This window comes from Oncorhynchus mykiss, chromosome 23 (assembly GCF_057628025.1).
Source record: "Oncorhynchus mykiss isolate SJ-2025 chromosome 23, ASM5762802v1, whole genome shotgun sequence".
Lineage (NCBI taxonomy): Eukaryota > Metazoa > Chordata > Actinopteri > Salmoniformes > Salmonidae > Oncorhynchus > Oncorhynchus mykiss.
Genome location: NC_143044.1, coordinates 45058658 through 45130746, shown reverse-complemented (window position 1 = coordinate 45130746; position 72089 = coordinate 45058658). Strand labels below are relative to the sequence as shown.

Genomic DNA, 72089 nt, shown 5'->3' with positions numbered 1-72089 from the left:
GGTTTACTACCCTCCAGGGATGTTGTGTTATATATGGGGGTTTACTACCCTCCAGGGATGTTGTGTTATATATGGGGTTTTATTACCCTCCAGGGATGTTGTGTTATATATGGGGTTTTATTACCCTCCAGGGATGTTGTGTTATATATGGGGTTTTATTACCCTCCAGGGATGTTGTGTTATATATGGGGTTTTATTACCCTCCATGGATGTTGTGTTATATATGGGGGTTTACTACCCTCCAGGGATGTTGTGTTATACATGGGGGTTTATTACCCTCCAGGAATGTTGTGTTATATATGGGTTTTTATTACCCTCCAGGGATGTTGTGTTATATATGGGTTTTTATTACCCTCCAGGGATGTTGTGTTATATATGGGTTTTTATTACCCTCCAGGGATGTTGTGTTATATATGGGTTTTTATTACCCTCCAGGGATGTTGTGTTATATATGGGTTTTTACTACCCTCCAGGGATGTTGTGTTGTGTTATATATGGGGTTTTATTACCCTCCAGGAATGTTGTGTTATATATGGGTTTTTATTACCCTCCAGGGATGTTGTGTTATATATGGGGGTTTACTACCCTCCAGGGATGTTGTGTTGTGTTATATATGGAGTTTTACTACCCTCCAAGGATGTTATGTTCTATATGGGTTTTTACTACCCTCCAGGGATGTTGTGTTGTGTTATATATGGGGTTTTATTACCCTCCATGGATGTTTTGTTATATATGGGGGTTTACTACCCTCCAGGGATGTTGTGTTATATATGGGGGTTTACTACCCTCCAGGGATGTTGTGTTGTGTTATATATGGGGTTTTATTACCCTCCAGGAATGTTGTGTTATATATGGGGGTTTAATACCCTCCAGGGATGTTGTGTTGTGTTATATATGGGGTTTTGTTACCCTCCAGGGATGTTGTGTTATATATGGGGTTTTATTACCCTCCAGGGATGTTGTGTTATATATGGGGTTTTATTACCCTCCAGGGATGTTGTGTTATATATGGGGTTTTATTACCCTCCAGGGATGTTGTGTTATATATGGGGGTTTACTACCCTCCAGGGATGTTGTGTTGTGTTATATATGGGGTTTTATTACCCTCCAGACATGTTGTATTGTGTTATATATGGGGTTTTGTTACCCTCCAGGGATGCTGTGTTATATATGGGGTTTTGTTACCCTCCAGGGATGTTGTGTTATATATGGGGTTTTATTACCCTCCAGACATGTTGTGTTATATATGTGGTATTATATATGGGGTTTTATTACCCTCCAGGGATGTTGTGTTATATATGGAGTTTTATTACCCTCCAGGGATGTTGTGTTATATATGGGGTTTTATTACCCTCCAGGGATGTTGTGTTATATATGGGGTTTTATTACCCTCCAGGGATGTTGTGTTATATATGGGGTTTTATTACCCTCCAGGGATGTTGTGTTATATATGGGGTTTTATTACCCTCCAGGGATGTTGTGTTATATATAGTGGGTTTTATTACCCTCCAGACATGTTGTGTTCAAATCAAATCAAATTTTATTTGTCACATACACATGGTTAGCAGATGTTAATGCGAGTGTAGCGAAATGCTTGTGCTTCTTGTTCCGACAATGCAGTAATAACCAACAAGTAATCTAACTAACAATTCCAAAACTACTGTCTTGTACACAGTGTAAGGGGATAAAGAATATGTACATAAGGATATATGAATGACTGATGGTACAGAGCAGCATAGGCAGGATACAGTAGATGGTATCGAGTACAGTATATACATGAGGTGAACAAAGTGAGGTACATGAGGTAAACAAAGTGGCATAGTTAAAGTGGCTAGTGATACATGTATTACATAAGGATGCAGTCGATGATATAGAGTACAGTATATACGTATGCATATGAGATGAATAATGTAGGGTAAGTAACATTATATAAGGTGGCATTGTTTAAGTGGCTAGTGATATATTTACATCATTTCCCATCAATTCCCATTATTAAAGTGGCTGGAGTTGAGTCAGTGTCAGTGTGTTGGCAGCAGCCACTCAATGTTAGGGGTGGCTGTTTAACAGTCTGATGGCCTTGAGATAGAAGCTGTTTTTCAGTCTCTCGGTCCCAGCTTTGATGCACCTGTACTGACCTCGCCTTCTGGATGATAGCGGGGTGAACAGGCAGTGGCTCGGGTGGTTGATGTCCTTGATGATCTTTATGGCCTTCCTGTAACATCGGGTGGTGTAGGTGTCCTGGAGGGCAGGTAGTTTGCCCCCGGTAATGCGTTGTGCAGACCTCACTACCCTCTGGAGAGCCTTACGGTTGTGGGCGGAGCAGTTGCCGTACCAGGCGGTGATACAGCCCGCCAGGATGCTCTCGATTGTGCATCTGTAGAAGTTTGAGTGCTTTTGGTGACAAACCGAATTTCTTCAGCCTCCTGAGGTTGAAGAGGCGCTGCTGCGCCTTCTTCACGATGCTGTCTGTGTGAGTGGACCAATTCAGTTTGTCTGTGATGTGTATGCCGAGGAACTTAAAACTTGCTACCCTCTCCACTACTGTTCCATCGATGTGGATAGGGGGGTGTTCCCTCTGCTGTTTCCTGAAGTCCACAATCATCTCCTTAGTTTTGTTGACGTTGAGTGTGAGGTTATTTTCCTGACACCACACTCCGAGGGCCCTCACCTCCTCCCTGTAGGCCGTCTCGTCGTTGTTGGTAATCAAGCCTACCACTGTTGTGTCGTCCGCAAACTTGATGATTGAGTTGGAGGCGTGCGTGGCCACACAGTCGTGGGTGAACAGGGAGTACAGGAGAGGGCTCAGAACGCACCCTTGTGGGGCCCCAGTGTTGAGGATCAGCGGGGTGGAGATGTTGTTGCCTACCCTCACCACCTGGGGGCTGCTCGTCAGGAAGTCCAGTACCCAGTTGCACAGGGCGGGGTCGAGACCCAGGGTCTCGAGCTTGATGACGAGCTTGGAGGGTACTATGGTGTTGAATGCTGAGCTGTAGTCGATGAACAGCATTCTCACATAGGTATTCCTCTTGTCCAGATGGGTTAGGGCAGTGTGCAGTGTGGTTGAGATTGCATCGGCTGTGGACCTATTTGGGTGGTAAGCAAATTGGAGTGGGTCTAGGGTGTCGGGTAGGGTGGAGGTGATATGGTCCTTGACTAGTCTCTCAAAGCACTTCATGATGACGGAAGTGAGTGCTGTGTTGTGTTATATATGGGGTTTTATTACCCTCCATGGATGTTGTGTTGTGTTATATATGGGGGTTTACTACCCTCCAGGGATGTTGTGTTATATATGGGGTTTTATTACCCTCCAGGGATGTTGTTATATATGTGGTTTTATTACCCTCCAGACAGGTTGTGTTGTGTTATATATGGGGTTTTATTACCCTCCAGGGATGTTGTGTTGTGTTATATATGGGGTTTTATTACCCTCCATGGATGTTGTGTTGTGTTATATATGTGGTTTTATTACCCTCCATGGATGTTGTGTTGTGTTATATATGTGGTTTTATTACCCTCCAGACAGGTTGTGTTGTGTTATATATGGGGTTTTATTACCCTCCAGGGATGTTGTGTTGTGTTATATATGGGGTTTTATTACCCTCCATGGATGTTGTGTTGTGTTATATATGTGGTTTTATTACCCTCCATGGATGTTGTGTTGTGTTATATATGTGGTTTTATTACCCTCCAGGGATGTTGTGTTATATATGGGGTTTTATTGCCCTCCAGGGATGTTGTGTTGTGTTATATATGGGGTTTTATTACCCTCCATGGATGTTGTGTTGTGTTATATATGGGGTTTTATTACCCTCCAGGGATGTTGTGTTGTGTTATATGTGGGGTTGTATTACCCTCCAGGGATGCTGTGTTATATATGGGGTTTTATTACCCTCCAGGGATGCTGTGTTATATATGGGGTTTTATTACCCTCCAGGGATGTTGTGTTGTGTTATATATGGGGTTTTATTACCCTCCAGGGATGTTGTGTTATATATGGGGTTTTATTACCCTCCAGGGATGTTGTGTTATATATGGGGTTTTATTACCCTCCAGGGATGTTGTGTTATGTTATATATGGGGTTTTATTACCCTCCAGGGATGTTGTGTTATGTTATATATGGGGTTTTATTACCCTCCAGGGATGTTGTGTTATGTTATATATGGGGTTTTATTGCCCTCCAGGGATGTTGTGTTGTGTTATATATGGGGTTTTATTACCCTCCAGGGATGTTGTGTTATGTTATATATGGGGTTTTATTGCCCTCCAGGGATGTTGTGTTGTGTTATATATGGGGTTTTATTACCCTCCAGGGATGTTGTGTTATGTTATATATGGGGTTTTATTACCCTCCAGGGATGTTGTGTTATGTTATATATGGGGTTTTATTGCCCTCCAGGGATGTTGTGTTGTGTTATATATGGGGTTTTATTACCCTCCAGGGATGTTGTGTTATGTTATATATGGGGTTTTATTACCCTCCAGGGATGTTGTGTTGTGTTATATATGGGGTTTTATTGCCCTCCAGGGATGTTGTGTTATGTTATATATGGGGTTTTATTACCCTCCATGGATGTTGTGTTGTGTTATATATGTGGTTTTATTACCCTCCATGGATGTTGTGTTGTGTTATATATGTGGTTTTATTACCCTCCAGACAGGTTGTGTTGTGTTATATATGGGGTTTTATTACCCTCCAGGGATGTTGTGTTGTGTTATATATGGGGTTTTATTACCCTCCATGGATGTTGTGTTGTGTTATATATGTGGTTTTATTACCCTCCATGGATGTTGTGTTGTGTTATATATGTGGTTTTATTACCCTCCAGGGATGTTGTGTTATATATGGGGTTTTATTGCCCTCCAGGGATGTTGTGTTGTGTTATATATGGGGTTTTATTACCCTCCATGGATGTTGTGTTGTGTTATATATGGGGTTTTATTACCCTCCAGGGATGTTGTGTTGTGTTATATGTGGGGTTGTATTACCCTCCAGGGATGCTGTGTTATATATGGGGTTTTATTACCCTCCAGGGATGCTGTGTTATATATGGGGTTTTATTACCCTCCAGGGATGTTGTGTTGTGTTATATATGGGGTTTTATTACCCTCCAGGGATGTTGTGTTATATATGGGGTTTTATTACCCTCCAGGGATGTTGTGTTATATATGGGGTTTTATTACCCTCCAGGGATGTTGTGTTATGTTATATATGGGGTTTTATTACCCTCCAGGGATGTTGTGTTATGTTATATATGGGGTTTTATTACCCTCCAGGGATGTTGTGTTATGTTATATATGGGGTTTTATTGCCCTCCAGGGATGTTGTGTTGTGTTATATATGGGGTTTTATTACCCTCCAGGGATGTTGTGTTATGTTATATATGGGGTTTTATTGCCCTCCAGGGATGTTGTGTTGTGTTATATATGGGGTTTTATTACCCTCCAGGGATGTTGTGTTATGTTATATATGGGGTTTTATTACCCTCCAGGGATGTTGTGTTATGTTATATATGGGGTTTTATTGCCCTCCAGGGATGTTGTGTTGTGTTATATATGGGGTTTTATTACCCTCCAGGGATGTTGTGTTATGTTATATATGGGGTTTTATTACCCTCCAGGGATGTTGTGTTGTGTTATATATGGGGTTTTATTGCCCTCCAGGGATGTTGTGTTATGTTATATATGGGGTTTTATTGCCCTCCAGGGATGTTGTGTTATATATGGGGTTTTATTACCCTCCAGGGATGTTGTGTTATATATGGGGTTTTATTACCCTCCAGACAGGTTGTGTTGTGTTATATATGGGGTTTTATTACCCTCCAGGGATGTTGTGTTATGTATGGGGGTTTACTACCCTCCAGGGATGTTGTGTTGTGTTATATATGGGGTTTTATTACCCTCCAGGAATGTTGTGTTATATATGGGGGTTTAATACCCTCCAGGGATGTTGTGTTGTGTTATATATGGGGTTTTGTTACCCTCCAGGGATGTTGTGTTATATATGGGGTTTTATTACCCTCCAGGGATGTTGTGTTATATATGGGGTTTTATTACCCTCCAGGGATGTTGTGTTATATATGGGGTTTTATTACCCTCCAGGAATGTTGTGTTATATATGGGTTTTTATTACCCTCCAGGGATGTTGTGTTATATATGGGGGTTTACTACCCTCCAGGGATGTTGTGTTGTGTTATATATGGGGTTTTATTACCCTCCAGACATGTTGTATTGTGTTATATATGGGGTTTTGTTACCCTCCAGGGATGCTGTGTTATATATGGGGTTTTGTTACCCTCCAGGGATGTTGTGTTATATATGGGGTTTTATTACCCTCCAGACATGTTGTGTTATATATGTGGTATTATATATGGGGTTTTATTACCCTCCAGACATGTTGTATTGTGTTATATATGGGGTTTTGTTACCCTCCAGGGATGCTGTGTTATATATGGGGTTTTGTTACCCTCCAGGGATGTTGTGTTATATATGGGGTTTTGTTACCCTCCAGGGATGTTGTGTTATATATGGGGTTTTATTACCCTCCAGACATGTTGTATTGTGTTATATATGGGGTTTTGTTACCCTCCATGGATGCTGTGTTATATATGGGGTTTTGTTACCCTCCAGGGATGTTGTGTTATATATGGGGTTTTATTACTCTCCAGGGATGTTGTGTTATATATGGGGTTTTATTACCCTCCAGACATGTTGTGTTGTGTTATATATGGGGTTTTATTACCCTCCAGGGATGTTGTGTTATATATGGGGTTTTATTGCCCTCCAGGGATGTTGTGTTATATATGTGGGTTTACTACCCTCCAGGGATGTTGTGTTATATATGGGGGTTTACTACCCTCCAGGGATGTTGTGTTGTGTTATATATGGGGTTTTATTACCCTCCAGGGATGTTGTGTTGTGTTATATATGGGGTTTTATTACCCTCCAGGAATGTTGTGTTGTGTTATATATGGGGTTTTATTACCCTCCAGGGATGTTGTGTTATATATGGGGTTTTATTACCCTCCAGGGATGTTGTGTTATATATGGAGTTTTATTACCCTCCAGGGATGTTGTGTTATATATGGGTTTTTATTACCCTCCAGGGATGTTGTGTTATATATGGGGGTTTACTACCCTCCAGGGATGTTGTGTTGTGTTATATATGGGGTTTTATTACCCTCCAGACATGTTGTATTGTGTTATATATGGGGTTTTGTTACCCTCCAGGGATGCTGTGTTATATATGGGGTTTTGTTACCCTCCAGGGATGTTGTGTTATATATGGGGTTTTATTACCCTCCAGACATGTTGTGTTATATATGTGGTATTATATATGGGGTTTTATTACCCTCCAGACATGTTGTATTGTGTTATATATGGGGTTTTGTTACCCTCCAGGGATGCTGTGTTATATATGGGGTTTTGTTACCCTCCAGGGATGTTGTGTTATATATGGGGTTTTGTTACCCTCCAGGGATGTTGTGTTATATATGGGGTTTTATTACCCTCCAGACATGTTGTATTGTGTTATATATGGGGTTTTGTTACCCTCCATGGATGCTGTGTTATATATGGGGTTTTGTTACCCTCCAGGGATGTTGTGTTATATATGGGGTTTTATTACTCTCCAGGGATGTTGTGTTATATATGGGGTTTTATTACCCTCCAGACATGTTGTGTTGTGTTATATATGGGGTTTTATTACCCTCCAGGGATGTTGTGTTATATATGGGGTTTTATTGCCCTCCAGGGATGTTGTGTTATATATGTGGGTTTACTACCCTCCAGGGATGTTGTGTTATATATGGGGGTTTACTACCCTCCAGGGATGTTGTGTTGTGTTATATATGGGGTTTTATTACCCTCCAGGGATGTTGTGTTGTGTTATATATGGGGTTTTATTACCCTCCAGGAATGTTGTGTTGTGTTATATATGGGGTTTTATTACCCTCCAGGGATGTTGTGTTATATATGGGGTTTTATTACCCTCCAGGGATGTTGTGTTATATATGGAGTTTTATTACCCTCCAGGGATGTTGTGTTATATATGGTGTTTTATTACCCTCCAGGGATGTTGTGTTATATATGGGGTTTTATTACCCTCCAGGGATGTTGTGTTATATATGGGGGTTTACTACCCTCCAGGGATGTTGTGTTATATATGGGGTTTTATTACCCTCCAGGAATGTTGTGTTGTGTTATATATGGGGTTTTATTACCCTCCAGGGATGTTGTGTTATATATGGGGTTTTATTACCCTCCAGGGATGTTGTGTTATATATGGGGTTTTATTACCCTCCAGGGATGTTGTGTTATATATGGAGTTTTATTACCCTCCAGGGATGTTGTGTTATATATGGGGTTTTATTACCCTCCAGGGATGTTGTGTTATATATGGGGTTTTATTACCCTCCAGGGATGTTGTGTTATATATGGGGTTTTATTACCCTCCAGGGATGTTGTGTTATATATGGGGTTTTATTACCCTCCAGGGATGTTGTGTTATATATCGGGTTTTATTACCCTCCAGGGATGTTGTGTTATATATGGGGTTTTATTACCCTCCAGGGATGTTGTGTTATATATAGTGGGTTTTATTACCCTCCAGACATGTTGTGTTCAAATCAAATCAAATTTTATTTGTCACATACACATGGTTAGCAGATGTTAATGCGAGTGTAGCGAAATGCTTGTGCTTCTTGTTCCGACAATGCAGTAATAACCAACAAGTAATCTAACTAACAATTCCAAAACTACTGTCTTGTACACAGTGTAAGGGGATAAAGAATATGTACATAAGGATATATGAATGACTGATGGTACAGAGCAGCATAGGCAGGATACAGTAGATGGTATCGAGTACAGTATATACATGAGGTGAACAAAGTGAGGTACATGAGGTAAACAAAGTGGCATAGTTAAAGTGGCTAGTGATACATGTATTACATAAGGATGCAGTCGATGATATAGAGTACAGTATATACGTATGCATATGAGATGAATAATGTAGGGTAAGTAACATTAAATAAGGTGGCATTGTTTAAGTGGCTAGTGATATATTTACATCATTTCCCATCAATTCCCATTATTAAAGTGGCTGGAGTTGAGTCAGTGTCAGTGTGTTGGCAGCAGCCACTCAATGTTAGGGGTGGCTGTTTAACAGTCTGATGGCCTTGAGATAGAAGCTGTTTTTCAGTCTCTCGGTCCCAGCTTTGATGCACCTGTACTGACCTCGCCTTCTGGATGATAGCGGGGTGAACAGGCAGTGGCTCGGGTGGTTGATGTCCTTGATGATCTTTATGGCCTTCCTGTAACATCGGGTGGTGTAGGTGTCCTGGAGGGCAGGTAGTTTGCCCCCGGTAATGCGTTGTGCAGACCTCACTACCCTCTGGAGAGCCTTACGGTTGTGGGCGGAGCAGTTGCCGTACCAGGCGGTGATACAGCCCGCCAGGATGCTCTCGATTGTGCATCTGTAGAAGTTTGAGTGCTTTTGGTGACAAACCGAATTTCTTCAGCCTCCTGAGGTTGAAGAGGCGCTTCTGCGCCTTCTTCACGATGCTGTCTGTGTGAGTGGACCAATTGAGTTTGTCTGTGATGTGTATGCCGAGGAACTTAAAACTTGCTACCCTCTCCACTACTGTTCCATCGATGTGGATAGGGGGGTGTTCCCTCTGCTGTTTCCTGAAGTCCACAATCATCTCCTTAGTTTTGTTGACGTTGAGTGTGAGGTTATTTTCCTGACACCACACTCCGAGGGCCCTCACCTCCTCCCTGTAGGCCGTCTCGTCGTTGTTGGTAATCAAGCCTACCACTGTTGTGTCGTCCGCAAACTTGATGATTGAGTTGGAGGCGTGCGTGGCCACACAGTCGTGGGTGAACAGGGAGTACAGGAGAGGGCTCAGAACGCACCCTTGTGGGGCCCCAGTGTTGAGGATCAGCGGGGTGGAGATGTTGTTGCCTACCCTCACCACCTGGGGGCGGCTCGTCAGGAAGTCCAGTACCCAGTTGCACAGGGCGGGGTCGAGACCCAGGGTCTCGAGCTTGATGACGAGCTTGGAGGGTACTATGGTGTTGAATGCTGAGCTGTAGTCGATGAACAGCATTCTCACATAGGTATTCCTCTTGTCCAGATGGGTTAGGGCAGTGTGCAGTGTGGTTGAGATTGCATCGGCTGTGGACCTATTTGGGTGGTAAGCAAATTGGAGTGGGTCTAGGGTGTCGGGTAGGGTGGAGGTGATATGGTCCTTGACTAGTCTCTCAAAGCACTTCATGATGACGGAAGTGAGTGCTGTGTTGTGTTATATATGGGGTTTTATTACCCTCCATGGATGTTGTGTTGTGTTATATATGGGGGTTTACTACCCTCCAGGGATGTTGTGTTATATATGGGGTTTTATTACCCTCCAGGGATGTTGTGTTATATATGTGGTTTTATTACCCTCCAGACAGGTTGTGTTGTGTTATATATGGGGTTTTATTACCCTCCAGGGATGTTGTGTTGTGTTATATATGGGGTTTTATTACCCTCCATGGATGTTGTGTTGTGTTATATATGTGGTTTTATTACCCTCCATGGATGTTGTGTTGTGTTATATATGTGGTTTTATTACCCTCCAGACAGGTTGTGTTGTGTTATATATGGGGTTTTATTACCCTCCAGGGATGTTGTGTTATATATGGGGTTTTATTGCCCTCCAGGGATGTTGTGTTATATATGTGGGTTTACTACCCTCCAGGGATGTTGTGTTATATATGGGGGTTTACTACCCTCCAGGGATGTTGTGTTGTGTTATATATGGGGTTTTATTACCCTCCAGGGATGTTGTGTTGTGTGTATATATGGGGGTTTACTACCCTCCAGGGATGTTGTGTTATATATGGGGGTTTACTACCCTCCAGGGATGTTGTGTTGTGTTATATATGGGGTTTTATTACCCTCCAGGGATGTTGTGTTGTGTGTATATATGGGGTTTTATTACCCTCCAGGGATGTTGTGTTTTATATGGGGTTTTATTACCCTCCAGGGATGTTGTGTTATATATGGGGTTTTATTACCCTCCAGGGATGTTGTGTTGTGTGTATATATGGGGTTTTATTACCCTCCAGGGATGTTGTGTTTTATATGGGGTTTTATTACCCTCCAGGGATGTTGTGTTATATATGGGGTTTTATTACCCTCCAGGGATGTTGTGTTATATATGGGGGTTTACTACCCTCCAGGGATGTTGTGTTGTGTTATATATGGGGTTTTATTACCCTCCAGGGATGTTGTGTTATATATGGGGTTTTATTACCCTCCAGGGATGTTGTGTTATATATGGAGTTTTATTACCCTCCAGGGATGTTGTGTTATATATGGGGTTTTATTACCCTCCAGGGATGTTGTGTTATATATGGAGTTTTATTACCCTCCAGGGATGTTGTGTTATATATGGGGTTTTATTACCCTCCAGGGATGTTGTGTTATATATGGGGTTTTATTACCCTCCAGGGATGTTGTGTTATATATGGGGTTTTATTACCCTCCAGGGATGTTGTGTTATATATGGGGTTTTATTACCCTCCAGGGATGTTGTGTTATATATAGTGGGTTTTATTACCCTCCAGACATGTTGTGTTCAAATCAAATCAAATTTTATTTGTGACATACACATGGTTAGCAGATGTTAATGCGAGTGTAGCGAAATGCTTGTGCTTCTTGTTCCGACAATGCAGTAATAACCAACAAGTAATCTAACTAACAATTCCAAAACTACTGTCTTGTACACAGTGTAAGGGGATAAAGAATATGTACATAAGGATATATGAATGACTGATGGTACAGAGCAGCATAGGCAGGATACAGTAGATGGTATCGAGTACAGTATATACATGAGGTGAACAAAGTGAGGTACATGAGGTAAACAAAGTGGCATAGTTAAAGTGGCTAGTGATACATGTATTACATAAGGATGCAGTCGATGATATAGAGTACAGTATATACGTATGCATATGAGATGAATAATGTAGGGTAAGTAACATTATATAAGGTGGCATTGTTTAAGTGGCTAGTGATATATTTACATCATTTCCCATCAATTCCCATTATTAAAGTGGCTGGAGTTGAGTCAGTGTCAGTGTGTTGGCAGCAGCCACTCAATGTTAGGGGTGGCTGTTTAACAGTCTGATGGCCTTGAGATAGAAGCTGTTTTTCAGTCTCTCGGTCCCAGCTTTGATGCACCTGTACTGACCTCGCCTTCTGGATGATAGCGGGGTGAACAGGCAGTGGCTCGGGTGGTTGATGTCCTTGATGATCTTTATGGCCTTCCTGTAACATCGGGTGGTGTAGGTGTCCTGGAGGGCAGGTAGTTTGCCCCCGGTAATGCGTTGTGCAGACCTCACTACCCTCTGGAGAGCCTTACGGTTGTGGGCGGAGCAGTTGCCGTACCAGGCGGTGATACAGCCCGCCAGGATGCTCTCGATTGTGCATCTGTAGAAGTTTGAGTGCTTTTGGTGACAAACCGAATTTCTTCAGCCTCCTGAGGTTGAAGAGGCGCTGCTGCGCCTTCTTCACGATGCTGTCTGTGTGAGTGGACCAATTCAGTTTGTCTGTGATGTGTATGCCGAGGAACTTAAAACTTGCTACCCTCTCCACTACTGTTCCATCGATGTGGATAGGGGGGTGTTCCCTCTGCTGTTTCCTGAAGTCCACAATCATCTCCTTAGTTTTGTTGACGTTGAGTGTGAGGTTATTTTCCTGACACCACACTCCGAGGGCCCTCACCTCCTCCCTGTAGGCCGTCTCGTCGTTGTTGGTAATCAAGCCTACCACTGTTGTGTCGTCCGCAAACTTGATGATTGAGTTGGAGGCGTGCGTGGCCACACAGTCGTGGGTGAACAGGGAGTACAGGAGAGGGCTCAGAACGCACCCTTGTGGGGCCCCAGTGTTGAGGATCAGCGGGGTGGAGATGTTGTTGCCTACCCTCACCACCTGGGGGCGGCTCGTCAGGAAGTCCAGTACCCAGTTGCACAGGGCGGGGTCGAGACCCAGGGTCTCGAGCTTGATGACGAGCTTGGAGGGTACTATGGTGTTGAATGCTGAGCTGTAGTCGATGAACAGCATTCTCACATAGGTATTCCTCTTGTCCAGATGGGTTAGGGCAGTGTGCAGTGTGGTTGAGATTGCATCGGCTGTGGACCTATTTAGGTGGTAAGCAAATTGGAGTGGGTCTAGGGTGTCGGGTAGGGTGGAGGTGATATGGTCCTTGACTAGTCTCTCAAAGCACTTCATGATGACGGAAGTGAGTGCTGTGTTGTGTTATATATGGGGTTTTATTACCCTCCATGGATGTTGTGTTGTGTTATATATGGGGGTTTACTACCCTCCAGGGATGTTGTGTTATATATGGGGTTTTATTACCCTCCAGGGATGTTGTGTTATATATGTGGTTTTATTACCCTCCAGACAGGTTGTGTTGTGTTGTGTTATATATGGGGTTTTATTACCCTCCAGGGATGTTGTGTTGTGTTATATATGGGGTTTTATTACCCTCCATGGATGTTGTGTTGTGTTATATATGTGGTTTTATTACCCTCCATGGATGTTGTGTTGTGTTATATATGTGGTTTTATTACCCTCCATGGATGTTGTGTTGTGTTATATATGTGGTTTTATTACCCTCCAGACAGGTTGTGTTGTGTTATATATGGGGTTTTATTACCCTCCAGGGATGTTGTGTTGTGTTATATATGGGGTTTTATTACCCTCCATGGATGTTGTGTTGTGTTATATATGTGGTTTTATTACCCTCCATGGATGTTGTGTTGTGTTATATATGTGGTTTTATTACCCTCCAGGGATGTTGTGTTATATATGGGGTTTTATTGCCCTCCAGGGATGTTGTGTTGTGTTATATATGGGGTTTTATTACCCTCCATGGATGTTGTGTTGTGTTATATATGGGGTTTTATTACCCTCCAGGGATGTTGTGTTGTGTTATATGTGGGGTTGTATTACCCTCCAGGGATGCTGTGTTATATATGGGGTTTTATTACCCTCCAGGGATGCTGTGTTATATATGGGGTTTTATTACCCTCCAGGGATGTTGTGTTGTGTTATATATGGGGTTTTATTACCCTCCAGGGATGTTGTGTTATATATGGGGTTTTATTACCCTCCAGGGATGTTGTGTTATATATGGGGTTTTATTGCCCTCCAGGGATGTTGTGTTGTGTTATATATGGGGTTTTATTACCCTCCAGGGATGTTGTGTTATATATGGGGTTTTATTGCCCTCCAGGGATGTTGTGTTATGTTATATATGGGGTTTTATTACCCTCCAGGGATGTTGTGTTGTGTTATATATGGGGTTTTATTACCCTCCAGGGATGTTGTGTTATGTTATATATGGGGTTTTATTACCCTCCAGGGATGTTGTGTTATGTTATATATGGGGTTTTATTACCCTCCAGGGATGTTGTGTTATGTTATATATGGGGTTTTATTACCCTCCATGGATGTTGTGTTGTGTTATATATGGGGTTTTATTGCCCTCCAGGGATGTTGTGTTATGTTATATATGGGGTTTTATTACCCTCCAGGGATGTTGTGTTATATATGGGGTTTTATTACCCTCCAGGGATGTTGTGTTATATATGGGGTTTTATTACCCTCCAGACAGGTTGTGTTGTGTTATATATGGGGTTTTATTACCCTCCAGACAGGTTGTGTTGTGTTATATATGGGGTTTTATTGCCCTCCAGGGATGTTGTGTTGTGTTATATATGGGGTTTTATTACCCTCCAGACAGGTTGTGTTGTGTTATATATGGGGTTTTATTACCCTCCAGACAGGTTGTGTTGTGTTATATATGGGGTTTTATTGCCCTCCAGGGATGTTGTGTTATATATGGGGTTTTATTACCCTCCAGACAGGTTGTGTTGTGTTATATATGGGGTTTTATTACCCTCCAGGGATGTTGTGTTATATATGGGGTTTTATTGCCCTCCAGGGATGTTGTGTTATATATGGGGTTTTATTGCCCTCCAGGGATGTTGTGTTGTGTTATATGGGGTTTTATTACCCTCCAGGGATGTTGTGTTGTGTTATATATGGGGTTTTATTGCCCTCCAGGGATGTTTTGTTGTGTTATATATGGGGTTTTATTACCCTCCAGGGATGTTGTGTTATATATGGGGTTTTATTACCCTCCAGACAGGTTGTGTTGTGTTATATATGGGGTTTTATTACCCTCCAGGAACGAAATAACACGTCAATCCACAGAGCTGTAGTTTCATTGATATTCCATAAGGGGGCAGCTATGGCTCTCTGTTGTATCACAGTGATACGTGATGTGAGTCTCCAAATTCTACCCCTCTGTTGCTGTAATGTGTTAAAAACCTTGACAATGCTCCCTTTCTCTGTGTCTCTAATTCAGTTTGGAGTCGTTCTTGTATGGGTTCAACACTCTGTTCAAAGGAGACTTCCGTATCGCTACTAAAGATGAGTGGGTGTTCACAGACATGGATCTGCTGCAGAAAGTGGTGGTCCCAGGCGTGAGGATGAGTCTCAAGCTCCATCAGGTATTCACAATATTCCACCTTGAAGACAATAGCATTTGCTCACTTTCTCCCTTATTGAAGTAGAATATGTAGGTAAGTGTACATTTAACCTTGCGCTCTTCCTGTGCTTTCTCAGTGGACTGCATGTGTACCTTGATGTACAGTGGAGCTGCAAATATAAGGTGGCAATCAAAGGCACATTGTGGATAAGTGCACTGCACTTGACTTTTAAAAGGTCATTTACCCTTGAGCTGCTTTTATTATGAATACGATTCCCGCAAATATCTGGAAAAATTGCCTTTAGAAGGTGCAATTCACTATAAACCACAGGAGGCTAGTGAGGGGTGGACTGATTATATTTATGGCTGTAATGGAATGAATGGAGCACATGGAAACTGTGTTTGATACTGTTCCATTTATGCCATTCCAGCCATTATTCTATTCCGGTCCTCTCATTATTAAGGCGCCACCTGTGCTGTAAACGCTGCGGATATAGGCTCAAGCATAAATTACATTTTAAAGGTCAATAATTTGTCGACAGTGCTCCGTTAATTGAATCCCGTCCTTAAAGTGGTTCAGTTAATCCCTGTTGTAAAGCTTTTACTCAGGGTGATATATTTACTGCTCTTGTTCCTTGGTTGCTCTCAGGACCACTTTACATGTCTGGAGGAGACAGAGGAGCCAGCCATCTTGTACAAGGCCATTAGTAACTACAAGATCAGTCTGGTGATCTGCCATGAGAGTGACCCAGCCTGGAGGAAGGCAGTTTTGTCCAGCCGGGACACTCTTCTCACACTGAGACACATGGTGGACGACGGCACGGACGAGTACAAGATCATCATGCTCTACAAACGCCACCTCAGCTTCAAGGTCATCAAGGTGTGTGTGAGATGACTGGTGTAGGGTGATGTTGCCCCTAGACACTGATCTTGGGTCAGTTTTTTTATTTCCCCCCACCAATGTTTAAGGTTAGGTTTGGGGAAGGGGAACCTGATCCTAGACCTGTACAGTTGTGCTGAACACATGCTGAACTCAAAGCCCCTACTCCATTGCCACTTCTGTAGATCTGAGAGGATTGGATAAATATGGCGTTATTACATCTATCCGGAAGTTATTACCATATTTCTTACATCTATCCGGAAGTTATTACCATATTTCTTACATCTATCCAGAAGTTATTACCATATTTCTTGCATCTATCCAGTCATCTCAGATCTACAGAAGGGGCTATGTTACTATAGGTCAAACAGGAATTATTCAGCATTGTTGTCTGTTCAAGCTGTCTGGAACATGAGATGAAGTTACTCTGATCAACTCTACATATTGATACGAGTTTAGCGTGTGGGGTGGATGAGTTGTTGGTTTGATTAATACATAAAGAAACTTGATCCAAATGGTTCTGCCATATCCAGTTGATTAAAATGGTGATTTAATCAGAGTATAGAAATGTGGAGTTGGACGGTGTGTAATGTGTATTCAGATGTCAGTAATACTACCCTCTTCATTCTCTCCTGTCTTCTAGATCAATAAGGAGTGTGTAAGGGGCCTGTGGGCCGGCCAGCAGCAGGAGCTGGTGTTCTTACGCAACCGCAACCCAGAGCGCGGCAGCATCCAGAACTCCAAGCAGGCCCTCCGAAACATGATCAACTCGTCGTGCGACCAGCCGCTGGGCTACCCCATGTACGTGTCCCCCCTCACCACCTCCTACATGGGCACCCACCAGCAGCTGAGGAGCATCTGGGGCGGCCCTCTCAGCCTGGACGGCATCAAGACCTGGCTCTTGTCCAAGTGGCTGCGGTGAGTTCTGGCTGCTGGAGGCAGACCAAGGGGGAACAGAGGGTCTTCTTTATCAGTCAGTCTGCCTGTGTTCTGCTCCCCTATGGATGGAATCCAATCAGGGCCTTTCCTGCTGTGACAGGACCACTCTTCCCAAACCATATAGGGCTAAAGTGCTGCGACATGTTCAGCTGCATCCAGCGCATTTGAATAACTGCCATCTACTGTTAGGCTTATGGGCCTTTGTATGTTTAGTGTGAGGCGTGGCCTGCACTGTAAACCACTTATCACATGTGAGATCAGATTTAGATTTTTTTATCCAGATTCATTGCCATTCAGTTATAGTTAAATGTTTTAACTCCATTTTAATAAAGCTGTCAAGGTGTTTAGAAAGGTAACATAGGCCTACTGGGTGTTTGCGTTGTAGGGTGCGGAAGGATAACCTGACCAGCTGTAACAGTGGTGTGAACATGGAGGATGTGGACTGTGCAGGGGGCTCCTCTTCTCTGAGCCACAACCCAAACTCCATCACCTCCCAGAGCCTGAGTGTGTACCAGGCCAGGCCCAACAGGACCTCTCAGGCCAATAGGCAGCACACTGCAGGTTTGGTCCTCTACAGGAAAGGCACACATGATACATCTAAAGGAATAGTTCACCCAAGTTACAACAATAATTGGTTTCCTTACCAGGAAAGCATTACACGTCTAAGTAGAGCCTTGCGCAGCTATGTTCATGGTTCTGCCATGTTGGTTCTGACAGCTATGTTCACGGTTCTGTCATGTTAGGTTCTGACAGACTGGGTCATTTTATCTGTATGTGCATCCATCCAGGGAGGAGAGAGTACCGGAGCCGCTCAGTGCAGCCCCAGAGCCAGCGGCCTCCAGTCACCAGCCAGTCAGGGCCCATCCTGGACAGCCAGCAGGTGTCAGCTTCGGCCAATGGCCTGGTGCAGCGCCTCTCCAACAGCCAGCTGTCCTTCAACACCTCCATCGCCTCTGTCTTCTCCCAGGTTCCACGACTCTCCACGGCCGGGGGCCAGCTGAGCTCCCAGCTCCAGGCTGCAGCCCACCACCGCTCAAGCCAGGTGTCCTCCTCCAGCTCCACCCTTAGTCTGCTGTTCGGCAAGAGGAGCTTCTCCAGCGGCCTTGTCATCTCTGGCCTGTCGGCAGCCGAGGGTGGTAACACCACGGACACGCAGTCGTCCAGCAGCGTCAACATCACCATGGGTGGACCCTCCATGGGTGGACCCTCCTGCCGGTCCACCAGCAGAGCCACACAGGTAGAAGCTAGAGCTCCTGCCCCAGAATATATTTAGTAGCATTTATTAAGCTTAATTCTTGAAATTATATTACCATTTAATAATGTTATGGTTATCTATGTAGGCATTTAATGTCAACAGTTGTTGAGGACAACCTCTACAAAAATGTGCTTTTTAGCTGGTATAATGTATCAGATTTCAGATTGTATTAATACATTATTTTCAATGTTTTTCCAGTGGACATCAGAGCCCTACGAGAGTGTAGATGCAACCTACTCCAACACTCCCAATGGCGTGAAAGACAACACACCGTCAAAAGATAAAGGCTGCACACAGGGCGCGGATAAGAGCCAGGAGGACACAACAGCCTCTGCAACCCATAAACTTCCAGAGCAAATGACTATCTGAGAGCACCAACACATGCCTCACTCCGCAGCATGTTCAGCCCCAGTGTTCTGAATGTAAACAACAATGTCCTTTGCTCCAGTGACAAAATAAATAATTTTTATGAAAACACATTGTTCATTATCCTACGCCAGGGAGGGTTGTCCAAACGGTTATGAATGTGTTAATAGTGTTCTAAAATCTCAAACACAACAGATTAATTACCAGTGGTGGAAAAAGTACCCGACTGCCATACTTGAGTAAAAGTAAAGATACCTTAATAGAAAATTACTCAAGAAAAAGTGAAGGCCACCCAGTAAAATACTATTTGAGTAAAAGTCTAAAAGTATTTGATTTTAAATATACTTAAGTATCAAAAGTAAATGTAATTTCAAAAATATACTTAAGTATTGAAAGTAAAAAATAATGTCAAATTCCTTATATTAATCAGGCAAAGCAGAGAGCACAATTTTTTAAATATTTTTTTTACGGATAGTCGGGCGCACTCCAACACTTGACATAATTTACAAATGAAGCATTTGGGTTTAGTGAATCCGCCAGATCAGAGACAATACGGATGACCAGGGATGTTCTCTTGACAAGTGTGTGAATTGTACCATTTTCCTGCCCTGTTAAGCATTCAATATGTAACGAGTACTTTTGGGTGTCAGGGAAAATGTATGGAGTAAAAAGTACATTATTTTATTTAGGAATATAGTGAAGTAAAAGTTGTCAAAAATATAAATAGTGAAGTACAGATACCCCAAAAACTACTTAAGAAGTATTCTAAATATTTTTTACTTAAGTACCTTACACCACTGTTAAACACATTCAAAGATTCAGTAATATTCACGGTGTCAGAGTGTGGACAAGAATCACTTATGCTATTTGCATGAGATATGGACGCCTTTTATGGACTGATGTTCATTTCACAACACACCCAGCGTACCAATAAAAAAAATCCAACAAATAGGTGCAACGTTTGTAGGGTTAATAAATTGGAGAATGTTTGGTAATTTTCTAACGGTTGCACCTCTGGAGTAGAGATGGAAGAATGCAGACTTTGGGAAAGTAAAACACGTAGGCCTTTTCTCAATTGGCAAAAGTACCTCCTCTCCTCGATTCCTCTGTCCTCTCCTCCATGACACGGAAACAAATATTTGGTCACCATATGTAGGAGTGTCAATTTCAGTAATAGGTGAAAGGGAGTTTCCTCCTCTCCTTGATTGCCTACTCCAGCAGAGGATGCTCAGATGTATCCTATCGTGGGAAAGTTTTGAAATCAGCCACACACCCTTAGAAACAGCTGTTGTTTTCTCAAAGGAGAAAAGCATGAACACATTTTAAAATCTGGCGGGAGGAGCTATAGAAGGACGGGCTCATTGCAATGGCTGGAATAGAATAAATGGAACGGAGTCAAACGTGGTGCTTGACTAAATGAAACGTGGTGCTTGACTAAATGAAACGTGGTGCTTGACTAAATGAAACGTGGTGCTTGACTAAATGAAACGTGGTGTTTGACACCGTTCAATTTATTACATTCCAGCCATTACAATGAGCCTGTCCTCCTACAGCTCCTCCCACCAGCCTCCTCTGTTATATATAGAATGTCTAGCACAACTAGCTTCATTTCTTTTTGCCGCATTATTGAACTGGATGGCCGTCTGCGCTCTTTAAAGGCCCTTTATATCAAATAGTGTGTGTTATAGGTGTGTAGGTTACAAAATAAGAATACTAATAATAAGAATCCTAAACTGAAGCTTAAATCAAAAAATAGAGCTGATTTATTGGGACATCATAATGAAAGAACAAAACATAAACCTTTTCGGCCTCAAGCCATTGGCTTAGATTCAATCAGGACCGCAGAAGAGTCGTATTATAGCGCAATTGACATTTAAATGTAATTTCCAATTGAGTAGACATTTCCAATTGAGTTGACAGGCGAGCAGTGTGTCAAGAAGTAATGCATCTTGGCAGGATCGTGTTTTGGAAGACACATAACTCTCGACCTTCACCTCTCCCGAGTCCGTACAGTAGTTGCAGCGATGGGACAAGACTGTAACTACCAATTTGAGGAAAAGGTGTAAAAAAATACCAACTTTTTTTTGTATCTAGCACATCAGTGTAAATGGTAGACACCAGCTTCTACTTCAGGTTAACTGTATATGTCACATGATCTAGTTAGAATATACAGATAATCTATTAATTTAGATTATGTTTATTTACTCTAGTTCTGGCAGTGTTGATGCTTCCGGAGTTGAGGACAGGGAGGCATAAGCCTAAAAAACCCACCCCTCATTCTTCCCAAATTGCCCACGGTCTGTCGATGACGTAGTTGGGTTTCTGGTGTTGTGTCTTCACGGCTACCACTGTGAGCGGCCTTCATTGGGTTCAGCTGTCAGTCTCACAACGCCTTACTCGAGTGTGTGTATGGGCACAGTCAGGTACCCCCTGGGCAGTCAATAGCAGGCCTACCCTGCCCTAACCAAACTAACAAGTCTGGGAGCATCGCATTAAAACAACACCTGCTTTGTACAGGGGACAGAAAAGACAAGCTGTGTGTATTAACACTCAACCTAGCTTCCACAGTCAGACCCAGGGTCATGCAATATACCATAGGGCAATGTTCAGTAGAAGCAGTCTCAGAGATGATATTGTTTTCAATATTTCCAGATGTAGTGCAGTAAGTGGAACTCTAAATCAGATTTTTTCATTAGAATAAAATTATTCTTAGGTGGCCTCCAACCCCACTGTCTGTACCTTCTTTCTCACATGTCCTGAAGTGAATTGTTCATACAGTGAAGAACACTGAGACCCACCGTCCTTCCTGTCTGCCTCTGCAGAGTTATCAGTTGCAGGAGTGTAACATACAGGCTCCATCTCATATATATATACCTTTATTTAACTAGGCAAGTTGGTTAAGAACAAATTCTTATTTTCAATGACGGCCTAGGAACAGTGGGTGAACTGCCTTGTTCAATGGCAGAATTACATAGTTTTACCAGCTGATGCCTCTCTAGGAGCATTCACGTGCCCCATAGAGGTATCCCAAGGATCCCACCCTGTTCACCAATGTAGTGGAATGCAATCTTACGATCCTGCGGTCCAGAGATGAGAACTCCACCATCTACAGCAAAAGCCCAGGCTCCTGAATGGAATGAAACATAAAAAAAGAGAGGCAAGGAAAGCAAAAAAGCAAAAAGAGAGGCAAGGAATGGAAGAAACAAGGACGGAGGAGGCAAGGATTTGATATCTAGTTCACACACTCACAAGATACCAACAGGGCTCAAATATACTCCAGGGTTAATTCCTGCTCATTAGTGCCATCTAGTAGAATGTATCAGGCTACAACACCGATGAATGGGGAAACCCAGATGGGTCACATGGGGTGAAAACCAGAAGCTTCCGGTTGGTACTTCCACTCACCACCATTTATGGTGATGAGAGGATGTCTAGTTGCAGGCATAGATGGAGCAAGATGAAATAGACGCTCATTTACGAAACATCCAATCTCAATGCATTTTTTGGTTCCCTAAACTAAAATCTGTTACTTCTACAAAGTTGTGTCTACCTGACCCTTTGCCAAATGTTCTAAACATTGTGTTGTTTAGGAGTGCAAGACATAAGGCCAACGTTTTTCCACCCATGACCACATTTTGAAAAAAATAATTGATGTAATCAACAGCCAATGTTGGGCTATGACAGTCTATTACAAATCAGTCTGACAGTACTTTTGACAGTTTGTCAATCTGAAGACAGTATGGTTTGAAGTGACTGAAATGCATCAGAAAGGTATTAGGAATTTCAGAAGAATAGCATCCAATAACTGCATTATCTTCTGTGTAGGAAAGAACACCATTATTGCTTTCAATTATGATATTCATTTCCCCCCAGTCTGATTTGATGCCTAGTCCTATACACTGTGTTCTAACGAGTCCCGAGAGTCTTGACTTTCAGGAACAGGGTCATAATAGCTTATAACTCCAACCTTTCAAAAGTTAGACACATTTGTTGGAAGAAAACAGCTGTTTGTCACAACCGCATTTAGCGGATATCGGAGGTTACTTACATAACCACGGTTCTATGAACCATTTTCATTTTTTTCCAGAGTTTCACTCGCGACCTCATTTTTGGGAAATGCTGCAGTTGTGGTTCCCAAACATACATATGCAAAAACCTGTGAATAGGAACTCGCTAGCTTGTGCTTGGCTCTGCCCACCTCCTTGTTTGTTCTGCACACCACAGGAGGTTGGTGACATCTTAATTGGGGAGGACGGGATCTTGGTAATGGCTTGAGCTGAATAGGTGGAATGGTATCAAACACATGGTTTCTATGCGTTTGATGCCATTCCATTTGCTGCGTTCCAGCCATTATTATGAGCCGTCCTCCCCTCAGCAGCCTCCACTGCTGCACACTGAGCATCTTTGGCTCCCATCATAAACAACGCCGATGTGCTCATCCTCTTTTGACACAGGCGCATGCTCTTTAGACAACAGTTCGCTGATAAAGTGGAGAAGGGTAGGTTACATAATGAGAAACTGCTGATGCACAACCAAATTTCTAAATTGCACCTTGTGTATTCTACTATTTCTAACTATCAACAGTAAGTTGAGACCATGACGGAGCTCCTAAACAAATATATACATAAAAATTGAAAATTGGTCAGGGGCTCCCTAGCAGGCCTGGGGCCCTAAGTGGTCGCTTAGTGGCTCGGGCAGACTCCTTTCACAGTTTGTGTTAATTGGATTGAAGAGAGAAAAGTAGATAGGAGGAGAAATAGTGCTAGAGCAGTGGGTCAGATTCAAACTCATGCTTGTAGCACATGTCACGGCCCAAATGATCACAGCTCAAATCCATGAAATTAAAATAGACAAAAAAATAAACACACAAAACAGATACATAGACAGTGAGACAGATAGATTTAGTAAGTGTAGAATATGCCTACTTTACATTACTTCTGGTACTGATTAGTCCATTAGCATGTCACACATACAGTAGGGTACTACTCAGTCCTAAGTGATACAATACACATTATATTAATGCTAGTGTACTACTCAGTCCTAAGTGATACAATACACATTATATTAATGCTAGTGTACTACTCAGTCCTAAGTGATACAATATACATTATATTAATGCTAGTGTACTACTCAGTCCTAAGTGATACAATACACATTATATTAATGCTAGTGTACTACTCAGTCCTAAGTGATACAATACACATTATATTAATGCTAGTGTACTACTCAGTCCTAAGTGATACAATATACATTATATTAATGCTAGTGTACTACTCAGTCCTACTAAGTGATACAATATACATTATATTAATGCTAGTGTACTACTCAGTCCTACTAAGTGATACAATATACATTATATTAATGCTAGTGTACTACTCGGTCCTACTAAGTGATACAATATACATTATATTAATGCTAGTGTACTACTCAGTCCTAAGTGATACAATATACATTATATTAATGCTAGTGTACTACTCAGTCCTACTAAGTGATACAATATACATTATATTAATGCTAGTGTACTACTCAGTCCTACTAAGTGATACAATATGGAGGGAAAACGTAGTACTAAATATGGGAAAAAGTCTAAAAAGTGTTTATTGTAAGATGTTACATTTAGAATGTCTCTCTAGCAGCACTATTGAAATGACACAGCTATTCAAGGGCAGTTGCAATAGATTGGACTTTGTTTCTTATGCAAGACGTTTTGTAAACCAAGAAAAAGACAGAACATTACATCAATATGCTTACCACAGTTTCACAATTTCTAACAAAGGTGTTCCATATTTAAAAAAATAAGTTCAGCATTAATAAACACTGTATTGTGTAAAACAATTAATTGAAATATAGAAATACAATTTATGAAATATAGACTAGTTAAAATAAATTAAACAGAAAATGTAAATTGGATTACACAAACTTTACAATTTCAACATTACCTGACATACTCTTTCAAAATTATATTTTTCAATTATGTTTAGGGTGGGAGCACAGGTTCTCTGAAATATTACAAAATGTTGACCTTTGTTGACAACAATTCAAACATAGCCCCCTTATGTTCTTCTAATATATATAACTTTAATGTTTTATCTCAAATGACAAATGGAAATGTCAAGGCTTAGCTTGAAAATGAATTTTGAGGAGGAAAAGTGACATACATTTTCTGCATTTTTCACATGGCCCTACAACATATTTTTTTGTACACCTTTATTTAACTAGGCAAGTCAGTTAAGAACAAATTCTTATTTTCAATGACGTCCTAGGAACGGTGGGTTAACTGCCTGTTCAGGGGCAGAACGACAGATTTGTACCTTGTCAGCACAGGGGTTTGAACTTGCAACCTTCTGGTTGCCAACACTCTAACCACTAGGCTACCCTGCAGCCCCAGTTAAGTGAATAGGGAGGGTTTCTAACAGGCTATTCTGTGTTTGTTAACAACATTAGTGCAAGGACCAACACCATCCAACTCCAACAACGTTACTCTTTCCCTGCATGTCTAGAAATGGATGGAGAGGGACATTTCAGCCTCCTGTAAATGTTGTGGCACATTCTAGCAGAGAAAGCAACTACAGGCAACAGGAGACGTTTGGCAACTTCACATGCACTCCATAGAATAAGATGAGATTTTCATTACCAAATTATATCAGGTCAAAATCTTAGCCTATAAAACAACCACATAGAATCAAGCAGCCCAGTGTTAATTTAAACCAATAGCCTGGTGTGATTTTTTCAAATTGTCATGTTGAAATAGTGACCGACAAAATGCTTGAGTCCATTCATGGCTTCCTAAACACAACCACTCTAATTATAGTAGGCTATGCACCTTTTGAAGAAGATATCTGTCACTGAAAGGGAGCAGCTACAATAGCACAGATCATATCAAACTTCAGGCTCACTAAAGGGTGTATACTACTTACTGGATCCAATTAGTAGTTTGAATGTTGGTCAAGCTCTTTCTTGAATATATGACGCATCTAAATGTTTACATTACTCAGGTCATATATTTGCTTTCATTACTAATCCATAGCGAGATCTTTCAATTAGCTCAGACAAAAGAAAGTCACACAACAGCTTGATAAGTTGTTACATGGAAATACAGCAAATGTGACTTGTAGAAATCATTATTGACTTGCCCTGGCAACAATCTAAAAAGTGATAGCGTTCACAATCATCAACGATATCGCACAACAATCCCTCTTGATGCACTCGAAAGTTCATTTGAACGTTCCCAAACACATGGTAAATGGCTTTTAGATAGGAGTCATACAACTGAAGTGTCAAATCATCTGAAGTGATCTAATGTTATGATATGGGAGCTAGTTAGTGACCTAATGTTATGATATGGGAGCTAGTTAGTGACCTAATGTTATGATATGGGAGCTAGTTAGTGATCTAATGTTATGATATGGGAGTTAGTTAGTGATCTAATGTTATGATATGGGAGCTAGTTAGTGACCTAATGTTATGATATGGGAGCTAGTTAGTGATCTAATGTTATGATATGGGAGCTAGTTAGTGATCTAATGTTATGATATGGGAGCTAGTTAGTGATCTAATGTTATGATATGGGGGCTAGTAAGTGATCTAATGTTATGATATGGGGGCTAGTTAGTGATCTAATGTTATGATATGGGAGCTAGTTAGTGATCTAATGTTATGATATGGGAGCTAGTTAGTGACCTAATGTTATGATATGGGAGCTAGTTAGTGACCTAATGTTATGATATGGGGGCTAGTTAGTGATCTAATGTTATGATATGGGAGCTAGTTAGTGACCTAATGTTATGATATGGGGGCTAGTTAGTGATCTAATGTTATGATATGGGGGCTAGTTAGTGATCTAATGTTATGATATGGGAGCTAGTTAGTGATCTAATGTTATGATATGGGAGCTAGTTAGTGATCTAATGTTATGATATGGGGGCTAGTTAGTGATCTACTGTTATGATATGGGGGCTAGTTAGTGATCTACTGTTATGATATGGGGGCTAGTTAGTGATCTAATGTTATGATATGGGAGCTAGTTAGTGACCTAATGTTATGATATGGGAGCTAGTTTATTGTTACAGCACACTACCATTTCCACTCCCTATCCCCATGTGGCAGCAGCAACTCGGCCAGGTGCTGTGCCAAGCCTTGATAAGCACACAAGTGCGAGCAATCAAGGATCGACAATTAGTGAGAGAGAAGTGGACAGGAGCTTCTTGGCCGGCCAGTGTTTAGTGTCCTTAGTTTTGGACAGGCCTTTTCGTAAATATTTATTTTTAGCACCATAAACTGAACAACAATCTGCCTGGGCTGAACAACCAAGAAGTCAAGATGGAGCTGGCCCTGGACTCCAGGTAAGGTTGATGTCATATACAACATGGTCCACATACTCTGACTAGTGTTACGAAACCAGCTAGCTAGCCTAATGATATTGCTACACTCGCTAAGTCTTAAATGAACACATTAAATCAGGTTACAGACCATATAGTTAGGCCTAGTACCCCTAGACTGGCTAGCTAGCTGGCTTCGTAACTCTACCATAACCTAATTTCATGAATACTGTATGGAGGGGATTTAAAGTAACTGTCCAGTGTTTCCAGATTTCTATTAAATATGACCTATAATTAACTACAATATGATTTAAATAATTTTCCTTCCAAAAGATTGGTAATTAAGTATGTAAAAAAAACAGCTTTTCTGTGTTAGAATGGTGTGGGCATATACCGGTCATAAAAAAATATGAATGAGTAGACCGCTGATTTACCAGCTCATCCTCTGAGGAAATAACACGCTTTTTTTTTTAACTGTCTGAGACACAAGTTTGAGGTGTTTTTAAAAAAATTCAATAAAAATGTTCCAATGTATGCTTTGGCCACAAATACGAGTCAACAACGTAGATGGACAAGTCAACAACGTGGGTGGATAAGTCAACAACGTGGGTGGATAAGTCAACAACATTATTTGGGTATGAGTTAATAGTATATGAATTTATAAAAGATAGATTTACACTGGGCAGTTACTTTAAGTCAGTCATTCAGGCAATTAATGAGAATACACTAAGAAAAGACAGATTTAGATTGTCAATATTAGTGAAATATACTCAAAGTAAAATAATTTATCCCTCTGGCATTACTAATTGTCTGCATATTGTAATACTTTAATATATACTCAAACATTATTGTTAATGGTAAATAACAATTATGCTGAATATAAAATATTACTTTTAATTCCTCGAGTGACCTTTAAAATAGTTGTTTTAACTCTAGATCATTGATGGTATCTACAAAAGCAGTCAAAAGAAGGCTCTCGCATTCTAAATCAATACATTGAAAATAAATTCTACAAATATCTGTACAAAGTCATCCCTATCACCCCAAAGCAAGACACAATTGTCATGAATGCCTCTGAGGTAAAATGTGTGTGTGAGGGTCCTCCTTCCTACTCTTTTGCTAACTATCTGTAGTGAGAGACCGGTTTATATCTATGCCGTTCTATATCAATGACGGTTTCTCTGTCTGGTCACAGCCAGTTCCATAAAGTGAGGTAAGGGATGTATGGAAGATGTAGAAGAGCAAGGACAAAAAGGGAAAAAAACTTAGAAAACATTATGGAGAACATTAAATGATGGAGAAAACCTGTCCAAACTATTATTTTGCTTGCGGAGAATAGGTAACCAGTCCCAACACTCTGTATAAACATACAAAAATAAGGCAAAATTACAAGACCCATTTTTAACATGGCAGTGTGGGATCCATCTTACAGCAATTGTCTGGCTTGTATATGTTTTAATTAACTATCCAGCATTGCAAACATCTGTTTATAACAGGAGGAGGAAGCAAGAAAAGTTTCCTGAAAAATACTGTTGGCTGCAACTGTGTTAAAATGCTGTACAGTAAGTGTAATGTTTGGTATTTGTAAAATAATTTCTCAATGATATGAAAGTAAAGTTCCAAACGTTTCCAAAACCACATCACAAGCAGGGATAATTAATGTTTAGACAGAGCATCAGGACTGGTGACATTCCCCATTTAGACAGAGCATCAGGACTGGTTACTTTCCCCATTTAGACAGAGCATCAGGACTGGTTACTTTCCCCATTTAGACAGAGCATCAGGACTGGTTACTTTCCCCATTTAGACAGAGCATCAGGACTGGTTACTTTCCCCATTTAGACAGAGCATCAGGACTGGTTACTTTCCCCATTTAGACAGAGGATCAGGACTGGTTACTTTCCCCATTTAGACAGAGCATCAGGACTGGTTACTTTCCCCATTTAGACAGAGCATCAGGACTGGTGACATTCCCCATTTAGACAGAGCATCAGGACTGGTTACTTTCCCCATTTAGACAGAGCATCAGGACTGGTTACTTTCCCCATTTAGACAGAGCATCAGGACTGGTGACTTTCCCCATTTAGACAGAGCATCAGGACTGGTTACTTTCCCCATTTAGACAGAGCATCAGGACTGGTTACACATCCCGTGGGCAAAATAATAGTTTTGATGGGAGCCAAAAAGACTATATAATAGACCTTTGTGGCCGGGAACAAGATTTAGGCCTACAGGATCATGTTAAACTAATGGTGTTGAGTTAAGCAGACATTAAATCATCAAAATAGTACAATACCTGATTAACTAGTCTAGCAGTTAGTGCTCTGGTGGGTAAAAAACAAAGACTCTCAGTCGAGATCAGGGCCTGAATCACTGACAGACACCTGTGGTGGTAATATTGACAAATAATATTTTGGGTTGAAAATAGCCTTTGTTTCTTTGGTAATCCCTGAAAAGCCTCATCAATGTACTGTATCTTTGTAGATGAATGGATATTGAAAATCAATTGAAAGATGAGATGGAAGTGAGGTATGGATGACACAATAGAATACAACATCTGTGTGGTCAATAGACAAACTGGTGGAATCTAATGCTGTTACCACATTATTTCAATATCATTTTGTCAACATGATTACACTAATGTGGGAAAGTGATCAACATATGCCTTATTGTGAGTGTTGGTCTGGAGACAATCTTACAGAATAATTCTAAATAGTTTTTTATGAAGACATGGTAGATGACACTTTGCTTCATACGCTCTAAAACAGTCTTTATAAACTCAAAGGTGAAGTAAGTCAATTGTATGTAATTTAATGAAAAGACAGTATTGAGTTTGTATCCGTTTGGACAACTACACTGCCTGATTGTCAAATCTGGACGCATATAATATACCTGTGACAGAAAACTCTGTCATTGCCAATACCCCAAATCATTCTACAATTTATTTTGACAGTAGAAGTAGTACTCTATACTACTGCACAAACCCAGCAAAGCATGTTCAGTAATATAATTTATTTCAATCAATGTTTGTGTGGCAGGGTGACCGTGAGTCACCACTAATGTCCCCCCGTGAACATAACAAATGGTTATGATGGAGTTTGAGGAAAGAGAATTATTAAACAGTTTTAGCTCTTAGAGGGAAAGAAAATGGAGCAATGAGCAAATGAAAAAGACAGTGTTTATAGGCATGGCCCTCTGAAAGCAAGTACCCAAGCTCTCTCAGTATCTCAATATAAAGCATACCCAGTGGACAACCTGTTTTCTGGTTATCCCTCAGTCATGGCACACGTCACCATCATGCCCTGCTTGGACATAGTGATGTAGTACCACATTTCATCTTAAAAGGGAACACTGACATCACATTTCAGGCATCTTGTTATTACTGAACATAATTATTGAGAATGTTATAGTCAGCCAGTCAATCGTAATATCAGTTAAGCTCAAAATATCATTATTCATGTGTTATTAAGGTGTTAATGTTGTGTGCAGTCACATAACGTTATATCTAATGTTTGACCACGACAACCTGGCTCTTGTACATCGGGTTCATTGGGAAAGCAACCAAGAGGTAGATGTTTCTGTTCTTGTGATTTTTACATATTTGTTAAAGTTCCTAAAATAGCCCTTCAACCTTTGAACTTGACTATGAAGAACCCTTGGAAACAACAGACAGAAACTGCCTCTTGATTGTAGAAACAGTTGTACTGCAAATAATACGTACAGCAATGAGGACGTTGAAGGGCTCCTTGGATAAAGAGATGCTCATGGGCCTGAAAGAAAACACTGAATGGATAATAAAGCCTCCATGGATGGAGTCTCTGACTAGTCGATCTTACAGAGTGAACTGTCATCTCATAACACAGCCACAGTTCTGACAACACACATATTTATTTGGATTTATCAAGTGTTGTTTTTTTTCATCACGAAGGCATATACTATTTTCTCTGTATATTACTTGTTATATATTTATATAGAAACAAAAATAACGGTACATTTTTGCTGAATAAGATTGAAGAATACCAGCAAAGGGCAATGTAAACCATGTTCCATCAAACTTAGCTAAAAAGGTAACTTAACCTACCCTTTCCCACATTTCAACAGTAACATATTTGCATAGGCAAAATGAGATTAGCCCTTTTAACAGTGTATTTCCTGAATTCTTTATATATCTAAAAATCTTTTTCCAGTTGAACACAATTAAACAATCAAACAAACAAAAAAGTAAACTAGGCTATTCATCCTAACGCTCAATACATATTTTCTGTGCACATTTTGTTTACAGTGTTTTAGGCTTCAAGTAGATCTAAAAACAAAGTGTACATTGACAACTAGATGTGAAATAAAGGAACCAATATGAGAGGTAGTGAAAACACTAATGACACTCTTAAAGGAGAAACAAAGCAAATAAGGCCAATGCTTCTCTAAATCACATCAAATATGACACTTTAGATCAAATTCATTCCCTGTCAACAAACCTCTGCCACCTTTCAAAGCCATTCATTCTGCATTGAAGTCAACATTTGAACAGATATGACACTATGGCTATGATACCGCCTCGTCATGACTAGTTAAATCCTTGTTGAAATGCCAGTAGAATTAACAACCATTTCCTTCCATGGAGTGAAAATAATTAGCTACTCAAGAGTCAAGACAAGACAATACACCCAGACAACACAATACTACTCTTCACCCATCGTAAAATGTTCATTTTCAAATCATTCAGAACCATTTTCCTACCCCAAAAAAATCTGCTATTGGCTTCTCTTGTGGAACAATTGCTCACCGTACAAATGTAAACTTGGTTTGATTGCACCATAATTTCAGTGTCTGGTTGGTCAAACATTGTGAAGTTACAGCTGAAATAACATCTACACTGAGCAAGTAATTATTTTGTAAAATGTGAGTTGTCATTAATAGAGCGACATAAAAAGGTATCTTCTAACCACTGTGGTGCATGCATACTGGATCACTTTTACTGTGTCATTCACTCAAAATATAACATCAATGTTCTCTGCACTGTATGCAAACACTGTTCAAATATTTCTATAAAGGTAGCTGAATGTGAACTAAATATAGGGAATGTTAGAATATAGTTGGATGTTCAAAATGGCTGATATCATTAGGCTATGCTATATGTTCATTTTTATGACTACAAAAATGGAAATACTCTACATCTGATCCAATTGCACTTCAATAACCTACAGTATATGGGCTTTATTAAAACTGGCCTTGGCACATGAACTTCAGGTAGTAAGACCTGATGGCAGAATGATGTTCTTACAAAACAGTGGTTTCCATGACACCTGAATATCATTACCCACCAGTGGTGATAATACACACAACTCTCACAATATACTTTACTCACAGACCTCTGCACATCAACAGGTGACAAAGGCCTACAATAATTTGTCTATCTTTAAAAAAGAAAAAAAAGAATGCACAAAATTTGAATTGAAAATACGGTACCAGTCAAAAGTTTGGATACACCTTCAAGGGTTTTTATTTTTATAACAATAGTGAAGACATCAATACTATGAAATAACACATATGGAATCATGTAGGGTAAAAAAAAATTTTTTTAAATTTAAAGTTAAACAAATGAAATATATATATATATATATATATATAATATGAGATTCTTCAAAGTAGCCACCCTTTGCCTTGATGACAGATTTGCACACTCTTGGCATTCTCTCAACCAGCTTCTCCTGGAATGCTTTCCAACAGTCTTGAAGGAGTTCCACATATGCTGAGCACTTGTTGGCTGCTATTCCTTCACTCTGCGGTCAACTCATCCCAAACCATCTCAATTGGGTTGATGTTGGGTGATTGTGGAGACCAGGTCATTGGATGCAGCACTCCATCACTCTCCTTGGTCAAATACCCTTACACAGCCTGGAGGTGTGTTTGGGGTCATTGTCCTGTTGAAAAACAAATGACAGTCACACTAAGCGCAAACCAGATGGGATGGTGTATCGCTGCAGGATGCTGTGGTAGCCATGCTAGTTAAGTGTGCCTTGAATTCTAAGTAAATCACAGACAGTGTCAACAGCAAAGCACCCCCACACCTCTTCCTTCATGCTTCACGGTGGGAACCACACATAAGAAGATCATCCGTTTCCCTATTCTGTGTCTCACAAAGACACAGCAGTTGGAACCAAAAATCTCACATTTGGACTCATCAGACCAAAGGACAGATTTCAACCGGTCTAAAGTCCATTGCTTGTGTTTCTTGGCACAAGCAAGTCTCTTCTTATTATTGGTGTCCTTTAGTAGTGGTTTCTTTACAGCAATTCGACAATGACTCATGCAGTCTCCACTGAACAGTTGATGCTGAGATGTGTTTGACTTGAACTCTGTGACGCATTTATTTGGGCTGCAATCTGAGGTGCAGTTAACTCTAATGAACTTATCCTCTGTAGCAGAGGTAACTCTGGGTCTTCCTTCCCTGTGGCGGTCCTCATGAGAGCCAGTTTCATCATAGCGCTTGATGGTTTTAGCACTTGAAGAAAGAAATCAGTTATTGAAATTTTCCAGATTGACTGACCTTCATATCTTAAAGTAATGATGGACTGTCAGTTCACTTTGCTTATTTGAGCTGTTCTTGCCATAATATGGACTTGGTCTTTTACCAAATAGGGATATCTTCTCTATACCCCCCCTACCTTGTCACAACACAACTGATTGGCTCAAACGCATTAAGGAAAGAAATTCCACAAATTAACTTTTAACAAGGCACACCTGTTAATTGAAATGCAAACCAGTTGACTACCTCTTGAAGCTGGTTGAGAGAATGCCAAGAGTGTGCAAAGCTGTCATCAAGGCAAAGGGTGGCTACTTTGAATATTCTCAAATATAAAATATATTTTGATTTCATTACATGATTGCATATGTGTTATTTCATAGTATTGATGTTTCACTATTATTTAAAAAATAAAAACCCTTGAATGAGTAGGTGTGGCCAAACTTTTGACTGGTACTATATATTTTAGACCTACAGTATATGTTCATGGGACATTAAAAGGTAGACTCAGCGATATGATGTCGACACAGAAAGTAAACAGCATAGTGGGTCAATTTCCACAACAACTAAGAGCATTGAAGCGCGAGGCTCAACTTCCCCACTGTTTTGGTCCCCTGGCTACCACGCTATAAGAGCGGGAACTGAACCCATGCACATGCACAGATACTGTGTAGGAGAACATCTTGCATCTCGCTCATTGCAATATCTACGGTGGCGATGTCATTTCGCTGAGTCTACCTTTACCATATTTAAAATGTTTGATACGTGTGTATCTGGACGGCAGGTACACACATTAATGCATGCCGGCAATTTTAGGAAAAATAACAAATTGTCTCAAGTCTCTATTCACCTCCCTTGGCCATCCCTGGGAAGCAGAGAGACTGTTAAAGGCATGGGGCTCAGTGATGTTCCAAGCATCTTACTGGCACCTCGCTAGCCAGGCTGAAATGGACAATCAGCAGTAGAAACAAAATAGCAAAGTGTTCTCCTCACCCGTTTCGTAAAAAGCTGAGGGATTGGGCTGGATAAATTTAACCACTCAAATTTATAAACAAGAACAATAGATGCAAGGACTGACCATGCATGATACCAACATGACAGTTTGAACCATGTTTGAGGCTCTATGAACCATGTTTGGAGGCTATACAGTGTTTGTTTACATTGTTTACAAACATTGGAGTAAAACAAGCTTCTATTTTGGGTATTGATGGTGGACAACAGTTGAACTAAGCTATGAGGCATTTATAAATTATATTCTTCAAGAATCAATGATCATTAATTTATAAGTCCAAAAATGAATGTAGCAATTGCTGATTGCCCCTTTAAAGACAGACACACACACATCTGGTGAACAGGACTGTAAACCTCCAAACCACCTCCATAGAAAACACGATTCCACCAGGCCTCTTCTGCTCTCAGCTGGGCTGTTCCTTAGCTGGCACTGACCCCCTTCAGTCTAGAACTAGCTACAGCTTTAAAACCAGAAGCCACATAGGCATACTTCCTAATTCCATGTCTCTGCAATGCAGACCCCTCTTAGACCTCATGGATGCATCAGACATACCGCCATCTCATACTTGACCTTCCAAACCAAGGCTTGATTACTACCATTTATATTATATGCAGTAGAAAAATGAAAAAGTTTACAGTTCTCTTTCATTTGAGAGCTTGAAAGTATTCATGATTTATTGTCTGAAACTAATTGAATGTTTGATTTGTTTTTTTTCTCCAGCAATGATTCCAACCTCTGACATAACCTGTGCTTCTCTTAGGTTGAGATGGTGAGGGAAAGACAGGTAGAACTGTACTGTGTTTACTAAACTGTGGTTGTTACCATAACAAGCAGCGCTTGTGCCGCCTTTTTCTTGTCAAGGCATTGTGATTTCCCGTGGAAAGTCATGTTCATTAGATATTTAGCTGCCCGACCACAATTCCAGGCCTCCTTCTCTTTTAGAGTTGTAAAGAAGGAAGGTGCTTGGAAACTAACACTGCTGTAAAACTTTCAACCTTCTCAAAATCAACAACTGCAAGCTAATTGGCAAATATCGATATTCCCTTCACATAAAACATCAAGAGCTTGACAGGGAAATCCCTAGGACAGAAGAAAATACATCTCATATTCAAGAACCTTTGCTGTCCACTGCTAACATACCAAGCCAGTGTAGAGTTAATTCCATTACCGTGTCACATGCAAAGTCAGTGATTTTCCTGCTCACCACAGTCAACTCTACAGCTATCTTAAAAAGGGCATTGTTTTTGTACTGTAAAAAGTCTGAGGCATGGGACAGAATTTGAGAGAGAAAAATAGAGACCAAGAGAGAGAATGAAAGAGACCGAGCAAAAGGAGAACTCTCAAAAGTACAGTACAGGAACAATGGGTCTACCCTTCCTTTTGTTTGTCTTTGTAACAGTAGCCTGAGGAGCTCTTATCTGCAGTTAAACCAGGAACTAACCCTCAGGGCCACCTGCGAGCAGACAATTGAAATTGCTTAAACTATTCATTATTTTCTGGTTTTCAAAAAAGGAAAATATCTAACCCCGTTCTGGCACCTGATTGTCTTTCTGTTTTGTTTGTTGGGGGGTGGGTTACTTTAGGTGTCTAGGCAGGAGCTTCTCTTGCTGTCCAGAAGGTCTCTGTAAACAGAGGAGTTGAGGAAACGGGGGTAGGAGTCTCTGTGCATCAGGGTGTAGATCTGCAGCTGGGCTTCCTCGTACATCACGTTGTTAGGCTCCGCCAGGCTCAGGTTGATGCCTTCCCTCACCCGTGAATCTAGGCTCACCTGGGGGCAGAGGAGGGGGAGAGAACAGTGACAATGCAATCACTCAAAGAGCTACACGGTCATGTTATCAATGGAGATAAGCTCACCTCCCACCTCCTCCTCACCCACTTTGAGATGGGGGTTTCAATATGTCTTGGAATCAGACCTGGGTCAAATACATGCATGTCAAATATAGTCAAAATACTTGGGTGTACTTGCTTTCATTTTCCACAACGGAACCAAAGGAAGTCCCGTAAGTGCAACTCTAAAGTAACCCTAAAGCTCAATCCAGAAACAATGTGATACTGAGTAATACTAGGTACCAGTCAAACTGCTTCCAACCTGATGCCTCCTACCTCTTTCGGTGATAGAATGGAGACGTAGTCCTCATAGATGATTCTGGCTTTCTCATCGATCGCTGTCGGGTCCGTCTCCTTCTTCAGCTCCTCACAGGCCAGCCAGAACAACAGGTTCTCTTCGCTGTACTCAGAGCGCAGAAATTCTCTGAAAATCTCCCTGCCTTCTGAGGAGCGCATCACCAGCTCGAAGCTACGGGCCCAGGCCACCACCTCGTCTAGAGTGGGTTGCCTAAACAAACGATACCAGGAACCCAGTGTCAGCAGTCTGGACTCTCACGATACACAGCAAAACAAACAGATTAGTGTGCTTGTCAGCAACAATGTCAGAACTGTTTCCCCATACTTATTTTATTACCTAACTTCTTCCCAATTACAGTGAATTCAACATGTCAATACCTTCCACAAAGATGAAGTCGATCTCTCCTCCACTTTGAGCCGGGAGAGATTGACATGCATGTCATTGATGTTGTCTCTCTGTGTACATTTAAGGACCAGCCGTGCTGCCCTCTTCTGGGCCAATTGTATGTCCCTCTATGGGGCACTTAATTTTACAACTGGGCAGTAGTCCAGTTGTGACAAAACTTGCTTTATAGATAGCAATATCAAGAAAGCAGAGCAGCGCTTATTACGGACAGTCCTCTCCCCAGCTTAGCTACCATTGCATCAATAAGTTGACCATGACAGTTTATACTCCAGGGTTACATATTGTACTGTAAGACACATCTGCAAGTCGTCTCCACCTGAAGATTGATAGCCAGGTGGAGTGATTTGGAAAAATCCATTGTTATAGCGTGAACATTTTGAAATGACTAGCACTTGGCAAATATAGATCGGTCTAAGCAGACATGAAGAGACTGCAATACATACTTTGGTTAGCCACTGTAACCAACCAACTAACCATTCCATTTGGCTGACTTGTCCATGTACTAACAGAACACCTTAGTATGCTCCTAATTACTAGTGATTGGGTAAAACATTTGATAGTTACATCTCGCAATATTATTTTTGGACGATATTTGACTCCAAGTACCCATATGTATTTTTATCTTATAGCTTGTTCTCCATCTTCTTTTTAAATAGTGAGTCAACAAGTTTTCAGCACTTTCATTTCCATGACTGATCAAAACTCACAGTATTGAATTGCAATACATATCGTATCGGCACCTGAGCATGGTGATCATTTCATATCGTGAGGTCCCTGGCAGTTCCTAGCCTTACTAATTACCAGTTTGAACGGGAGCATTTTTGTCAGGACTTGTTTGACCTGAGAGTCATGGCTACAGGGACCCATTGAAATGTCATTAAAGGTTGGTAATTAGGAGCAATTATGTGCAGGCCTTTCTGTTATGTTCATGTCTTAATCAACAAAACATTATTTCTATTATTACAGTAGGACCAGGTGATCGGGCCAGAAATCCATCTAGCTAGAAGAACAACATGAAGAATGAGCATTCCAAGGTAGAGCCTAAGGTTGAATCCCGTGCCATGGCCCCAGTCGTGTGAGAACAGTATTTGGCTCACAGTTGTCTGAAGAACCAGACAGACTACATCGTGTAAATCCGGTTGAATGCTGAAATCCAACAATACTACATATCACACAAATAATAAGCACACAAAACACTGCAGAGCTGAACCCTATACTCTATATAATGGACCTGCTCCTTTGGGGTGGATGGAAATGATGTCCTCAGTTAACAGCTGTTTCAGTCAAATAACTGAAATCGTGGGAGAGGTGGAGAGAAAATAAAACTCATGCTCTAATTGGCTAACACAGCAAACGAGTGAGCAACACACAGGAATAGATATTGACACAGCAGCAACGTAAGGAGAGAAAATTAAATGGGCCAAAGCAGTAAATTGGGCAAAATAATTAGACTACAACATTACTGGCATGGATTCTGGCAAATTTTTTGCATGCAATAATAAAATAATTTCTGCCATCCTTTCTTGAGGTAACCTGTCCTAATGTCTATGTACAATGCCTGCAAAAACAAGGAAGAACAGAAGTGACCAATAGCCATTAACTTATGTGACAACACGAAAACAAAAACTCTTTTCCCTGTCTGGCACTAACACTTTAACTTGTATGTTCCTGACTGTTTTGACTGTCACATGGTTGTCTCACCCAGCTACTTTCGGTTGAATGACTGTAAATTGCTCTGGATAAGAGTGTCTGCTAAATGACCAAAAATGTGAAACGATATCAAAACAATTTGGTATTTTCTCAGAGACATCCTAAGGAAAAAGGCATAGCTGGCAACGTACTGCTCTTCCGTGGCTTCAATACTATCCATTTTAGTGCATGTCCGTTCGGAACCCTCCATGCGGTCCTCATTCCTGGAACAGGAGAAGTAGAAAGAGATTACTATTGCTTTCAAACAGTTTCCATATTCAAACATACTTATTCATATGGCAGTCTAAATGTTGTATCTTTGTTGAAACTACTGCCTAAGAGCAGGTATGCATTCTTCTAAAAACCAGTGAAAGTTTGACATGAAAACAACCTGTGTGGGGAGTGAGGCTCCCTGCTATTTACAGTGCACAAAACCTTTACAAAATCCCTATGCAGGAAATGTACATGTTAAACACATGTTGGATACACAATAACAAACTATTGTAACACAAATTTAATTGCAACACATTAACAATGCATTCCGCCGGTCTTTCCTTTCACAAAAACCTGAAAAGCTAGTTTGGAGGTGCATTCTTTCTGTTCCTAAATAGTTTACAAATGTATTGGAAAGAGGTAATCAAGTCATTTCACATGCCATGCAAACGGTATGTATGCACAGCAAATTTCAGATAGGGATGTATTGGAGAAACAGCTTGTTTATATGCCACTGTGTAAATACTGCTATGCAGATTTGACTGACTTGAGCTTGGATGTAGCCTAGTATAGGCCTATTGTTTCAGCATGTGTCATACGATCATTACTTTAACACTAAACACCCCAAAAATTGTGATACACAAATAGACAGACATCCATTTCCCTCCCCCCAAAAAACCTTCAGTATCCCCGATGAAGTCAGCAAGTTGATTTAACTACAAGTATTTAACAAATGAATAACAAGTAAAGAAGTGAAACCCAAATGGGATGTGTAGCCTATAAATCTACACATTTCCCGGTGTTTAGCCTTCACAGTATTGAGATCTGGGCAATAACGCGAAAATATATCAACGTTAGGGATGTAAAAAAAAAAATAATAATAAAATTTTAAAAAACACTTAATAGTATCATGAATTTTTGTTGGCTGTGTTATTTTTAGTTTTACTTATATTGCTGCATGAGGGAGTCTGGCGCTCTAATGCTGCCACTGTGGAGGGGATGAGATGGGAGCAAACAGACGAGAGGGATGCCGAGGCAACTTGGCTACAGCCAAGACTAGCTAACTTGTAGCAGCTACAATGTTATTTATCATCCCAAATAACAGTGCTTGTCTTGACTGGAGAAGCTATAGCTATCTAGGCTAATTGAGGCTAATTGAGGCCACATGCTGCGCTTTCTCCCCAACCCCATTCCAATAAAACAACTGCCTACCAGTTGGTTGCTCGGTGTAGCCTACACTAATTTCGCTAACTTTTAATTTCCTAATTTCATTCCATCTTGCATTGCATTAGTGAACACTCCACAGAGCATATTTGTCGCTTTGATTGGCTAACATAAACAACAAGCTACACACAAGGGTTACCGTACAGTGCACGTCATAAAAACTACAATGAAAGGTGTTTTATTAAATAAAATGTAAAATGGCATGGTATATCCTTGTACAGTGCATTCAGAAAGCATTCAGACCCCTTGACTTTTACCACATTGTTACATTACAGCCTTATTCTAAAATGGAGCAAATCGTTTTCCCCTCTCAATCGACACACAACACACCTTAATGACAAAGCAAAAACAGGTTTAGAAATTTGAGCTTTTTAAACAAATGTTTTTTTAAATACAAGACTCATATCACATTTACATAATTATTCAGACCCTTTACATAGTACTTTGTTGAAGCACCTTTGGCAGCAATTACAGCCTCAAGTCTTCTTGGGTATGACAATTAAAACACCCACTCCTGCATTGTCTTGGCTGTGTGCTTAGGATTGTTGTCCTGTTGGAAGATGAACCTTTGCCCCAGCCTGAGGTCCTGAGCGCTCTGAAGCAGGTTTTCATCAAGGACCTCTGTACTTTGCTCGGTCTGAGAGTCTAAGTGCATTTTGGCAAACTCCAAGCGGGCTGTCACGTGCATTTACTGAGGAGTGGTTTCCCGACTGCCCACTCTACCATAAAGGCCTGATTGGCGGAGTGCTGCAGAGATGGTTGTCCTTCTGGAAGATTCTCCCAACTCCACAGAGGAACTCCGGAGCTCTAGGAAGAGTCTTGGTGGTTCCAAACCTCTTCCATTTAAGAACGATGGAGGCTACTGTATTCTTGGGGCCCTTCATTACTGCAGAAATGTTTTGGTACCCTTCCCTAGATATGTGCCTCGACACAATCCTGTCTCTGCGCTCTATGGATAATTCCTTCGACCTCATGGCCTGGTTTTTTCTCTGACATGCACTGTCAACTGTGGGACCTTATATAGACAGGCGTGTGCACCTTTCCAAATGATGTCCAATCAATTGAATTTACCACAGGTGGACTCCAATCAAGTTGTAGAAACATCTCAAGGATGATTAATGGAAACAGGATGCACCTGAGCTCTACTTTGAGTCTCATAGCAAAGCGTCTGAATACATATATGTAAATATGATATTTCAGTTACATTTTTTTATACATTTTCAAATGTCTAAAAACCTGTTTTCACTTCATCATGATGGGTGTGTAGATTGGTGAGGAAAAACATTTATTTAATCAATTTTAGAACAAGGTTGTAATGTAACAAAATGTGGAAAAAGTCAAGAAGCCAGATTACTTTCCGAATGCACTGTATGTAACAATTTCACAAGGAACGTTTTATTTCATTTAGAAGAAGCCTTTCAGTGTTAAAATAGGCCTATATATATTTAATGTTTTTGCTTGCAAAAATGATACTTGTCCCTTAATCAGTATTTTTCTCAGCAATTTCCGAGGGTCTCCATTTGGAAAGCTTGCTTTCTAGAAGTTATTGTGTTAGAAAGTTAGCTAGCAGTTCTCAGCTGTTAGCAGTTTCTTACTGGCAATAACAACGGATGACTGCCATTACTGCATTATTTACTGTAACAAATCAAACATTAAAATAGCCTTAGAGAAGCTACAGCAAAAATCCACACCGGTGCGTGGATCAATACATGTTTCATACCAACTGAGCTTTCAGCTCTCCTCCCCAAACAAAGCTGTACTGTATCTTTATTTCAAATGGGGGGAAATGATGTCATCAAATGAACTGACTGACTGACTAGCTGGGGAGACCACGGCCTAAACCAATAAAAAAAGTGTCTCCTCTTATTAGCCTGGCTCTTCCAATCACAGGAAGCTGGGCCTGCAGAATATGATCTTGGATCCCCATCTAATATATGGGAATTCCAACAGACACTGGCTTAAGGGAGGTGCCAAATCGCATAGCTGCAGGGAAGTACAGTGGTTGACACAGACACAGGGCATAGCCATAGTCAGATTGGATTGACTTCTCCATCTCTAATAGCAGATTCCTAGTGCCATGCTGCTAACTGCTCCTATAATCCTCATGGGCTTCTGCTTCAGGTATAGTCTCTTGACACAGCAGCGTTTCTCCAAGAGCTTCAGATGACGAGTTCTTCTTATGTGCTTCCGACTCAGGGACAGCCTCTTGTAACAGCAGCGTTTCTCTAAGTGATGAGTAGTTCCTCTTCTTTATATCAAAATTGTATAAATTAAACTAGCCATGGTCCAGTCAAACCTAATAAACCTAGACTATATCATATTTGTTTACAAACTACAGCCTGTGCACTTTGTGGACCTACACTACCGTTCAAAAGTTTGTGGTCAATTAGAAATGTCCTTGTTTTTTAAAGAAAAGCACATTTTTGGTCCATTCAAATAACATCAAATTTATCAGAAATACAGTGTAGACATGGTTAACGTTGTAAATGACGATTGTAGCTGGAAACGGCTGATTTTCTATGGAATACCTACACAGGCGTACAGAGGCCCATTATGAGCAACCATCACTCCCGTGTTCCAATGGCACATTGTGTTAGTTAATCCAAGTTTATCATATAAAAAAAGGCTAATTTATCATTATAAAACTATTTGTGAGTTAGAGTAAAGACTCCAAATGGCCAGAAAAAAACAACTTTATTTTGAAACTCTATCTATTCTTATTCTGAGAAATGAAGGATATTCCATTCGAGACATTGCCAAGAAACTGAAAATCTCGTACAACTCTGTGTACGACTCCCTTCACAGAACACTGCAAACTGGCTCTAACCAGAATATAATAGAGATAAGTACATTGGTGTCTAGTTTGAGAAACAGACACCTCACAAGTCCTCAACTGGCAGCTTCATTAAATAGTACCCACAAAACACCAGTCTCAACGTCAACAGTGAAGAGGTGACTCCGGGATGCTGGTCCTTCTAGGCAGAGTTGCAAAGAAAAAGCTATGGATGCAGTCCAAACACTTAAAAAGACACACCCTCGTCCCTTGGGGGAATCCCCGTCTCCATCTTGGAGGGTGGTCCAAATTATTAGTCAAACAAGGGACGTTTGCAACGTAAGCCCCTCAGCACTCCTTTTTAGTCGGCTTGCAAGTGTACAATTATGTTCACGCCGGGACCTGAAACTCCCCATAATTCAATTTGCGAAGAATGTACATCCGCTAAGAAAAGTCCACGAAAACTTAAAACAACATGAATGTAGAAGTCAACCTACAAGTGTAAGTAAAAATTTATGCAAATAAGTTAGAAATTGTGCTATTAATGCACATGACGGCACAAACACGTCTCGTAAGAAGTCAAGTTTCTGCTAGGCAGGCTAACTTTAGCCAATTAATTTGCTAGCTATCATACAGAAGACATATTAAATATATATTTATTAATATACAAGTAGACATGCACTCAATTGACTGTAGCGCATCTAAAGCAACCACAAGCTACAGGTGGCTGAAAACACAATCATCACGGGATGAACGAGTGACGAATTTCCAGCCAATGGTCCATTTAAAAATCATTCATTCCTCCCTCACCCCTTGCCCTGCAAGTGTATACTCGTTAGACGTCATCAGAAGTGTCCACTTCATTTGAGGGCTGAGGGGACAGGGTGTCTTTTAAGAGTTTGGACCAAATCCCATATCTCAGATTGCCCAATAAAAAGAAAATATTAAGATGGGCAAAAGAGCACAGCCATGGACCGAGGAACTCTGCCTTAGAAGACCAGCATCCCGGAGTCGCCTCTTCACTGTTGACGTTGAGACTGGTGTTTTGCGGGTAACTATTTAATGAAGCTGCCAAGGACATTTCTAAGTGACCCAAAACTTTTGAACGGTAGTGTATGTTATTCTGAAAGCATCTACCAGTGACAGGAAATTACTACAGGAACCCCCCCCACCAATCAATTGAATTGAGCCCTTCATGCAGCTAGGTTCCAGGTTGAGCACTAAGCATTCAGAAAACCCCTCTTAATCTTCATCTGTACCCATATATGGCATGTCTCTTCCTACATTTGTTATCTCCCCTTTAACTGCAAGTCGCACAGTGGTCAATATTAGCATCTTCATCAAAGTATCCTTTGTGCTGATATAATTGAGCTCACCAGCCACAGGCTCTTACACATGCTGAGCTGACTCTAAATATACATGTTCGTCACAGCTGTTTTGCATGTGATGTGAAGATAGGCTGGCTGTTCCTAGACTAGATGAGGCCTCCATATTATTGGGGAGATTTGTGGGGGCTGCATGTTAGAAACAGGGCCATAGTTCTGTAGACCTATATTGTGGGTTCACTGTCTAAGACTGACTTGGCTGCGGTGGAGTCCTCAAGCTTGCTTTGTTCAGCCCCCATCTTCCGCTTACAGTAGGTTCAAAAGATTCAAACTAGTCACTACAAGTTTACTTCATAAGTTGGGCCCACTTCATATTAGGGCTGGGCGATATGGCCAAAATATCATATCAAGGTATTAAAAACAAAATTTGACAGCATGATGGTATTTTATGCTTTTGAATAATAAGTTGTAAACTTGCTTTATGAGTAGTGAGTGATTTTCAACCAAAAATAATTTTCTGCATTTTCATAAATTTCTTTATTTCCAGCACTAATTTCAGATAATCTGGAGGTGGCACGATATGGGCAAACAATCTAGGCCTTGTTTTTAACCACTTGCGATTTAGATCAAAATACTTGGGTGAACTGTTGGAATAATTCTATAGTTAGAATATAATAGTGGGCACTTTGAATAGTGTTGTTTGACATGACAACGAATGAAAATGCCAGGGAGTTACTGTGACATGGTAGGAACCAAAGTGTTCATAAGTGTTTCCTTGGTGACCCTATAATCTTTGGCTAAATGTAATGTTTTCTCATGCTACTTCATGTAATTAACATATTCATGCTTTTTGTATTCCTATATGATATTGAAGATACTGTTGCACAGAAATGCTGATTTAGGTCTATACCATCACTGGTATAATCAGGCTGTTTAGCTAATTACGTTTGCTCTGACTCAGTACATTAGCGGCTAACACAATTTTGGCCCAACTTGCTAAGAAAAGACAAACTAGCTATTTGCAGATGTAAGAAAAAGACTAATAGTGTAATTCATTAATTAAGAAGCGAAGTGAAAACAGCATCGTTGTCATGAACATTGTTGCATGTGCTGCACTGACCATGCAGACTAGAGGTCGATCGATTATGATTTTTCAACGTCGGTACCGATTATTGGAGGACCAAAAAAGCAGATACAGATTAAATCGGCCGATTTTCTTTATTTGTAATAATAACAATTACAACAATACTGAATGAACACTTTTTTTTAACTTAATATAATACATCAATAAAAACCATTTTGCCTCAAATAAATAATGAAACAGGTTCAATTTGGTTTAAATAATGCAAAAACAAAGTGTTGGAGAATAAAGTAATATTTGCCAATATGCAATATGTGCCATGTAAAAATATGTGCCATGTAAAATATGTGCCATGTAAAATATGTGCCATGCAAGAAAGCTAACGTTTAAGTTCCTTGCTCAGAACATGAGAACATATGAAAGTTGGTGGTTCCTTTTAACATGAGACTTCAATATTCCAAGGTAAGATGTTTTAGGTTGTAGTTATTATAGTATTTATAGGACTATTTCTCTCTATACCATTTGTATTTCATATACCTTTGACTATTGGATGTTCTGATAGGCACTATAGTATTGCCAGTGTAACAGTATAGCTTCTGTCCCTCTCCTCGCCCCTACCTGGGCTCGAACCAGGAACACATCAACAACAGCCACACTCGAAGCATCGTGCTCCACAAAAGCCGCGGCCCTTGCAGCCCTAGGGGAATAACTACTCCAAATCTAAAAGCGAGTGACATTTGAAACGGTATTAGCGCACACCCAGCTAACTAGCTAGCCATTTCACATGGGTTACACCAGCCATCAGGCTGATAGGCTTGAAGTCATAAACAGCGCTGTGCTTGTGAAGAGCTGCTGGCAAAACGCACGAACGTGCTGTTTGAATGAATGATTACGGCCTGCTGCTGCTCAGTCAGACTGCTCTACCAAATCAGACTTAATTATAACATAATAACACACAGAAATACGAGCCTTTGGTCATTAATATGGTAGAATCTGGAAACTATCATTTCGAAAACAAAACGTTAATTATTTCAGTGAAATACGGAACCGTTCTGTATTTTATCTAACGGGTGGCATCCCTAGGTCTAAATATTCTTATTACATTGCACAACCTTCAATGTTATGTCATAATTACGTCAAATTCTGGTAAATTAGTTCAAAAATGAGCCAGGCAGCCCAACCTGTTGCATATACCCAGACTCTACGTGCAATGAACGCAAGAGAAATGACACAATTTCAACTGGTTAATATTGCCTGCTAAACTGGATTAGTAGTTATGACTAATGATTATGATTGATTGTTTTTATAAGATAAGTTTAATGCTAGCTAGCAATTTACCTGGGCTTCTACTGCATTCGCGCAACAGGCAGGCTCCTCGTGGAGTGCAATTGTTAGAGCATTGGACTAGTTAACTGTAAGGTTGCAAGATTGGATCCCCTGAGCTGACAAGGTGAAAATCTGTTGTTCTGCCCCTGAACAAGGCAGTTAACCCACCATTCCTAGGCCGTCATTAAAAATAAGAACGTGTTCTTAACTGACTTACCTAGTTAAATAAAAAGGTATTTAAAAAAAATATATATATTTAAAAATCAGAAATCGGCGCCCAAAAATACCGATTTCCGATTGTTATGAAAACTTGAAATCGGCCTTAATTAATCGGCCATTCCGATTAATCGGTCGACCTCTAATGCAGACTGAATGCAAGTGTCTCGAGGAACAACAAATGCACTCCTTGAGTGACAGGGGGCCAGGCTCGGTCTGTGTGTAAAGCATCATGGAGACAGAGAGCGGAGAGAGATGACTCAAGTAGAGAACTATAAAAATGGACGTTACACACAGCGTATCACATTTTACAAACCAAACATTCAAATACCTCTGTAGAAGGTAAAGTAAAAACCCAAACTGGTCCATGCATTAATACTGGTATATCGTAAAATACGGTATACCGGCCAGCCCTACGTGATATTACGTGCTGCTAAAATATTTTACTTACATCATGGTAGTTTTAGAATATAGAATTTAGAATAACATTATTACACGATAGAAGTACTGTTTTTACAGGATAACACATCCTTATAGCATAACACATCCTTATAGCATAACACATCCTTATAGCATAACACATTCTTATAGTATAACACATTCTTATAGTAGCCTTATAGCATTACACATCCATATAGTAGCCTTATAGCATAACACATCCTTATAGCATAACACATCCTTATAGCATAACACATCCTTATAGCATAACACATCCTTATAGCATAACACATCCTTATGGTAGCCTTATAGCATAACACATCCTTATAGCATAACACATCCTTATAGCATAACATCCATATAGTAGCCTTATAGCATAACACATCCATATAGCATATAGCATAACACATCCATATAGCATATAGCATAACACATCCATATAGCATATAGCATAACACATCCATATAGCATATAGCATAACACATCCATATAGTAGGCTTATAGCATAGCACATCCTTATAGCATAACACATCCTTATAGCATAACACATCCTTATAGCATAACACATCCATATAGTAGCCTTATAGCATAACACATCCTTATAGCATTACACATCCATATAGTAGCCTTATAGCATAACACATCCTTATAGCATAACACATCCTTATAGCATAACACATCCTTATAGCATAACACATCCTTATAGCATAACACATCCATATAGTAGCCTTATAGCATAACACATCCTTATAGCATTACACATCCATATAGTAGCCTTATAGCATAACACATCCTTATAGCATAACACATCCTTATAGCATAACACATCCTTATAGCATAACACATTCTTATAGTATAACACATTCTTATAGTAGCCTTATAGCATAACACATCCATATAGTAGCCTTATAGCATAGCACATCCTTATAGCATAACACATCCTTATAGCATAACACATCCTTATAGCATAACACATCCTTGTAGCATAACACATCCTTGTAGCATAACACATCCTTGTAGCATAACACATCCTTATGGTAGCCTTATAGCATAACACATCCTTATAGCATAACACATCCTTATAGCATAACACATCCTTATAGCATAACACATCCTTATAGCATAACACATCCTTATAGCATAACACATCCTTATAGCATAACACATCCTTATAGCATAACACATCCTTATAGCATAACACATCCATATAGCATAACACATCCATATAGCATAACACATCCATATAGTAGCCTTATAGCATAACACATCCTTATAGCATAACACATCCTTATAGCATAACACATCCTTATAGCATAACACATCCACACAGCGTATCACATTTTACAAACCAAACATTCAAATACCTCTGTAGAAGGTAAAGTAAAAACCCAAACTGGTCCATGCATTAATACTGGTATATCGTAAAATACGGTATACCGGCCAGCCCTACGTGATATTACGTGCTGCTAAAATATTTTACTTACATCATGGTAGTTTTAGAATATAGAATTTAGAATAACATTATTACACAATAGAAGTACTGTTTTTACAGGATAACACATCCTTATAGCATAACACATCCTTATAGCATAACACATCCTTATAGCATAACACATTCTTATAGCATAACACATTCTTATAGTAGCCTTATAGCATAACACATCCATATAGTAGCCTTATAGCATAACACATCCTTATAGCATAACACATCCTTATAGCATAACACATCCTTATAGCATAACACATCCTTATAGCATAACACATCCTTATAGTAGCCTTATAGCATAACACATCCTTATAGTAATAACACATCCATATTGTAGCCCATCTCCGCATTGAGTACCGCTTCCCATTGAAGCGTCTCAGTGCAGGTGTGCAAACCTAGGATCCTTTTGGATCATAATTATATGGACAGGAGGAACTTGTCCTGATGTGTAGAATGACAGTTTCAAAACGATAGTGTTTCTCAAGTCGTTCTGCCTTTGCCTTTCTCAGGTCAGTAATGAACACTAGGGATAATGTGCAATGCAACTGACTGGCAGAACTCTCAGAAGTTGTGTTCCAAACATCAGTTGCCTCCAAACACATGACATGTTCCCTCTACATCCAGGACATCAAAGAGTTTCTCAAAACCCCAGAGTCTTCACAATAGATCATGGATGTTGATGGATGTATTACTCCAGGCTAATATGAGAACAGACTTATTCTAAGCCCTAAAATATGATTTCAAATATTATATCATTTGTAGTCTAAGAGCTTTGTTTATAACCTTTGATCAGTTTGTAAATATATTAAATTACTGTTTGCTGATTTTGTCATCGTAAACTTCACCCACTTTATGTAAATGAAAAGGACGGCTTATGAATACAATAATGGGATGATGTGCTACAACCAATGATGTCCAGTAAAATGTACAATGTTCAATTCACATTAGCTCCACAGAAAGAGGAAGAGTATTAAGCATTAGTGATGGTAAAAAAAAACGAGTTACATATTGCAATATTATTTGTGGACAACATATCTCTCGTCTCCCTGCAGCAGACACACAGTGAGCAATATGTTTGGAACAGAAATCCCAATATCGAATCACAATATAGAGTACCAGTCAAAAGTTGACACACCTACTTATTCAAGGGTTTTTATTTATTTTTACTATATTGTAGAATAATAGTGACCCCATGAAAACTATGAAATAACACATAACGAATCATGTGTTAAACAAATCAAAATATATATTTGAGATTCTTCAAAGTAGCCACCCTTTGCCTTCAAGGCACACTTAACGAGCATGACTACCACAGCATTCTGCAGCAATACGCCATCCCATCTGGTTTGCGCTTAGGGGAACTGTCATTTGTTTTTCAACAGGACAATGACCCAACACACCTCCAGGCTGTGTATGGGCTTTTTGACAAAGGAGAGTGATGGAGTGCTGCATCAGATGACCTGGCTTCCACAATCAACAGACCTGAACCCAATTAAGATGGTTTAGGATGGCCTCCCGGGTGGCGCAGTGGTTAAGGGTGCTGTACTGCAGCGCCAGCTGTGCCATCAGAGACTCTGTGTTCGCGCCCAGGCTCTGTCGTAACTGGCCGTGACTGAGGTCCGTGCGGCGTCCGGGTTGGCCTAGCGTCGTCCGGGTTAGGGAGGGCTTGGCCGGTAGGGATGTCCTTGTCTCATCGCGCACCAGCGACTCCTGTGGCAGTCCGGGCGCAGTAGCGCACTAACCAAGGTTGCCAGGTCATTGTCCTATCCTCCGACACATTGGCTGGCTTCCGGGTTGGATGCGCGCTGTGTTAAGAAGCAGTGCGGCTTGGTTGGATTGTGTATCGGAGGACGCATGACTTTCAACCTTCGTCTCTCCCGAGCCCGTAAGGGAGTTGTAGCGATGAGACAAGATAGTAGCTACTAAAACAATTGGATACCACGAAATTGGGGAAAAAAGGGGTAAAATTCAACAACAAAAAAACAAAAAATGGTTTGGGATGAGTTAGACCGCAGAATGAAGGAATAGCTCAGCATATGTGGGAACAAGGCGGTTGGAAAAGCATTCCAGGTGAAGCTGGTTGAGAGAATGTGTGTGCAAATCTGTCATCAAGGCAAAGGGTGGAAGAAGAATCTAAAATATATGTTTTGATTTGTTTAACACTTTTTTGGTTACTATATGTGTTATTTCATACTCTTATTATTCTACAATGTAGAAAATAGTTCAACTTTTGACTAGAATCGTAAAAGTCGCGACATATAGAATCATATGAATAACAATACATACAGTACGCAATAAATACAGTATCGTATCGGCACCTAAGTAGAGCGATAATATCGTATCGTGAGGGCTCTGGCAATTCCCGGCCCTAGTAAGCAGCGGTATATGGGAGTGTCTTTTATTAAATTCTTTCCCCATGCAGCAAATAATTGGTCTGAAACATTGTTGATGCACCCATAGTACTGAAAACACTGAGGGGAAAAATACCTACAGTATTTCAGCATTCATTACCTTGATCTCTACACAATGTGATTGGCCTAAATACTGGGTGGATAAAGGCAATAATGTATGAATATGGGTCATTTTGACTTAAAGGGGGGACAACTCCCTCTAGTTTACACTACTTTTCCCCCACTTATATCAAAACATGTTTGATATAAGCGGGGGTAGAGTAGTGAGGTTGAAAGGGATGTGGTCATGAAAGTAATGATTCTCATTCAGTCTATAGCAGGGACTTCAGGTTATTTGGAGAACCATGACATATTGAAAATGGAGGAGACATGGGGACAGAAACCAGAAAGGGAGGTTTGACGTACCAGAGGCATTTACAACAACCACACCAGCACATGCAGCAGTTGTTGGGTCGTGGGTGGCCAGGCGCCTGGGGACGTCCTTCAATGTGTGGCTGCTGCCGTTTTCTCATGTCAACTCCGCTTAAACTTCGGGGCTATGGAGGAAACCCAAACAAGTTGGTTAGGGACAATCCTATCTTCCTCATAGATGGATGAATATCACAACATTGGTTAGGGATAGTGATGCACTGATATCACATTTTTGCCCGATACCGATATCCGATATTTTCCTTGCCCCAAAAAAAACCCGATACCGATAACCGATGTTGAACATTTTAGCGGCCTTTTAAGCATTCCAGTACAGTTAAATAGACACACACACAGACACAACGGTCTAAGGCACTGCATCTCAGTGCAAGAGGCATCACTACAGTCCCTGGTTCAAATCCAGGCTTTCCAGGCTGTTCACCTAAATTACACTAGGCAAGTAAGTATAAGAATGTAAGTATATCATTGTCACTACCTCCACATGCAAAGACGTGACCATGAGCAAAGAATAATGTTCTGTACTTCCACAATGACAAGGAGGTACTGTCTAGAGTTTACTAAGCCTGTATGTGAGTAAAGGTTATATAGCCTACTAGGTCTATGTGTGAGTAAAGGTTATATAGCCTACTAGGTCTATATGTGAGTAAAGGTTATATAGCCTACTAGGTCTATGTGTGAGTAAAGGTTATATAGCCTACTAGGTCTATATGTGAGTAAAGGTTATATAGCCTACTAGGTCTGTGTGTGAGTAAAGGTTATATAGCCTACTAGGTCTATATGTGAGTAAAGGGTGTATAGCCTACTAGGTCTATATGTGAGTAAAGGGTGTATAGCCTACTAGGTCTATATGTGAGTAAAGGGTGTATAGCCTACTAGGTCTATATGTGAGTAAAGGGTGTATAGCCTACTAGGTCTATATGTGAGTAAAGGGTGTATAGCCTACTAGGTCTATATGTGAGTAAAGGGTGTATAGCTCACTAGGCCTATATGTGAGTAATGGGGAAGAAAACAAGCTTGCCTAAAAGGTTGCAGCGCAATAGCTGTGTGAAATTGACTACAGCTCAGCGTTCAACACCACAGTGCCCACAAAGCTCATCACTAAGCTAAGGACCCTGGGACTAAACACCTCCATCTGCAACTTGATCCTGGACTTCCTGACGGGCCGCCCCCAGGTGGTAAGGGTAGGTAACAACACATCTGCCACGCTGGTCCTTAACACTTGGGCTTAGTCCCCTCCTGTACTCCCTGTTCACCCACGACTGCATGGCCAAGCACGACTCCAACACCATCATTCAATTTGCTGACGACACAACAGTGGTAGGCCTGATCACCGACAACAATGAGACCTGGCAGTGTGGTGCCAGGACAACAACCTCGCTCTCAATGTGAGCAAGACGAAGGAGCTGATCATGGACTACAGGAAAAGGAGGGCCAAACATTAACATTTCAGTTTCAAGTTCCTTGGTGTCCACATCACCAACAAACCAAGACAGCTGTGAAGAGGGCACAACAAAACCTATTCCCCCTCAGGAAACTAAAAAGACTTGGCATGAGTCCCAAAGGTCTACAGCTGCACCATCGAGAGCATCCTGACTGGTTGCATCACCGCCTAGTATTGCAACTGCTCGGCATCTGACTAAGGCACTACAGAGGGTAGTGCGTATGGCCCTGTACATCACTGGGGGCAAGCTTCTTGACATCAGGGACATATATACTAGGCGGTGTCAGAGGAAGCCCAAAAAGTTAACAACTCCAGTCCCCAAAGTCATAGACTGTTCTATGGGCTACCTCATGGCAAGTGGTACCGGAGCACTAAGTCTAGAATCAAAAGGCTTCTTAACAGCTTCTACCCCCAAGCCATAAGACTGCTGAAATATGAATCCACCCAGACTATTTACATTGACTGACCCCCCCCCCCCCCCCCCCCCATTTGTTTTTACATTGCTGCGACTCGCTGTTTATCATCTATGCAGTCACTTTACAAATTACCTTCACTAACCCTGTACCCCCGCACATTGACTTGGTACCGGTACCCCCTGTATATAGCCTTGTAATTGTTATGTACATTGATTGTGTTACATTAGTTTATCTAGGAAATATTTTTTTATACTCTATTTCTTGAAATGCATTGTTGGTTAAAGGATTTTAAGTAAGCATTTCACGATAAGGTCTACCTACACCTGTTGTATTCGGCGCATGTGACAAATACAATTTGATTTGAATATCTCCATTGTGAGAGCCAACAAAAGTAGGATACAAAGTCAAATGTTTTACTTCCTATCAAGCACATTCGGTCAATCAACCCAAAAAATTAGGAGCCTATTGGGAACATCCCTAGTAAATAAGACGAGCAAACGTAAAAAGATGTGAGCCAACAATGAAAACATTCTGGTACAATCACCACAATTATTAACATCCTGGTGCTGAATGGTACAATAATGCTTGTTTCAAATCAATCCCAAAGAACAGATTATAATTATAATTATCATAATCTGGGTGTGGAGCACGAGCCCCAAGTAGTAATAGAGATTATATATTTAGGCTAACCTTTAAAAATACATACTTTTCATTTGAATCCAAAAACTATTAAATAAAGGATCATCTTACCTGCAAAGTCATCATTCAACTTTTTCCCCTTATTTATGGACACTATCAATGACCAGTGAGGAGGTTTCCTGTCTCTCTGAGTAGCCTAAACTTTAACATCCATGATGATACATGGACCAATAGGCCAAATATGCAAATCCTGAGTTGACCACTTGAGCAGCCATCGGTTATTCACCTTCCACCGGTGGAAAACATGCACACTGATGCAAAATACAGTGACAAACACCTTTGTTCTAGCTGGGGACACGTCCACGCCACTGAAAAGAAATGCAAATAAACTCTCCATGTGGAAACACAAATATAGGCTTAGCCAAAGAACCTCCTTTTCATTCTGCAACTCCATCACGTTTTGGCCAGGATGAATTTTTTACTGTATTTCTACTGTCAAACTACAGTGAGGAGAATTTATATTTCATTAGCCATTTGGGAAATGTACTGTCTTTGATCTTGCTATAGGACGATAAAGAGAAAATTACCGACACTAACATTGCCTTCCTCGTTTTGCGTACGTCGCAAAAGTTTGAGTGATTTTCGTACACAACATTCTTATAGATTTTTCGAAAACCATTATTTGGTCAAAAGTAATAACTTATGCATTATGTTGATTCCTGCTATGAGAGTATATGCTTGTGCCTGTTTCGCTGTTGGCTGCTGTGTGAGAGCTACTCTCACTCCCCCTCCCCTTGTGCACACAGTGGAGGGAGAGATGCAGTCCTACAACGTTTTTGTAGGACATTAGCCTACATTTACTGATTGATTAATCAATTAGCCTACATGTCTATACAGCAACAATATCATATTCAGAGTTAACAGTCTAGAGAAGTGTTGAGTTCCCCCTTCTTCAGGTGGTGAATAAAACAGCCTTTAGGCCAATAACGACAAAGAGGTTGGCAAATTCTCTATAGAACTAGAAATTAAATATTCTAATTCTGGATCCTATTTTTGACAGGTTGCACATCGAAACATAAATCCTGATTTCCCTGGATATGTTAAATGAAATAGCTAACTTTGAGGCTACCATCTGTTATCTTACTTGGCACTGAAAACGTTTGTCTTGAGCCCTGCCGCTAATGTAAGGTAACGGTCCATTAAAATACTGATTGTTTTATCGTTGCATTGTTATCGAGCCAAATAGTAACCTTTACCCCCCCAAAAAATGGTATTGTAAATTATTGCTGAATTATAGTTATCACAACAACAAAAAAAGGGTACATTTGTTGTCCATATCGCCCAGCTCTAAGTACAAAATACAGCAGAGGAGGGATATTGGACTTACTTTCCTCAATGGGCCTTGGTTGGTTGTTTCAGTGGGAAGATCCAGAAAGTATTTTGTAGTTGCCATTCCTTAATAGTGTGCTCTCAGTACTGGTCACTCATAGCAGAAAAAAATATTTTGTTCAATGGCAAATATGATTATCTTTTTAAATCTAAAGCTAATTTACTCATTATTAACAGCTGGTGATCCTAGCCAGGCCTGCATCTTACATTTGAGGTGAAGGCTTAAAAATGGGGCTAGTAGGTTAATGTTGGCTTAATATGGTTAGTAGGGCACTATAGGCGTAATTGGGCTAGCAGGGTAATGTAGACCCAATAGGCTTAGTAGGGTAATGTAGCCTCAATAGGCTTAGTAGGGTAATGTAGACTCAATAGGCTTAGTAGGGTAATGTAGCCTCAATAGGCTTTGCAGGGTAATGTAGTATCAATAGGCTTAGTAGGGTAATGTAGACTCAATAGGCTTAGCAGGTTAATGTAGACTCAATAGGCTTAGCAGGGTAATGTAGGTTTAATAGGGTTAATAGGCTTAGCAGGGTAATGTAGGCTTAATATGGTTAATAGGCTTAGCAGGGTAATGTAGGCTTAATAGGGTTAATAGGCTTAGCAGGGTCATGTAGGCTTAATAGGGTTAATAGGGTACTGTAGGCTTAATTAATAGGGCCGATTTAAAGCAGCCTCCAAGGGTCCCGGCCCTCCTGCCACTCTCCAGTCTCTACCCATACTGCAAACATTATTCCAGAGCAATTTATAGGATTCTGTCAGATGCATACAGCTGAATAGAATTTTGAGAATTCAAATAGGAGCATACTGAATTTCCTTAAATGGTGGCCAGTATATGTAGGATGAAACTTAGCATTCACATTCACTACTATAAGGTCATGGAACTCTGCCCTAAGTAACCTACCATGATAATTAGTCAGTTGTTTCCACAGACAGACACGGCAGGAGAGTCATGGCGCTGAGGTAAGTGGTTGGTTGAACTTGGGTGGGTTCAGTAGTAAAGCACTAGGGTGTGTCTACAGAGCAGTATCGTTGTTCTCACCATCACTGATGGAGGGCCAGGTGGTGAGGAGGGAGGAGGAGGACAGCAGTCTCCGCCCTGGGTCTCAGCAGAGCTCAGGGACTCAGTGGGTGGACCATTTGCAGTGTTGCGTGCAAGGGGAGCAAAAATATACCATCTGAGAAAAATAACAGAAATACAGTGCATAGTAATATTGTACAGACAGAGAGTAAGTTTATATTAACCTTTGACCATTAGGCCAGGAGTGTCAAACTCAATTCCTGGAGGACCTTGTGTCAAGGTAATTGATTAGTTAGGAACTCCCTTCACCTAGTAGTCTAGGTCTTAATTGGTTAAAAATAAAAAATAAAATAAGTGGAAACATGGCCCTCCAGGATTTGAGTTTGCCACCCCTGCATTAGGCCTACTTTTCACTCTGTGTTGATGAACTCCACCACAAATCCTGGTCGGTCTCTTATTCGACACCTCCAAAAATGAAACTGTGCATAATGGAGGCAATAGTCTAACAGTTTTCAAAAGTGACTGTTCTCACATGTGAGTTGTGTTTCACAGTTTTAGGCTAGCTATAGCCTGGGCCTATACTGCAGAACTACTGCAAACACATGACTGCAGAGGTCTAGATGGTCATATCCATGACAACTACAGAGATCCTTTCTCATCTGGTTCCTAACATGGCCTGGGGAGAGCCACTGACAGACCTCAGCAAGGCAGGGTACTATACAGAGGATCAGGAGGTTCACAATAAACACTTTATTCCATATACTTACAAGTCAAAGTTAACTCTGTCAGGAAAAAGTGTCTACTGGCCTAGGAATTTCAATCTGTCCCACTGCTATTTCTGATCCTCTGTATAGTACCCTCCAATCTGTCCCACTGCTATTTCTGATCCTCTGTATAGTACCCTCCAATCTGGCCCACTGCCAATTCAGCACCCTCTCCTCCAATCTGGCCAACTGCTATTTCAGAACCCTCTCCTCCAATCTGTCCCACTGCTATTTCAGATCCTCTGTATAGTACCCTCCAATCTGTCACACTGCTGTGTCAGCACCCTCTCCTCCAATCTGGCCCATGGCTATTTCAGCACCCTCTCCTCTATACTTCAGGTCCTATCCAATAAACAAAAAATAGACATACAGTACCAGTCAAAAGTTTGAACACACCTACTCATTCAAGGGTTGTTCTTTATTTTTTACATTGTAGAATAATAATGAAGACATCAAAACTATTAAATAACAGTTACCAAAACAATTGTTAAACAAATCTAAATATATTTTATATTTGAGATTCTTCACAGTAGCCATTGTTTGCCTTGACAGCTTTGCATACTCTTGGCATTCTCTCAACCAGCTTCATGAGGTAGTCACCTGGAATGCTTTTCCAACATTCTTGAAGGAGTGCCCACATATGCTGAGCATTTTTTGGCTGTTTTTCCTTCACTCCAACTGATCCCAAACCATCTCAATTGGGTTGAGGTCAGGTGATTGTGGAGGCTAGGTCATTTGATGCAGCACTCCATCACTCTCCTTGGTAAAATAGCCTTTACACAGCCTGGAGGTGTGTTTTGGGTCATTGTCCAGTTGAAAAACAAATGATATTGGGACTAAGTGCAAACCAGATGGGATGGTGTATCGCTGCAGGATGCTGTGGTAGCCATGCTAGTTAAGTGTGCCTTGAATTCTAAGTAAATCACAGACAGTGTCAACAGCAAAGCAACCCCACACCTCTTCCTTCATGCTTCATGGTGGGAACCACACATACGAAGATCCTCCGTTCGCCTACTCTGCATCTCACAAAGACACAGCGGTTGGAACCAAACATCTCAGATTTAGACTCAGACCAAAGGACACATTTTTACTGGTCTAATGTTCATTGCTCATGTTTCTTGGCCCAAGCAAGCCTCTTCTTCTTATTGGTGTCCTTTAGTAGTGGCTTCTTTGCAGCAATTCAACCATGAACGCCTGATTCACGCAGTCTCCTCTGAACAGTTGATGTTGAGGTGTGTCTGTTAATTGAACTCTGCAATGCATTTATTTGGGCTGCAATTTCTGAGGCTGGTAACTCTATTGAACTTATCCTCTGCAGCAGAGGTAGCTCTAGGTCTTCCTTTCCAGTGGCAGTCCTCATGAGAGCCAGTTTCATCATAGCACATGATGGTTTTTGCGACTGCACTTGAAATTTTCCGGATTGACAGACCTTCATGTCTTAAAGCAATGGACTGTCATCTCACTTTGCTTATTTGAGCTGTTCTTGCCATAATATGGAATTGGTATTTTACCAAATAGGGCTATCTTCTGTATACCAGCCTTACATTGTCACAATACAACTGATTGGCTCAAATGCATAAAGAAGGAAAGAAATTCCACAAAGCACACCTGTTAATTGAAATGCATTCCAGGCGACTACCTCATGAAGCTGGTTGAGAGAATGCCAAGAGTGTGCAAAGCTGTCATCAAGGCACATGGTGGCTACTTTGAAGAATCTCAAATAGAAAATATATTTGAATTTGTTTAACACTTTTTTGGTTACAACATGATTCCATAAGTGTTATTTCATAGTTTTAATGTCTTCACTATTATTCTACAATGTAGAAAATAGTACAAATAAAGAAAAACCCTGGAATGAGTAGGTGTGTCCAAACTTTTGACTGGTACTGTATGTGAAGAGTGGGACTACCCAAACGGTAGCCTAAGAAAATGTTCCACTAACAATAACATGCTGTTGCACAACCCCAGGACCTCTCCTCAGTCCCAACAGAGGACTCACATCCCCAGGACCTCTCCTCAGTCCCAACAGAGGACTCACATCCCCAGGACCTCTCCTCAGTCCCAACAGAGGACTCACATCCCCAGGACCTCTCCTCAGTCCCAACAGAGGACTCACATTCCCAGGACCTCTCCTCAGTCCCAACAGAGGACTCACATCCCCAGGACCTCTCCTCAGTCCCAACAGAGGACTCACATCCCCAGGACATCTCCTCAGTCCCAACAGAGGACTCACATCCCCAGGACATCTCCTCAGTCCCAACAGAGGACTCACATCCCCAGGACCTCTCCTCAGTCCCAATAGAGGACCGCTCTGAATAAGAGCATCTGCTAAATGTAAAAGTAGATCCACAAATGGGCACAATTATACATTTGCGCGCAGTCTAGGTAGCCTATGCCTACTTCTATGCATAAATCCGGTGCGTGTCCTTGCTCAATACTGACAAGACCCCCTCAAACAAAAGACAATGAGTAAATGGAATGAAATAAACTAAAACTTGTTCATCACAAGTGTAGCATAGGTTGTGAGCTCTGCAAAAAAACATGTCTACTCCGACAATGAGAACCGCAAAATACTGGCATAATAAAATAATGAATGCATTAACAGAAATGACCCTAACCAAACAAACATTGTAGATTGGAAATGGGGATTAACAGTAAATGTACTACTGGTGATGAGGAATTGATAGACTAACAATCAAAGAGCATACAATTCACACAATGAAATTGAATTGGTGCGCTTGAATTGGTGGGAGAGAGCACATTAGACACAACTTGTGCATCCCCTTCTACTTGACCTGACATTTCAAAGACACATTATCTTCACACATACTGTAGGCCTAAGGAATACACTTACAAAACGTGTCATGTCCAAAGCAGTAGCTATTCTTTGAAAACAAATGCAATTTCACTTATTTGATCAACTTTATCAAATTGCTTGGCGTGCCAAGGCAAATACTGTCTTACTTGTCAGATGCCAGTCTTAAGAGTGATGGACTGTGCCATCCAAGCACGAATAATGGGGTCTCATGTGCCATGAAAAAAAAAGTGTCTACTCTACAATTGAATGTAATTTATTTATTTTTTAGTGTGTTGACCAACAGCCTATCAACTAAAACAATCGACTAGATGGGGTCAGCCCTACTTCATTAACATGTCAACTTCATAAACACTGGTGGATAGCTGTGAGTGGAAAAACAAGCTCTCTACTTCATTAACATGTCAACTTCATAAACACTGGTGGATAGCTGTGAGTGGAAAAACAAGCTCTCTACTTCATTAACATGTCAACTTCATAAACACTGGTGGATAGCTGTGAGTGGAAAAACAAGCTCTCTACTTCATTAACATGTCAACTTCATAAACACTGGTGGATAGCTGTGAGTGTAAAAACAAGATATCTACTTCATTAACATCTCAACTTCATAAACACTGGTGGATAGCTGTGAGTGGAAAAACAAGCTCTCTACTTCATTAACATGTCAACTTCATAAACACTGGTGGATAGCTGTGAGTGGAAAAACAAGCTCTCTACTTCATTAACATGTCAACTTCATAAACACTGGTGGATAGCTGTGAGTGGAAAAACAAGATATCTACTTCATTAACATCTCAACTTCATAAACACTGGTGGATAGCTGTGAGTGGAAAAACAAGATATCTACTTCATTAACATGTCAACTTCATAAACACTGGTGGATAGCTGTGAGTGGAAAAACAAGATATCTACTTCATTAACATCTCAACTTCATAAACACTGGTGGATAGCTGTGAGTGTAAAAACAAGATATCTACTTCATTAACATCTCAACTTCATAAACACTGGTGGATAGCTGTGAGTGGAAAAACAAGCTCTCTACTTCATTAACATGTCAACTTCATAAACACTGGTGGATAGCTGTGAGTGGAAAAACAAGATATCTACTTCATTAACATCTCAACTTCATAAACACTGGTGGATAGCTGTGAGTGGAAAAACAAGATATCTACTTCATTAACATGTCAACTTCATAAACACTGGTGGATAGCTGTGAGTGGAAAAACAAGATATCTACTTCATTAACATCTCAACTTCATAAACACTGGTGGATAGCTGTGAGTGTAAAAACAAGATATCTACTTCATTAACATCTCAACTTCATAAACACTGGTGGATAGCTGTGAGTGGAAAAACAAGCTCTCTACTTCATTAACATGTCAACTTCATAAACACTGGTGGATAGCTGTGAGTGGAAAAACAAGATATCTACTTCATTAACATCTCAACTTCATAAACACTGGTGGATAGCTGTGAGTGGAAAAACAAGCTCTGTGAGCCCTTTCAGGCAAGCTATGAAATATGACTGACTGAAAAAACCTATTTGAGACTTGGCCTCCTACTTCGTAATGTCCATAATGCATGCAGTTTTACTACTTTAACTGGTCAAATAAAGTCTGTACTCCAACATTTAGACATTAAGGATAATTTAGAATGTTTTTATTTTTTATGATCAGGTTGACTTTCCCAGGAAATTGACACGGTATAGTCCATCATCACTACAGTACCTGTCAATTAAATAGCTAGACTGGAATGAATGCATGGCCATTTTACATCATGGCTGTTTGTGTGATAGCCTATGGTCTTTTCTCAATTGGGCATAAGTCCGTCCTCTCCTTGGCTCCTCCATCCTTCTATCCTCTGTGGCGCAGAAACGGAGTTGCTATATTGTAGGAGTGTCAATACCATTGAGATATATATAGGACTCTAGATGGATATAATTAATTTAAGCATGGACATTGCCATCATTTTAAAGTAGTTAACTGTGTTGGGATTCTCATTAGAGGTCGACCGACTAATCGGAATGGCCGATTTCAAGTTTTCAAACAATCGGAAATCGGTATTTTTGGGCGCCGATTTTTTTTATACCTTTATTTAACCTTTATTTACCTTTATTTAACTAGGCAAGAACACATTCTTATTTTCAATGACGGCCTAGGAACGGTGGGTTAACTGCCTTGTTCAGGGACAGAACGACAGATTTTCACCTTGTCAGTTCGGGGGAACCAATCTTGCAACCTTACAGTTAACTAGTCCAATGCAATAACGGCCTGCCTCTCTCTCTCGTTGCACTCCACAAGGAGTTACGGAGTTACGCGAATGCAGTAAGCCACGGTAAGTTGCTAGCTAGCATTAAACTAATATTATAAAAAACAATTAATCATAATCACTAGTTAACTACACATGGTTGATGATATTACTAGATATTATCTAGCGTGTCCCTATCATCTGACTGAGCATACAAGCATACAAGTATCTAAGTATCTGACTGAGCGGTGGTAGGCAGACGCAGGCGCTTAAACATTCATTCAAACAGTACTTTTGTGCGTTTTGCCAGCAGCTCTTCGCTGTGCGTCAAGCATTGCGCTGTTTATGACTTCAAGCCTATCAACTCCCGAGATGAGGCTGGTGTAACCGAAGTGAAATGGCTAGCTAGTTAGTGCGCGCTAATAGCGTTTCAAACGTCACTCGCTCTGAGCCTTCTAGTAGTTGTTCCCCTTGCTCTGCATGGTTAACGCTGCTTCGATGGTGGCTGTTGTCGTTGTGTTGCTGGTTCGAGCCCAGGGAGGAGCGAGGAGAGGGACAGAAGCTATACTGTTACACTGGCAATACTAAAGTGCCTATAAGAACAATAGTCAATAGTCAAAGGTTAATGAAATACAAATGGTATAGAGGGAAATAGTCCTATAATTCCTATAATAACTACAACCTAAAACGTCTTACCTGGGAATATTGAAGACTCATGTTAAAAGGAACCACCAGCTTTCATATGTTCTCATGTTCTGAGCAAGGAACTGAAACGTTAGCTTTCTTACATAGCACATATTGCACTTTTACTTTCTTCTCCAACACTTTGTTTTTGCATTATTTAAACCAAATTGAATATGTTTCATTATTTACTTGAGGCTAAATAGATTTTATTGATGTATTATATTTAGTTAAAATAAGTGTTCATTCAGTATTGTTGTAATTGTCATTATTACAAATAAAAAATATTTTAAAAAATCTCCAATTAATCGGTATCAGCTTTTTTGGTCGGCATCGGCATTGAAAAATCATAAATCGGTCAACCTCTAATTCTTGTGGTTTGGTTTGATCAGTCAATGATCATAGCATTGCCTTCTTTAAATTGGTTTGCCTAGATAGTAAATGGCTTTGAGCTATATTACCGACATCTAGTGGCCACAGTAAATGACTGATACAGAAGATTTGTTTCAGGTTTCCAGCACTGCAGGTGGAGGTAAAGCACTAATATTAGTTTTATGCTTTTTTCAAACGCACAAATCTACTTTTAAAAAATGGAGGTAGCCTCAATGTCGCTGCCCATGCGGTCACAGTCGCCATAATGGCTCCGATACAAAGATTAGGCTAGTGCTCTATCTAATTCAATTGTCAATTTGTTAGAGATACTTCACCTAAATTATACTAGGCAAGTCAGTTAAGATCGAATTACTATTTACAATGACTGCCTACACCGGCCAAACCCTGACGACGCTGGGCCAATTGTGCGCCGCCCCATGGGACTCGCAATCAAGGCCGTTGTGATACAGCCTGGAATCGAACAAGGGTGTCTATAGCACTGAGATGCAGGGTGTGTTACTCTAGCACTGAGATGCAGTTCCTTAGTCCACTGCACCACTCGGGAGCTTCACAATCAACGTAAGATACACATATTATATCATCCCAAATGTGTTAGATGGTTTACCAAAACAATCTCAACAAACCATTTCTGTATGGACCTCTTTGGCAGTAGAATGGCCTTACTGAAAAGCTCAGTGAATTCAACATGGCACCGTCATAGGATGCCACCTTTGCAACAAGTCAGTCAGATTTCTACCCTGCTAGAGCTGCCCCGGTCAACTGTAAGTGCTGTTATTGTGAATTGTCTAGGAGCAACAACAGCTCAGCTGCGATGTCATTTCATTAAGTTCCTGAAGTACAGTTCTTGTGCGGAGGGAGGTTGCATCCCGTTCTGTAAGCCTGTGTGGTTTCCATGGCTGAGCAGCCGCACACAAGCCTAAGATTACCATGCACAATGCCAAGCGTCGACTGGTGTGGTGTAAAGCTCGCTGTCATTGGTCTCTGGAGCAGTGAAAACGTGTTCTATGGAGTGATGAATCACGCTTAATCATCTGGCAGTCCATTTGACAAATCTCAGTTTGGGGGATGCCTGGAGAACACTACCTGACCCAAAACATAGTGCCAACTGTACAGTTTGGTGGAGGAGGAATAATGGTCTGGGGCTGTTTCTCATGGTTCGGGCTAGGCCCCTTAGTTCCAGTGAAGGGAAATATTAACACTACAGCATACAATGACATTCTAGACGATTCTGTGCTTCCAACATTGTGACAAAAGTTTGGGGAAGGCCCTTTCTTGTTTCAGCATGACAAAGTGAGGTCCATACATAATTGGTTTGTTGAGATCGGTGTGGAAGACCATCAAACACATTTGGGATGAATTGGAAAGCCAGGCCTAATCGCCCAACATCAGTGCCCAACCTCACTAATGCTCTTGCGGCTGAATGGAAGCAAGTCCCTGCCGCAATGTTCCAACATCTAGTGGAAAGCCTTCCCAGACAAGTGGAAGCTTTTATAGCAGCAATTTAGGGACCAACTCCATATTAATGCACATGATTTTGGAATGAGATGTTCGAAGAGCAGGTTTCTACATACTTTTGGTCATGTAGTGTACTTTCGGATGATTTGGACATAATACATGAAAAAACTGCTAATATTGGTCCCATGAATTAAATTGGATTTGTGCCACAAATGCTTAAATGTTAGCATGCAAAAACAGAGCCAAGCTGTTTCCTCTAAGGAGAAAAGCATATACACATTTAAAAGTATATGCTACCACTTTACACATGTAGTTTGGCATTCCACCTCTGTAAAGGTAATTTACCTGATGATGTGCTAGTGGAGGAGTCATTTCTAATGACTTCTAATGTTTCCAAGTTCCCTCTCTTCACAACCAATTGAGATTCTCCCCTTTTATTCCATTTGGAAACGGCAGGCTGGAGCGGTAGCCTAGTTCAGCCATACCAAGTAAACTGACTTGCTGCCAATTGGAATGTATGACATATTTAGCTAGTGAGCAGTGGTAAAATCGTACATTTTAGAACTAGCTAACTAAATACATTAAAAAGAATATCACATGCTTGCCATAATTTGCTAAAACATTCGCATCATAGCTGTCCTTGCCTGCAGCTCCTGGGGTGTTGTGCGTGGTTCTCTGTGATTCGAAGCATCTGCAGCTGTGATTCTGCACTAACTAGCTAGCTAAAACATTGCATGTAACGTTAGCTGCAAAGACAATCTGATTCTGCTTGGCAAGACACCGCATGATAATGCAAAACTAATAGAAAACTACGATAGCGCCTTATTGTCGCATCAACAAAAATAAGAATAACACCCAATTTCTGTATAGCTAGCTAACATTAGACCGTTCTCTCCTTTTCTGTGCTGCGAAGAAGAGCTATGAAGAGCTAGCTATGAAACTAGCATGGCTAGTGCTAGCTCGTGGGACATTTAACAGAAGAATGAAGAATATCCATAATCTTACCCTTTTAATTCTGGTTGTCAGTATTCTGTAGTGGTTCATTTATACGTGTTTTATGTTGATGCTTGTTAAATCGCACAGTAAAGATGCATCCTGCCTTATAATCTCCATCGGCGGTGTTTTTCTTCCATCCGCCCAACTTCAGCACCGACTCTGAGCCAGTGGACATACTGCGCAAGCGTGCTGCTGTCACTGTCAACTCACGCTGGCCAGGCTGCAGGGTGGGGAAAACTGAGTTGCTACATAGATTTTTCAAAGATGGAGGTAGTAATATTGAAGCATTTATTGTACGTTTCCTACTATCTTTGCCACATAGACAGCCACTGTCCCCTGTTAAAAAATTGCGACTTTGTAAATGAGGACGAATGACACGTCATGTGTTATATCACATGTTTCTTGTAACATAAGTGGTTACTTAAATTCTTTATCAAGTACTGAAAAAAGTGGGCTTGGTATGTGTATGTTAGAACATGTTTTGATGCCATGCAAGATCATCATCACTCTGTTGGGCACAGCCTTCAGCACTTTTACACAATATGTTGTTTTAGGTCTTTTTAAATATATTTAACATACAGTATGCCATTATAAATATCCCATAATTGAAGTATTCTTAATTGCCATAATAAATATAAAGAGTGGCTATTGCTGCCTACTTCTAAAGCTGCAGAGGCTTTAATTCTGTCACACATTTTCTGTAATTTGTTGGTTGTTCTATTTTTTAGGGTTCTCCTTGGTACACCTTGATGTAGCCTGAAAGATAGAAGGTAATTCTGAGCATTGGCTCGTCATTGTTCAGGGATCTGAAACAAAAACATGTGTTTGCGTATGGGATATATGCAATACTTTCTCTGAGCCAAGTTGGCCAATTGTTAAGCTGTAGCAAAATATGAAGTATTCCCACCTTTAACATAATTGCTTTGTATTTTTATCTCTATTTGCAGGGGGTGTTTGTAATAATTTGGATATAAAATGGGAATGAGAGTTTTCTACACTGGAGATAAATAAGAGCCATGTGTGTTTTCAAGCCCCTCCATCACACTTTACTGGTAGTCTAATATCTGGGTATGAGGTATCATTGCCAGTGGACATTGCAGTTTCACCTTGTGAGAGATGGGAAGTGCAACAAATGTTTGCTCTAATCCTCCACTGGGAGGCATCAAAACCATGTTGCCTTCTCATTCCGAGAAATACAACTGGTGAATCATGCCTGTTGTTGAATGGGGGGTAATTGAAATGATCTACTAAAGTGCATAGTGTTACTGTATAATGTGACTCATTTAAAGAACAGCCTATATATTTCGTGCAACTCAAAGAGGCAATTATAGAAGCATTATTATATTCTAGAATTAATTTATAAAGCCTAATATAGACTAAACAATACAGTAGTTAAGTAACAGTGAATGTTGTTTCATTATGCCAAGTGGCATAAGAACATCAAAGACTTAGCCATCCTCTCCCAAACTGAGGAAACCTTCCACAAAAGAGGGTCTTAGACCAGACGATAGGCATGGTACAGAAAATTAAATAAACAAAACACTATCAAAAGTAAAACAGTCCCTACCACCCATCAACCCAGCACTGCTGCCCCCATTTTTACCAGCATGTCCTGCTCCAACTGTCCAACCCTGGGAAGTCTACAAAAAACTACAGAAGGTGAAAACCTGAAAGGCTTAACGGGGTTTGCTAATAAAGGAGTTTGCAAATTAATTGAGCGTGGACTACTGGCTGGCGTTCTTAACTTATCTCTACAAGAGGGCATTGTTCCTGACGAATGGAAAGAAGCTATAGAGGTCCCCTTACCTGAATCCAAGACATCTCACTAATCTTCTGAGCAAAGAGAGCTTTATCACTGATTGGGATCTTACCTATGTCCTACGCCAGATTGACACCCAGCAGTATGGATGTCTTGGATAGTTACATCTGTGCTACTGACTTAGTCTGGCTTTAATTCTAGCATGTCTACAAATTAATCATTGATATGTTGGATTCACATCACCATCTCAACCAAAATCTAAGTTAAAGAATAGGACTAAATCAAATCAACACTTTATTGATAGTGCATTTAAAGTTTTATTTATTTAGTCTTATTCTTTAACTTAGATGTTTGTTTTTCCATTGGAATTCAGGTGGGCTTTTAGATGATTGAAAGCATAGTGATAACACATTGGAAATTCAACTAACTTTTGGCTGTCTTTTTGAGTGGATGAATATAGGTTGTAATCAAATCAAAGTCACAACCAAATATTATTACCCAATTATCCATGCTGAAATGACATAGTGTGCTCGGAGGGTAGTGTTCTTACAGACACTCCACAGTAAAGCACTCCATCCCACACCAGAACCCCTCTAATATCATAAGATGATCACTTGACCTACATGATGACTTGGGTGCAGAAACAATAAGATCCAAGGCCCAACATGACCCAGTAATAATGTGCATTGTTACCTTCAAATTATATTTCTTTATGATGGGGGAAAACAACTAACTTCCTGCAATTCTACACATTGTGCCATGGGGCAAAGAGGAACATTTGCAGTTTTATAGCTAATCTTATTCTATTCTACACATTTTGCCATGAAGCTGAGAGAAAATATTTCATTTTTAAAGCTAATTAAAATAAAAAATATGGGTGTGTTGACTGTGATAAACGCACTGGATTATGTGCTTCAACACCTGCATTGCTTGCTGTTTGGGATTATAGGCTGGGTTTCTGTACAGCATTTTGAGATATCAGCTGATGTACAGTATATATGTTTTTACATTGATTCAGATCCAGGAGGGGACCTTGAGAAATGTTTAACCATGGGTCCTGATTCTGTTCGCTGAATGCCTATTAGATAGGAGAGCCTCACAAATGTTTTTCTAAGACATTGACCTTAGAATACATTTTGAGACAGCAATTTATCCTCTGTATCTTGAAATATCACCCCAGGCCACACCCTTGTTAGAGTTTTCGATTTTAGGCTAAGAAAGATAATCCATACGGAGCTGTCGGGAGTTACTCTGCATGGCCGCAGAGTTGTGAAAGACCTTGTCATTTCGATTGATTCAGATGTCATTTTCGATACACATAACAAAACCATTTCAAATGTTCTGTGGTTGACTTTGCTTTTTGTCTTCCAGCCTTTTAAGAAGGATCCACCTAGGATTGACTTGGTCGGTCTATGTCATGGAGGTGTTCCTAATGTTTGTACACTCAGTGTAGATCTACCTGTCTACACTGTTAATGAGGCATACAGCATTTCTTCATATACAGTACCTTTGGAAATTATTAAGACACCTTGACTTTTTCCACATTTTGTTAGGTTACAGCCTTATTTTAAAATTGATTTAAAACATGTCTTTATCTACACACACAACACCCCATGATGACAAAGAAAAAACAGGCTTTTAGAAATGTCAAAACTATTTTTTTTAAATTAAAAACTGAAATATCACATTTCCATAAGTATTCAGACCCTTTACTCTGTACTTTGTTGAAGCACAGCCTTGAGTCTTCTTGGGTATGACGTTACTATAACGTAGACGCTGGGAGTCGAAAAACAAGTTCAGGTGGTGAGTTTAATAATAAATGGAACATAGACCAATAAAAGAAACACGAGTAGTGTATAGACATGAAACACATAGTCAATATTGCCTGGGGAATGGAACTAAGGAAGTGACAGATATAGGGGAGGTTATCAGTGAAGTGATGGAGTCCAGGTGTGACAGCTACAAGCTTGGCACACCTGTATTTTGGGAGTTTCTCCCATTCTCCTCCGCAGATCCTCTAAAACTCTATCAGGTTGGATGGGGAGCGTTGCTACCGGGCTCTGGCTGGGCCACTCCTGCGTTGTCTTGACCTTGTGTTTAGGGTCGTTGTCTTGTTGGACGGTGAACCTTTGCCTCAGTCTGAGGTCCTGAGCAGGTTTTCATCAAGGATCTCTCTGTACTTTGATTTGTTCATCTTTCCCTCGATCCTGACTAGTCCCCTAGTCCCTGCCACTGAAAAACATCCCAACAGCATGATGCTGCCACCATGCTTCTCAGTAGGGATGGTGCCAGGTGTCCTCCAGACGTGGCTCTTGCCATTTAGGCCAAAGAGTTCAATCTTGGTTTCATCAGACCAGAGAATCTTGTTTCTCGTGGTCTGAGAGTCTTTTAGGTGCCTTTTGGAAAACTCCAAGCGGGCTGTCATGCCTTTTATTGAGGATGGCTTCCATCAGGCTACTCTACCATAAAAGCCTGATTGGTGGAGTGCTGCAGGGATGGTTGTCCTTCTGGAAGGTTCTCCCATCTGAACAGAAAAACTCCAGAGCTCTGTCAGAGTGGCCATCGGGTTCTTGTTCACCTCCCTGACCAAGGCCCTAATCCCCCGATTTCTCAGTTTGGCTGGTCGGCCACCACTAGGAAGAGTCTTGGTGGTTCCAAACTTATTCTATTTAAGAATGACGGAGGCCACTGTTTTCTTGGGGACCCTCAACGCTGCAGAAATGTTTTGGTACCCTTCCCCAGATATGTGCCTCGACACAATCTTGTCTCTGAGCTCTACAGACAATTCCTTCGACCTCATGGCTTGGTTTTTGCTCTGACATGAACTGTCAACTATGGGACCTTATGGGACAGGTGGGACATGTGTGTTCCTTTCCAATGTTTTATTTTTTAAAATTGAACCTTTATTTAACAAGGCAAGTCAGTTAAGAACAAATTCTCATTTACAATGACGGCCTACCCCGGCCTTTATTGCTTTTAGCAATGCAGTTAGCAAACAGAATTTTCAATATCTTTCAACTCTCTAACAAAATATAAGATAACTCTGATTTCTATGTTTTGCTCTGGCTATTCCTTCATGAACATCTCACATTTATTTCAGTCTGATGAAGCTGTCACCTTGACAACGCTGGCACCTAAGGCCCACTCATTACCATTTTAAGCTGCATAAAATTGAAAGCATAATTGTTAATCCATTATAGCACTGAATGGATTTTTATTGAAAACAAACTTCACTTGAAATACAAAATTGCACTCCGCTGTACAGACCAACAACCCTGCACTTTGCAATACTTTCACAAACGTACAATGCAGCACATAAAACGACATCATGGATTATTTTTCAGAAGGTTACATAGGATAATGTGTTCAAAGAGAGAAATTAAATTAGTTTTCCCAAAAAATGTTGATATGGTCTTACTTGCTGTTTTGGCAGATTAAATGACAACACATGATGGATTATGTATTTGACAGAGGCAGCAGATTTCCAGTGGCTCATCACACCTTTATAACTTAACTTCCACTCAAAAACTATTTTTGGGGATGTTTTCAGTGATTAGTCCCAAAATGTTTTGCAAATCAGCAGTTAAGTTTTCAAGATATTGAAATTTCAAGAACTGAAGTATCACCAGCCACATCACCATGATGATGTGTTTTGGATCATATGATGTATTTTGCATCATTATGATGACGTAGGAATGACTAACGGTTTTCTAGGTGTGAAGGAGAGTCGGACCAAAATGCAGCGTGTAGATTGCGATCCATGTTTAATGAACGAACGTAAAACACAAATCAATAACAAACACTACAAAACAAAGAACTTAACGAAAACCGAAACAGCCTATACTTGTGTAAACTAACACTGAGACAGGACCAACGCCACATTGGACATCAAGACACTAAGGACAATCACCCAGAAACACACAGTGAAACCCAGGCTACCTAAATATGGTTCCCAATCAGAGACAATGACTAACACCTGCCTCTGATTGAGAATCATATCAGGCCAGACATAGAAATAGACAAACAAGATATCCAACATAGAATGCCCACCCAGCTCACGTCCTGACCAACACTAAAACAAGGAAAACACACACGAACGATG

The 72089-nt window shown here is 40.6% G+C and overlaps 2 protein-coding genes across 9 annotated transcripts in view; one reads left to right on the top strand and one right to left on the bottom strand.

The window, feature by feature from the left end:
- The window catches only part of LOC110502980 (pecanex-like protein 2), a 46478-nt gene extending 27389 nt beyond the window's left edge, over positions 1 to 19089 (top strand). For 2 of the 3 annotated variants that reach the window (XM_036960805.2, XM_021581339.3), the window contains exons 29-34: positions 15418 to 15562; positions 16190 to 16420; positions 17064 to 17338; positions 17745 to 17920; positions 18148 to 18596; positions 18813 to 19089. In XM_036960805.2, coding sequence (XP_036816700.2) covers positions 15418 to 15562; positions 16190 to 16420; positions 17064 to 17338; positions 17745 to 17920; positions 18148 to 18596; positions 18813 to 18983 — 1447 coding nt within the window. In that variant the 3' untranslated portion in view covers positions 18984 to 19089. Of the gene's footprint in view, positions 1 to 15417; positions 15563 to 15677; positions 15777 to 16189; positions 16421 to 17063; positions 17339 to 17744; positions 17921 to 18147; positions 18597 to 18812 lie in introns of those variants that run through there. The other variant, XM_090217540.1, reaches the window with a different exon arrangement.
- A 15758-nt stretch (positions 19090 to 34847) lies between these two features.
- LOC110502979 (regulator of G protein signaling 17) lies at positions 34848 to 66431 on the bottom strand. 6 transcript variants are annotated; one of them, XR_016491150.1, is made up of 8 exons: positions 66238 to 66377; positions 56994 to 57034; positions 56899 to 56961; positions 51951 to 52081; positions 39205 to 39276; positions 36937 to 37168; positions 36688 to 36746; positions 34848 to 36601 (listed from the first exon to the last, which is right to left on the bottom strand). XR_016491150.1 is itself a non-coding variant. In XM_021581334.3 (7 exons), the coding sequence occupies exons 2-7, from the start codon at positions 56994 to 56996 to the stop codon at positions 36413 to 36415; spliced, it is 690 nt and encodes a 229-aa protein (XP_021437009.1). In that variant the 5' UTR covers positions 56997 to 57034; positions 66238 to 66377; the 3' UTR covers positions 34848 to 36412. The 6 variants fall into 6 exon arrangements, 4 of the variants coding, with proteins under 4 accessions (XP_021437009.1, XP_021437010.1, XP_090073664.1 ...); XM_021581334.3 differs by lacking the exon at positions 36688 to 36746; XR_016491151.1 differs by lacking the exons at positions 56899 to 56961; positions 56994 to 57034 and having other exon boundaries at positions 66238 to 66431.
- Between the last annotated feature and the right edge of the window lie 5658 nt (positions 66432 to 72089).

Bases quoted from the DNA above. Each gene is read 5' to 3' on its own strand.
- LOC110502979 (XM_021581334.3), bottom strand. The intron at 39,277-51,950 runs GTACGTCAAACC...CTCCTGTTCCAG, and splicing joins GGTTGTTGTAAATGCCTCTG to GAATGAGGACCGCATGGAGG. The intron at 36,602-36,936 runs GTAGGAGGCATC...CTCTGCCCCCAG, and splicing joins CCATTCTATCACCGAAAGAG to GTGAGCCTAGATTCACGGGT.